Genomic DNA, 60,948 nt, shown 5'->3' on the forward strand with positions numbered 1-60,948 from the left:
GTGGATCACCTGAGGTCAGGAGTTCCAGACCAGCCTGACCAACATGGAGAAACCCCATCTGTATTTAAAAAAAAAAATTAACTAGGCGTAGTGGCACATGCCTGTAATCTCAGCTACTTGGGAGGCTGAGGTAGGAGAATCGCTTGAACCCGGAAGGCAGAGGTTGTGGTGAGCCGAGATCGCGCCATTGCACTCCAGCCTGGGCAACAAGAGCAAAACTGTCTCGAAAAAAAGAAAAGAAAAAGAAAAGAAATTATCCTGGATGGTGGTGTCTAGTGGTGTCTTCAATTCTAGGAAGCATCCCATTTCAGCAGGAAGTTTTGAATCACCAAATCCCTATGCCCATCCAATTAATATCCTAAGGAACTATATATGTTTTACTTTCTGTGAAATATAGCACCCAGAAAGGAAACTAGGAGGGTGTTCACGAAGGGCGATTTTGAAAGCAACTGACAAAAAAATTTAAAAAAAAATTCTTCCTTACCGATGGTTGAAATAGCTCAGTTGGGAGAGCTTTAGACTGAATATCTACGGGCTTCTGGTTCAATCCCGGGTTTCAGCAGCCATTTCAGGACTCTTTTGTACATGTTGACCCTGCTAAATTAACGCTTGGCCACGTTAACTGTGTAATACTGGCCCCACACCAAAGGTCAGCCATCTACCAATATGTAAGTCCGTATTGACATTTAATTTGTATGGTAAGGAATACGTGCATTTGCCCTTATAATGAAAAGGGCTCTTGTAAGTCATTTCACAAAACGCAGTTCCACACCCATAAACTTGAGCTCCTCCACAGATTTTAGTAATTCGTTGAGGGGAAGAAAGCAAGCTTATTCAGTACCTCATTCAGTGTGCACTTACATGTTTTTTTGTTTGTTTTTGAGACGGAGTCTCACTCTGTCGCCAAGATTAGAGTGAAGTGGCACGATCTTGGCTAACTGCAACCTCTGTCTGCTGGGTTCAAGCGATTTTTTTGTATTTCTAGGAGAGACAGGGTTTCACCATGTTGGCTAGGATAGTCTCGGTCACCTGACCTCGTTATCTGCTCACCTCGGCCTCCCAAAGTGTTGAGATTACAGGCGTGAGCCATCGTGCTCGGCTGCACTCACATGTTTTGATGGTATGAAACACATAAAAATCAGGGCATAAGCACTTTTTTTTGTTGTTGTTTTTTAGACAGAGTCTCACTCTGTCGCCCAGGTTGGAGTGCAGTGGCTGGATCTCGACTCACTGCAACCTCCGACTCCCGGGTTCAAGCGATTCTCCTGCCTCAGCCTCCTGAGTAGCTGGGATTATAGGCGTCGGCCGCCACCCCCGGCTAATTTTTGTATCTTTTTAGTAGAGATGGGGTTTCGCCATGTTGGCCAGGCTTGTCTCAAACTATTGACCTTAGGTCATCTGCCCGCCTCGGCCTCCCAAAGTGCTGGGATTACAGGCGTGAGTCATCGAGCCTGGCCAAGCACTTCCAATTCTATGCTTAACTCCCTGTTTCTACTTTCACTCAGAATTTGGTCTGTGAAATCCTTAAATTATTATCAGCACTTTGAATTTTTTTTAGAAGTTTTGCTTGTTTTATACAGCATTTTAATTGTTTTCAGTTGCAGGGACAGTACCAGTGCATGATTAGTCATTTTTACTGTGCAGAGAAGCAAGAGATGACATATTAAAAATAACCTGAATTTTAGTAATACTAAGGTTATATGTGATTATACACACACACACATATGTGCATGCATATATATATATATATTCACATTGTAAAATAAATGAGCTGGGCACAGTGGCAGGTGCTGAAGCACAGTGTCCTCAGATACTTGGGAGACTGAGGCGAGAGGATCACTTGGGTCTATGGCTTCAAGGCCAGCCTGGGCAATATGGCGAGGTCATCCACATTTCTTTAAAAAAAAAAAAAATATATATATATATATAGAGAGAGAGAGAGAGAGAGTTAGTATTGATTCAGTGTTTTTCCTGAGGCAGTCTTAGATTTAAAAAAAAAAGTATTGATTAAGTTTTTTTCCTGAGGCAGTCTTAGATAATTAAAATAACCTAATCTGGAATATGACATAAATATTTTGAAATTATCTTACAAGCCAAGATCGGTGGCTCATGCCGGCAATCCCGGCACTTTGGAAGGCTGAGGCAGCCGGATCACCTGAGGTCGGGGGTTCGACAGAAGCCTGGACAACATGGTGAAACCCCGTCTCTACTAAAAATACAAAAATTAGCCGGGTGTGGTGGTGAGCGCCTGTAATCCCCGCTACTTGGGAAGGCTGAGGCAGGAGAATCACTTGAGCCCAGGAGGCGGAGGCTGCAGTGAGCCGAGATCGCACCACTGCACACCAGCCTGGGCGACAGAGAGAGACTCTGTCTAAAAAAAAAAAAAAGAGAGAGAAAGGAAGAAAATATATATATATATGTGTGTGTATATATATATATCTCTTACAAGACACTTGTGACAGATGTTCCCCTGTGTTGCCAATAATGTAGGTGAAGATAGTAATCATATGCTTGATTATGCATAGATTATTTTAGGGAAGATAAGAAAGTAAGAAATTTGATAGTCTCTGAGGAGGATATGGGGATAGCTAGGATTTAAGATCAAGGGAGATTTGATCATCATTTTATACCATGTTTACGGTTAAGGAAGGACAGAAAACCTTGTATTGAACTCTTCTTTTTGTCTGGAATCACTGCTGGTAACGTTAACACATAGTATTTCATTTAAAGAAAGTAAAGAATAATACGGTTTTTGGATCTGGGACCTTCCCTCTATCGGGAAATACAATTGAAGGTGGGGGTGGGGTGAGGAGAACAGCTTTAAATCTTAGGTGTTACTAGCAAAAAAATGTGATTTCTCTAGTCCCAGGTGCAGATTTTCTCCAATAGTATTTGCTTTTGGTTACAAAAGAAAGAGCGAGTACCCAGGCTGGTGCTGTCAGAGTCAGGACAGCAGGAAGAGCTCTGCCTGCCAATAAGTCTCAGAACAGAGTACAGGAATGCTGGAAGATTAGCTCCCATTTGTCCGAAGGAGGAAAAAAGGGTAATCTTTCCGGTGTTGATGTCATATATAACAAGTTCATTCCTTTGCTGTGGCTTTACATGTGAACTTCAGAGGTCTATAAACACCAGTCGGAATGTGCAAGAGGGATCCTCGAAAGCCAGAATGTAATTCTTTGGGACGGGTGAAGAGGATGTGTGACTGCAGGAACTGTATCAGAGAGTTTCCTTTCAGGTTATTTTTGAGCAAGTAGAAGCCTCAGTTCTTGACACCTAGGATAAAAGCTCTTGAGGACTAGAAGAATAAAACATCGAAGCTCCTGGTGGTACTTCGGTCTGTAACCGTTGAGTACATTAAGAGTAACACTAGAATTCCAACACTTCTTCCTCGCACCAGCGTCAGTTTTAGAATCAACAAAATCGTTACTTGTTGATTCATTTAACTGCTAATATATTCGTTAAAAGTTTGTTAGGCGTCAGTGATCTTGAAAGTTCCAAAAACACAAAGGAAACTCCAGGACATGTAGAGAGAGAGTTCCTGACGCTGCAGGAGGTTTCTTTCAACTTGTATCCAGGTGGTAAAACCAGTAGCCTGACCAAGGATGAAAGAGCGCATGTCACTTATTCTGGCCTCTCCAGCTCCGGCTGAAATCCTTCGGTTCCCAAGTTGGAATTTGAGTGACACACAAGTGCTGTTAAATGAGACTTAATACCTAGCGGAGTGCCACCACAATCTTGCCCTTCTGCAAACCTCTGTACCCTTTTCTACCACCCTCAAAAAACGTACCAGGTTTACTATGGGATTCCGGTACTGCTGGGCTACCTCAGTTTCCACCCCTGGATATCTTCGCCGATGACATCAATGCTTACGTTTGTGACTTCAGAGACACCGAGAAGGCGGGGCTCCTTCCCTCAACCCCATTCACCTTCCTTTCAGCGGCGTTTTCTTGAACTAACTTGAAAATAATAGGTCCTTAAGTTACAAGTCACTAAAGGAAAGTTTGCAACTTACGATCCAGTACGCTGACGTGTCTCTAAAAAGAGACAGCTGCCTACTCTGGGCGTACTGCCTTTGAATTAGCCATACCCTGCAAGGAGAAGTGCTGTTAAAAAAAAAAAAAAAAAAAAAAAAAAAAAAAAAAAAATTGCTGCCTAACAACAACAAAAATAAAATAAAAAGAGGAGATTACCTTCACTCACCATTGAAAATCCTATTATAGTGCTTTTTCCACATCGTCTGTCAAAAATTTCTCCGTGGATTCTCCGCAGATTTTCTGGTCTGGCTCAGAGTTAAAACAGTTTGGACTTCCTTGCTAAAGTCTGTGAATATAGTCTTAAAGGTCTGTTTTGAAAGGAGTAAGAAAGAAAAAAGAAAGAAAAAAGAAGCTTTTACTTAGAAAAACAAAAATGTCAATCAATTTATATATGTCTTCCCTCAAAAGTCAGTAATAGACGTGTGGCCGGTTAGCTCAGTTGGTTAGAGCGTGGTGCTAATAACGCCAAGGTCGCGGGTTCGATCCCCGTACGGGCCACTGGATTACCGTCTTGAGGACCTTTTAACTTAAGCCTGTCGAATAACCGCTGCTCCAAATCCAAAGTTAATACGCTGTCTTATTCATCTAGCGAGAGGGCTACTTTTCGTTTCCCTTTATTGTAAAAAGTAAAAAGAACAGGCCGGTCGCGGGGGCTGGTACCTATAATCCCAGCACTTTGGGAGGCCGAGGCAGGGGTATCATTTGAGGTTAGGAGTTGGAGACCAGCCTGACCAACATGGTCTCTATTAAAAATACAAAATAAACTGGGCTCAAGCCTGTAATCCCAGCTACTCGGGAGGCTGAGGCAGGAGAATCACTTGAGCCCGGGAGGCGTAGGTTGCGGTGAGACGAGACCGCGCCATAGTTCTCCAGCCTGGGCAACAAGAGCGAAACTCCGTCCCAAAACAAAGAACAACAGAAAAGATGCAAGCGTTAGGAAGAATGTGTTGAAGAAAATAGTGTTGCAGTAGTGTGGCAGCTAGATGGGTGTGTTTTAGGGAATGGGAAATTAAGAAGAGGTATGACAATTGCCTGCTTAGTTTTTAGTGAAACGTTAGGAAGCAATATATACTTTTTTCAATTTTTTTTTCATTCTCAATATTCAAAGGGAGACGATATTATTTTGACGCTTTAAACGAGTTTCGGTAGGGAAAGGGAAGCAGGTTCGGAGTGGCCAGTGACTTGGTGAGAGTGTGGTACTAACAGTATAGCAAGATGCGAGGTTTTGTTTCCTGTAACAGCTGTGCTTCATTCTTTTTTTCTGACCCCAGGCAGTTTCCAAGGCAAATAAATGTCCACTCCACGTGAGGCTGCCACTGGCTTTCACGGAAAATTTCCCCCCTTTAGCTTAAAGAGCATGGAAGTGAATGCGGTGTTTTAAGAATCGCCAATTCTCCGTTCGACCTGTCCACAGCCCAACACACCTGGACTACCAGATTTGTGGTTTCATTTGTTTACCCGCAATGTCCCTGACAGTGCACACTGGTAAGTAACTTTAGTAAACTCACCTGAGATGTAGAGCGAAGATCCAAGCTATACGTTCGGAAACCGAGCCACATATTAAGATGCTCTTTTGGTTTAGTTTGAGGAATTTTCCCCCGCTTGACTCTGGTTGCCTCCCAGCCTCTCTCTCCTCCACCATCTTCCTCGTCGCTGAGAAAGGAGGTCCATCTGTTCAGACACCGCCCCAAAGCTGCCACCTTCCACATTCATCTTCTTCTGGGATGTCTGTCCTCAGTCTATCAATCAATCAATCAATCAATCAATCAATCATCTGTCTGTCTATCTATCTTTGTCCCTGCCGATTCTCCTGTCTTCTATTTCTTGAGGATCTCAGGGCGGAGGAAAAGTGGTGGGGACCTGGGAGGCGGGTTAGAGGCCCGTGGCGGGAGTGGTGGATGGAGGCGATGTTGAGGCTGAGTTGGGTCCACCGACTTCACAGTTGAGCTCTGTGTAGGGGGCCCAACTGACGCAAAGAGCAGCTTGCATACCGCATCCGCCACAGCCCTGCCTTTATGATTCAACGTTTCTTCAGATGTCCCCTTTCTTTTTGACAACTGTCATGCCCAGAGAAAGAGCTGTGCCTCAGAGACGCCAGGAGTGTGGACCTCTCCCAATGGAAAAAAAAAACACTGATGAAGAAGATTTACGTGGAAAAAAAATTTTTTTAGGTTTCTTTGATTTTTAAGCTTTCTAATGGTCTTTTTCTCCTTTCTGCCTTCTCAAGTTGAGAAAGAGATGAAAAGTGGCAAGAAAATCTTGTAGGTTGGCTCCTTCGACTCTTGTCTCTTTCACATTCAAGTAACAGCACCACTCTGGACAAGGACATTCACAGGATTGTTAATACGACTTTGAAGAAGGAAAAAGCTGAGCACAAGCGAGCCAGCCAGGAGTCGAACCTAGAATCTTCTGATCCGTAGTCAGACGCGTTATCCATTGCGCCACTGGCCCGTGCCCGTAAGTCGTTTTTACTGTTACTCTTTTCATAATTATGTTGTATTACACTATTGGGGCCATGGGAAAAAAATTTAAAAAAAAGATTGTATCTTTATTTAGGTAGCGATTAAAACCCCAAAACCGCACTGATTCTAGGAAACCATGTTTTCTTTTGTAGTTTGTTGGCATAATAGACATTCACATAAAGTGTCTTTATTGAAAATAATGACCAATTTTCATATTTGAAACACTATATATGTGCTAAGATGAATGTCTTCAAAGCAATATTAGTGTTTCTATCTTCCCTTTTATGTGTGTGCCTACTTTTCAGCTTTTTGTAACTTATTTTTCAGGCCAATCAGCTGCTTTTACCTGAATTTTTTTTTTTTTTTTTTTAAGTCGGAGTTTGACTCTTGTTGCCCAGGCTGGAGTGCAGTGGCGCGATCTCGGCTCACCGCAACCTCTGCCTCCTGGGTTCAAGCGATTCCCCTGCCTCAGCCTCCCAAGTAGCTGGGATTACAGGCATGTGCCGCCATGCCCGGCTAATTTTGTATTTTTTGTAGAGACGGGGTTTCTCCATGTTGGTCAGGCTGATCTTGAACTTCCTACCTCAGGTGATCCGCCCGCGTCGGCCTTCCAAAGTGCTGGGATTACAGGCGCGAGCCCCTGCGCCTGGCCTGAACTTCATTTTTAATATACTTACATAGGGCACTAACGATGTATGTGGATCAGTAATGAGCAATCTGTATTATTTTTAATTTAGATATTGCAAAAAGTAAAGTGCTTTGTAATACATTTCTGGAGGCATTAGTTATAGTTTTTTCCTCTTATCCAAAAGGAAAAAACAAGTACTCACTCACTAGGGAGAAGTTTATTGTAAAACGGTATTACAACTCAAAGTAGCAGATGAAGACACTTAAATTTAACAAGGAGGCAAGAATTCAGGAAAGTACACTTTTTTCAGAATCACATTTGACATGGAAACTTAGAAACAAGGAACTTTACTTGCATAGCTGTTCAAAGTAGGCAAAGTAGGCAAAGTAGTGGAAAATGACGAAGTGCTTTTATAAGGAGACGAAGTTTCGTATGGGTTTAAGAAGGTAGTCAGAAACCAAAATGTATCCTCTTTGTGCCTCCGTTTCCTCGTTGATACAAAATGCTCTGAAGAGCAGCTAATACATATGATGGATTGTTATCATCCTAAATTTTTTGGCTCCCACCAGCTGTGAGATCAGGACAAATACGAAGTAAAGATTGCTGCCTGAGAGTGCTTTAAGAAAGCTGTCATACTATTAATCTAAAAGGGAAATTGTATTCCTTATATTTTCAACGTTGCACCTGTCTTGTCTGTGCCATTATGATTAGACGTAAGACAACCAATATTTTATTTTTCCTTGAGACAGTCTCACTCTATCGCCCAGGCTGGAGTGCAGTGGCGCGACCTCAGCTCACTAAGACCTTCGCCTCCCAGGTTCAAGCGATCCTCTTGCCTCAGGTTTCCGAGCAACATACTTCTTGATGTACATTTTTCACAAGTGTGCGCGCTGTAAAAGCCACAGCGATAGCACTCACAGCTTTCCGTCCTCAAGAACGCTAACTCCTGGGGGGCGGGGAATGATGAAAGTAGCAAATTGGAAACCCAACCAGAAAAGACCGACGCTGTGAGCAGGATTTGAACCTGCGCGGGGAATCCCCATTGGATTTCGAGTCCAACGCCTTAACCACTCGGCCATCACAGCCTTGAGAACCCACTTTGGCTCTTAGTAAGTCGTGTTAGGCTCTTTTACTCTCTCACTCTTTAAGGTTCCCACAGCAGGTTAAGGTTCCCACAGCAGGTTAATGCCTCCATGTTTGTGTTTGTCACTTTTTATATATTTGTCTCTCTCTTTTAACAAGAAGCTCCTGGGAGACATAATAGTGTCTTAATCTTTACCTATTATCTGACTCTCTATGCATCGAAAACTTGTTTGGTGTTTAGTGGCTGCTTTTGTTGCTGGAACAAATCCCCAGAGACTCAATTGTCTGTTCCCTGTTCCTCCCTCCGGTTCATGCTTTTTCTTCTCTCCTTACCCAGCACATATTAAAGTCACTCACATTGTTTCAATAAAATTTTCTGAGTAATAAAATAAAATAAAATAAAATATCATTGCCATATCCATTTTCATCTAGGCTTTCTCCTGTTATATTTTAGTTTAGCCGTATTGCATTTTACTTTTAGGGCTATGATCCATTTTGAGTTAATACTTGTGAAGGGTGTAAAGTCTGTGTCTAGGTTCACCGTTTTGCATGTGGAAGTTCAGTTGTTGGATTGCTACACTGTCAATTTCCCTGCCTCTCCCACTTTGTACTCCTTTGGCAAAGCCACAACCAGGGCAGCTAAACATGGCGGAAGAAAAACATACAATCAGTTGACAGATCTCACTTTAAATTCATGACAATAAATCTCAAGTAGGTCCTCAAGGCTACCAGGCAAATTGTACCATACGCAATTGGATTAGTCCACTCCCAAACCTCTTGTTCTAAGTCACTATTTCAGCCAGATGCAGTGGCCCAAGCCTGTAATCCCAGCATTTTGGAGGCTGAGCCGGGGGCGGGGGTGGGGGGATCACCTGAAGTCAGGAGTTCGAGACCAGCCTGGCCAACATGTCGAAACCCCGTGTCTACTAAAAATACAAAAAAATTAGCCAGGTGTGATGGTGCGTGCCTGTAATCCCAGCTATTCGGGAGGCTGAGGCAGGAGAATCACTTGAACCCGGGAGATGGAGGTTGCAGTGAGCTGAGATGGTGCCACTACCCTCCAGCCTGGGCGACACGCAGTGAGACTCCGTCTAAAAAAAAAAAAATTGTCACTATTTCATATCTCTCATCCCAGTGCTCCAACACCTCCTCTCCTATCCTTGTGGTCAATTGATGACTTTACTTCCTACTTCACAATCAGGAGAGACCTTCCACGCACATCTATCACCACATTCATCCACCTACCAGCCTCTGAAGGACTGTCAGTGATCCTATTATCCCTTGACAAGGTCACCAATTATCTACACATGGCTAAAATAATTTCCCAGTCCTCACCTTACTTGGGATAGCTGCAGCTTTTAATACATTCTCCTTCTTACAACACTTTCTTCAATTGACTTTAGGGTAACAATTTTCCTGTTTGTCTTCCACTTAGTAATAAGCATTCCTCCACGTCTTTTCATGCTTTAATAACTCATTTGTTTTTAGGGCTGAATAATATTCCATTATCTAATGTACCATAGTATATTTATTCATTTACCTACTGAAAGACATATTGGTTACTTCCAACTTTTGGCAATTATGAATAAAACTTCTATAAACATTTATGTGCAGGTTTTTGTGTAGACATGTTTTCAGCTCCTTTGGATAGTTGCCAAGGAGTATGATTGCTGGATCATATAATAAAAATATGTCTAGTGTTGTAAGAAACCACCAAACTGTCTTCCAAAGTAGCTGTACAATTTTGCATTCTCACCAGCAATGAATGAGAGTTCCTGTTGCTCCATATCCTCACCAGCATAGGTATGGTCAGTGTTCCAGATTTTGGCCATTCTAATAGGTGGGTAGTGAATGGTATAATACGATTAAAACAATATTGCATTTCTCTGTTTACATATAATCTGGAGCATCTTTTCTTATGCTCATTGGCCATCTGCATATCTTCTTTAGCAAGGTATATATTAGGGTCTTTAGCCCATTTTTTTATTGGGTTGTGTTCCTGCTGTTTAGTTTTAAGAGTCCTTTGCATATTTTGAATAAGTTGTTCATTACATATGCTTTTTGCAAATATTTTCTTTAATCTGTGGTTTGTCTTCTCACTCTTTTGATATTGTCTCTAGCAGAGTAGAATTTTAAATTTTAATGAAGCTTATTACTTCTTTCATGGGATATACCTTTGCTGTTTTATCTAAAAAGTGATTGCTTAGCCATGTGTGGTGGAACACACCTGTAGCCCCAGCTACTTGGGAGGCTGATGTGGAAGGATGGCTAGAGCCTGGGAGGCAGAGGTTTCAGTGAGCCCTAATCACACCACTGCACTAGGATGACAGAATGAAACCTTGTCTTTAAACAAAACAAAAAACCAGAGCTGACAATGACACTCTCTGGAACATTGCATACCTTCTGTACATTCTGGAGCACATAGATTTCTATCGAATTGTATGATATGCATTTGTAGTAAATTTCTATCAGGTTGGATAATATGCATTTGTAGTAAACTATGAACTATAACTGTCTTTTCCTCCAAAACTGTGTATGTGTGCATGTTTGTATGCACACAAGAAAAAGGTTAATAAAGTAAAAATATCAATTATTCTCTAGAATAATATCAGATCATAATTATTATAGTTCTTTTCTGAAAGATTGCATATAAAAATAAGAATTATTCGAGTCACCCAGCAGAACATCTGTTTATATTGTTCTGCCAACTGGGACCCAAGCTAGGTTCCATGGGAGTCCTCTTTTTGGCCTGCCCCCAACGAGGGGACTACTGCCCACTCTCTGAGTGGGAGTCTTAGCTTTGTTGCTTTCTTTATGAGCAACTATCTTAGGTTTTGTTTTTTGTTTTGTTTTGTTTTGTTTTTTTGAGATGGAGTCTCGCTCTGTCGCCCAGGCTGGAGTGCAGTGGCGAGATCTCAGCTCACTGCAACATCCACCCCCCCGGATAAAGCAATTGTCCTGCCTCAGCCTCCCGAGTAGCTGGGACTACAGGCATGTGCCACCACGACCGGCTAATTCTTTGTATTTTTAGTAGAGACGGGGTTTCACCGTGTTAGCCAGGATGGTCTCGATCTCTTGAACTTGTGATCCGCCTGCCTCGGCCTCCTAAGTGCTGAGATTACAGGCGTGAGCCACCGCGCCTGGCCTTTTGTAGGTCTTTTGTCTTATTTCTTCCTCCATATATTACTTCTGACAATCGTAAGATTATTAGAATCGTAAGAATCCTCTCATGGGTGCCCATGAAGTTAATAACAAAAACAAAATAGATATGCGTCACTTTAATTATTTCTGATTTTAAAAATATATTTTATTGATACTGAGGTAGTTTATGCTCACTAAACTACCTCATAAAATGAATGCCTGACCCTTCATTTTATGTTTAAAAAATGGGTTGGTCTCTAATGACAAACCCATTCATTAGTGATCAACCCATTTTCATGATCATATCTTAATAGTTGTAAACTTGCAGCAAAATTTATTAGTTGTAAATAGTTGTAAACTTGCAGCAAAAATTATTCACTCACATTGTTTCAATAAAATTTTCTAATTGAGTAATAAAATAACATAAAATATCATTGCCATATCCATTTTCATCTAGGCTTTCTCCTGTTACATTTTAGTTTAACAGTTTTGCATTTTACATTTAGGGCTATGATCCATTTTGAGTTAATATTTGTGAAGGGTGTAAAGTCTGTGTCTAGGTTCACTGTTTTGCATGTGGAAGTTCAGTTGTTCGATTGTTTCCATTTGTTGAAAAGACTATCTTTGCTCTATTGTGTTGACTTTGCTTCTTTGTCAAAGATTGACTACTTGACTACTATATTTGTGCGGGTCTATTTCTGGTCTCTCTAGATCTATTTGTCATTATTATTTGTCATTGATCTATTTGTCTATTTTTTCACCACTTATTGTCTCCTTCAACTTCTCTTTTGCTGGTTCTTCCTGCTCTCCTTCATCGTTCTATGAGGATATCTCAGGTTTCAGTTTTTGTTGTTGTTGTTGTTGTTGTTTTGGTTTTTTGGGTTTTTTTTGACAGTCTTGCTCTGTCTGCCAGGCTGGAATGCAGTGGCATGATCTCGGCTCACTGCAACCTCTGTCTCCTGAGCTCAAGCAAGCATCCTGCCTCAGCCTCCTGAGTTGCTGAGATTACAGGCGTTTGCCACCACGCCCTGTTAATTTTTGTATTTTTAGTAGAGACAGGGTTTCAACATGTTGGGCCAGGCTCATCTTGAACTCCTGATCTTAGATGATCCACCCGCCTCCGCTTCCCAAAGTGCTGGGATTACCGGCATGAGCCACCATGCCCGGCCCACTTATGATCATTTTAAAAACACACTATATAACTTATTTATTTTGTGTATTATCTGTCTTCCCTATGAGAATGCAAACTCCATGAGGGCAAGATATTTGTTTACTGTCAGATTACTAATACCTAGAAGAGATATGGGTGACATTCAATAAATATTTGCTGAAAATACATTAGAATACAGATTTCATTATCCCATTTCACAGATTAGAAAATAAAATTCGGAGAGGTCATTGAGTTTCCCAGGGACACAACACAATAAACACCAAGAGCGAAGCTCAGATATTCAGATTTCCTGCCTAGATCTTCCAGGGAGACTTAGAGGAAGACAGTGTAGTTGAAGAGGGCAAGGAGGCAAATTAGGCTGAAATGTGGAAAGGGAAAGGACTCTAAGGGAAGTGGAATGGTTCTTGCTACCAAAACAAACAGCTTTCACCAAAAGAACCATGTATCTGACTAGAATTTCTTTCTTTCTTTCTTTCCTTCTTTCTTTCTTTCTTTCTTTCTTTCTTTCTTTCTTTCTTTCTTTCTTTCTTTCTTTCTTTCTTTCTCTTTCTTTCTTTCTTTCTTTCCTTCCTTCTTTCTTTCTTTCTTTCTTTCTTTCTTTCTTTCTTTCTTTCTTTCTTTCTTTCTTTCTTTCTTTCTTTCTTTCTTTCTTTTCTTTTCTTTTCTTTTCTTTTCTTTCTTTCTTTTTTCTTTTTTCTTTTTTTTTTGAGACAGCGTCTCACCCTGTTGCCCAGGCTGGAGTGCAGTGGTGTGATCTCCGTTCATTTCAACCTCTGCCTCTTGGGTTCAAGCAATTCTCCTGCCTCAGCCTCCTGAGTAGCTGGAATTAGTGCCACCAAGTCCGGCTAACTTTTTTTGTATTTTTAATAGAGACCCGGTTTTGCCATGTTTGCCAGGCTGATCGCAAACTCCTGACCTCAGGTGATCTGCCCAACTCAGCCTCCCAAATTGCTAGGATTATAGGTGTGAGCCACTGCGCCTGGCAGACTAGAATTTCTCTAATACCCACATCCAAGGGTAGCAATACATTTAATTTGCATTAGGGAATATTTCCTGGGCATTGGTACCATTGTTCATACAAATTCTTTTAAATGAAAAACATCCTCCTTTTACTCTGAAATATGCACTTCCCATTTTCTCCAGGAAGTAGTACCAATTACAAGCATAATATTTGTAACAGTTATCTCTGGCAACTCCCCATGTCCTCAGAGTGTCTCTATACTGAGTTTTTTCTGCCTCTCCCTATACTGTAAAAATCACTTTCATATTATATGCTCAGTTTCACCCTATTAATACCCATGTATTTTCATAGACCCTTCCTTTTTCCAGAAAACTGAAATAATGAGGAATACTTTTTTTTTTTTTTTGAGATGGAGTCTCACTCTGTCATCCAAGCTGGAGTGCAGTGGCACGATCTTGGCTCACTGCAGCCTCCACCTCCCGGGTTCAAGCTACTCTCCTGCCTCAGCCTCCCAAGTAGCTGGAATAACAGGCGCCCGCCACTACGCGCAGTTAATTTTTTGTATTTTTAGTACAGACGGGGTTTCATCATGTTGGCCAGGCGGGTCTCGAACTCCTGACCTCGTGATTCACCAGCCTTGGACTCCCAAAGTGCTGGGATTACAGGTGTGAGCCAGCGCCACCGACCATGAGGAATACTTTGACCTCAGACACACATGGATAGAAATACTGGTTCCAAGTTCTATAACTTGTGTGAGCTTGAGGAAGTTATTTATATTATTTAACCTCCCCACTCCTCAACCTCTGCATCTATAAGAAAGGCAAATGATTGTAAGTAACAATTACACCTACACCTTAAGCTTGCTTTGTTCGTTTATGTATGAAAAATCATTAAATACTTGATTTAATGACTGGTAATAAATTGTAGATATTACTATTGTTCTAGTGATTTCCATTATTAGTTTCTAGGGAATTACAAAGATCAGAACTTTGGAGATTTGTTAAAAATATACCCACATCCAATGGTACATTAAGGAATGTACCATTGTACATTGTCTTGCCTCCACTCTTAGGCAAGACAGATGGTCGCTGCAAGCCTCGGTGCTTCAACTTAAAATTAGGAAAAGAATACTCAGAGAATCGTGGTAAGGGCTCAGGCTTACATTTAAAGGTATTCATTGAGGGCAAAGCCGTATGGATTCATTGACGAGCAAGAACAGACACTGTTCCTGTCCAAATGCAACTTACATTCCAGGGAGACCGACATCAATCTAGTTATTACACTTACAAATGTAAAATTGGCAAGGGAAGAAAGCTCATGGTACTATGAGGAATATAGGACTTTCATTAATGCAGTTTAAGGAAGTCTTTCCTAAAGAAAAAATAGTTTCCCTGAGATCCAATCACGAGCTAAAGATAACTAACTAGGCAAAGCCAAGCGCAAAGCTTTTCAGCTAGAGGGAACCTCAGGTGCAAAGTCCAGTCGTGAGAGAGACTGATTGCGTGGAGTTCACGGAGTATGAGGCATAGATTTGCAGATGAAGAAGCATTTAAAAGTTAGACACGCAGGGCATTTCAGGAATTTATATATAAGAAATGTTATAGAAGATAACACCTCTAAAATGTGTAGTATATATATCAGGTTCTTTTTTTTTTTTTTTTTTTTTTTTTTTTGAGACAGAGTTTTGCTCTTGTTGCCTAGGCTGGAGTGCAATGGCGTGATTTTGCCTCACTGCAAACCGCCTCCCGGGTTCAAGCAATTCTCCTGCCTTAGCCCCCCAAGTAGCTGGAACTGCAGGAGTGTGCCAACACGCCGGGCTATTTTTTTATATTTTTAGTAGAGATGGCGTTTCGCCATGCTGGCCAGGCTGGTCTTAAACTCCTGACCTCAGGTGATCAGCCTGCCTCGGCCTCCCAAAGTGCTGGGATTACAGACGTGAGCCACCACGCCCAGCTAATTTTTGTATTTTTAGTAGAGACAGGGTTTCGCCCTGTTCGAACTTCTGACCTCAGGTGATCTGTCCACCTCGGTCTTCCAAAGTGCTGGGATTACAGGTGTAAGCCACCACGCCCGGCCTAGATTCTTAAAATGTTAGTTTCTGCTTCCTCTTTCCTTTATCTTGTCAAAATAACCAGAATCTGGGCGCGGTGGCTCGCGCCTGTAATAACAGCATTTTGGGAGGCTGAGGCGGGTGGATCACCTGAGGTCAGGAGTTCGAGACCAGCCTAACATAGTGAAACCTCGTCTCTACTAAAAAGTAGTCGGGCGTGGTGGCACATTCCTGTAATCCCAGGATTACTTGGGATTACTTGGGAGGCTAAGCCAGGAGAATCGCTTGAACCTGAGAGGCGGACCGAGAGGCAGAGGTTGCAATGAGCCAAGAACGTGCCATTGCACACCAGCATGGGCAACAAGAGTGAAATTCCGACTCAAAATATAAAATAACCAGAATCTGAGATCTGGTGTGAGTTAACCTCTAAGGAAGTCAATTAAATTTCCTTCAATAAGTTTGAAATAATTCATGTATCAGCATGATCATGAGAGTTCTCTTAGTGCACTGGGGGTAGGCGGTTGGCGATTGACCATCAGGAGAGCCCAGTCTTTGCCACTTGCGGGGAGTCACTTATTGCAGGCAGGGTGTTAACTGAGTTTAACACTAGAAGACAAAATGAGGACAATCTCTCTGAACATAGGTTAGGAAAGTAGAAACGCCCTTCGAGTGTATGTCTTTCCCAGAAGAAAAACTGTCCTAAAGTTCGCGATTTTTACTAAAATAGGCGACGAAACACACAAAGTCGCTAAACTCTTTAACCCTTTCGTTTTTCTTTCTTATTTCAGAGAAATCTCGCAAACGGCGTGAACACTAAGCTGATTCCAGAAACGGTCGGGTTCTCTTCCTTCACTCACGATGGTTGCCTGCTGGGAGCTCGCTTCGAACGCAGCTGAACGCTCATTGCTGAGTCCTGGAGAAGGTCGCGTTTGTACAGAAGGCTTCTGGCAGCGAGCCGGGCCGGGAGTCCCCCCAGTGCGCACGAAGCCGGGACCCGAATTCCTACTGGGAGGAACGCACTGGAATTGAAATGTCTAAGGTCAAGCCTCGCTGAGAATCAAGTCCCAGAGGATCTTCTCGGGTGGTGGAAACTTGAGGGGAAAAGGCTGTCACGAAAATTCAAGTCTGTTAGTCCAATACAGATTATCCAGGCCGCTGAGGGCAGGAATATCTTCTTATTTATTCCTTTACCCTTCTCTCCTCACAACTCTTCCTCCTCGTGCACACTTGATGGGTTTTAGAAATACTGTGTGGCACTAACAGTACCGATAGTACTACTACTACTAATTGCCCGATAAGTCTGTTATCCGTTAACTGACACTCGGTGGCGGCCGCTGCGGAATTTCGAATTACCTGAACCCCCGAAATTTAGTGAGGAAAGAGCTAACTAACGCCGGGTTCCCGTAGTGTAGTGGTTATCACGTTCGCCTAACACGCGAAAGGTCCCCGGTTCGAAACCGGGCGGGAACACGTGGAAGGGGATTAACTTTTGTTGCTGCTTAGTTTCTATTCCCTCTTACACGTACAAACCCGTTTGGGCTTCTGGACTTTAAAAATACACAATTCTGAGTTCGATTTGTTTGTGGCCCAGAGGTCTAAAATGGGATTCCAAGGAAGCCAATCTTACCTGAGTGGCGTGGGCCAAGTCCTGGACTGTGGGCGTCTCCTGGCATTGACACCTCCTAGGGTTCTGAAGCCCAGAAGAGGAAGGAAAGGGACGGGAAACCTACTGGGGCGAGAGGAGGTTGGGAGACACGGGCTTCAGTGTCAGTGGCGTCAGAAATCTTTCATTTTAGACTTCTGGACCACAAATCGAGCTCAGAATTGTGTATTTTTAAAGTCCAGAACCGGTGGGTAGAAGGCACCCACGGAACCCTATTCTAGCCCACGTGTTTGTGCTTGGTTTTGAATAGTTGACCTTTGAACCGTTGACCTCTCGCGCGTTAGGCGAACGTGATAACCACTACACTACGGAAACCTCGTATAACTGCCATCTTACCTTGAAACGTAAAAGTATATAATTCCCTGATTGCCCCAAGTTGAGAAGTTTTGGATTTGTTCTTTCTTTGTAGAAAAGTTTTCGATTGTAGTATTGTTTTCACTCTCACTTTTCTCATTAATTGGAATTACCAATGTCACATACTGATGACAGATACGAGCAGAAATGCGTTCGCCAAATTTATCGACTATATTGTTTGGAGTGTTCAGCGCAGCGTGTTGACAGTAGTCAAAAAACTGCGGGCCGGGCACTGTGGCTCACGCCGGCAATCCCAGCACTTTGGGAGGCCAAGGCGGGCGGATCAGCTGAGGTCAGGAGTTCGAGTTCAGCCTGACCAACATGGAGAAACCTCGTCTCTACCTAAAAAAAAAAAAAAAAAAAAAAAAAAAAAAAAAAAAAAAAAAAAAAAAATTAACCAGGCGTGGTGGCGCATGCCTGTAATCCCAGGTGCTCGGGAGTCTGAGACAGGAGAATCGCTTGAACCCGGGAGGCGGAGGCGGAGGTTGCGGTAAGCCTAGATAGCGCCATTGCACTCCAGCCTGGGCAACAAGAAACCAAACTCCGTCTCAAAAAAACAAACAAAAAACTAAAAACTGCACCAGTGCCCATCAAGGAAGACCTCCTAGAGAAAACGACGCCAGATCTGAGACTTGGTAGATAAAAAGAAGAACGATGGTTGTAGATAGGTTGGAAATGAGCTTTTTATTTTTTTCCTCCCCCTGTAGCTCTTAGACGAAGAATGTGATTTTTTGTCATTAGGAACTGAATGGAGTGGTCATAATCTTAGGGAGGAAATCCAAGGATCTGAAGCAGGGCTTGGAAAGAAATTAGACTAAATGGGAATATATGGGCTGGATCAGGGAAGAAGGGAGGTGGCTCCAAAAGAGTGGAAGATATGTTTTAATCTAAAAATGATGAGAGAAATTGGAGAGGTTGGGAACTAATCTTTAATTCTTGGCTTGTAGATGTCGTCCAGTGAAGAGTTTTGGTTTCTTGGTTTTCTAAAAAATTTATTAAGGTGTACTAGTCAATGAACACATTTGACATCAACTCACAAGTTTAATTCCATCAACAAATGCCAACAAAGATAAACATAAAGAAAACTATAACTGCTCATTTTATATAAAAATGATTGAAACCAAAGATTTAAAAAACCTTAGGGAGGCAGAGGCAGGCGGAACACTCCAGGTCAGGAGTTGGAGACCAGCCTGGCCAGCAGGGTGAAATCCTGTCTCTACTAAATTAAAATGACTGACTCCACAATCCAGTCAAGATGTCAATGTCAGTCCTGAAAAGTGGCAAGATTCTTGAGATTTTTTCATGTGTGATCATGGTTTAGATTTTAGTCAAGGTTCAGAAAACTTAAAACAATCTGTGTGTTGGACATTCCTAAGTGGTGTGCTGCTTATGTGGAATTGCGGACACAGCGTTAGCATTAAACAGTCTTAACAAAGAGAAGAAAGTACTATAGAAGGTAATAAGAACAGTGGACTCTAGAAAAATCTCTGCCGAGTCTGTCGAATAACAATGTTAGAAAGTTGTTTTCTGTATGTAGTTGTTAACACGTTCGCCTTACACGCTGAAAGTTCTCTGGATGGATACCAGATGGAAATGCCTCCTAAGACTATTTCTCCTTCCCAACATTTTCCATCATCACCATGCCATACCTTTCACCTTTTCAGAAATATTCAAATGAATTTATTAAAGTTTATTCAGTGCCCCGCCGGGCGCAGTGATTCACGCCTGTAATCCCAGCACTTTGGGAGGCTGAGGCGAGCGGATCACATGAGGACAGGAGTTTCAGACCAGCCTGGCCAACGTGGTGAAATCCCTTCTCTACTGAAAAATACAAAAATTAGCCTGGCGTGGTGGCGGGCGCCTGTAATCCCAGCTATTGAGGAGGCTGAGGCAGGAGAACCGGGGAGGCGGATTTTGCAGTGAGCCGAGACTGCCACTGCATTCCAGCCTGGGCGACAGAGAGACTCCGTCTCAAAAAAAAAAAAAAAATAAAATAAAATAAATAAATAAATAAATAAATAAATAAATAAATAAATAAAATAAAGTAAAGTTTATTTAGTGCTCAATATCAGGATTTAACACCTGGACATGAAGAAGAACGAACCACATAGTTAGCTTAAGGCAACACAAGGCTTACGTTAAGAGAGAGTGCGCGCGCGCACACAAACACACACACACACACACACAGAGCTGTCCATTTGAGGATCCTAGGAAAAGTGGCATTTTGCCCCTGCAGAAGGAAAGTCTTTTTGAGTAAAGAATATGTACCTATGTGAGTAAAGATAGACACATAATTAATATGTCTTAGAATACCCAAAGAAACAGAGCAGATAAGACAGAAACACCTTACTCTTTAGGGTTTGGTGTTTTTCTCAGATCTTTTATGTGAAAATCTGCCTAGAAAAGACTTCAGATATTAAAATGCATTTTTTATTCGCCTCTAGTCTATTATTAATAGTTTATCAGTTTTGTCATTAATAATTATTTAAGATGATATCACAGTCTCTTCAGAAACTTTGGTGTTATCCTAAGTCCAGAATCATTCAAAGAGGAATAGCTATTACGGTAATCAATTTAAAGTTTAAGGCCGGGCGCAGTGGCTCACGCCTGTAATCCCAGCACTTTGGGAGGCCAAGGTGGGCGGATCACCCTACTTCGGGAGTTCGAGACTAGCCATGACCAACATGGAGAAACCCCACCAAATTAGCCGAGCGTGGTGGTGCATGCGTGTAATCTCAGTTACTCGGGAGGCTGAGGCAGGAGAATCGCCTTAACCCGGGAGGCAGAGGTTGTGGTGAGCCGAGATGGCGCCATTGCACTCCAGCCTGGGTAACAAGAGCTAAACTCCGTCTCAAAAAAAAAAAAATTAGAAAAGTCATTAGTGGTCTATTGTAAAAACGTTTTGAGTGCCATCTCTATTCCAATAGCGTTGAGGATTTTTGTTTTTTGTTTTGTTTTGTTTTTTGAGACGAGGTCTCTCTGTCGCCCAAGCTGGAGTGCAGTGGCGCCATCTCGTCACACTGCAAGCTTCGCCTTCCGGATTCAAGCGATTCTCCTGCGTCAATCTCCGGAGTAGCTGGGATTACAGCTACGGCTGGGATTACGCCCAGCTAACTGTTGTGTTTGGGGTAGAGGCGGGGTTTCGCCATATTGGCCAGGCTGGTCTCGAACTCCTGACCTCAGGTGATTCGCCCTCCTCGGCCTCCCAAAGTGCTGGGATTACAAATGAGAGCCACCTCGCCCGGCCAAAAGTGCCTGTTTCTAAAGCTGTTGAATCTGCATCATTTGATCTCAAACGGTAGGGCAAAGGAGCTAACCTCAGCTATGTTAGGCTACCTAGCCTTACAATAGGACAAATACTGTGTCTTAAAGATATCATGAAAGCTTGTCATGAAACTGTTGCGCTGTATCTCCACTGCTTTCTCGCAAAGTTTTTAAAAGCCTGAATATTACAGGATTTATTGGTGGTAAATTCAGTTGCACCAGGCGAAATTACAAAACGTGGAGTGTACAGAAAGCCAGGCCCCGCTGGGATTCGAACCCAGGATCTCCTGTTTACTAGACAGGCGCTTTAACCAGCTAAGCCACGGAGCCACAGCTGAACAAAACCTGAATTATAATTTATTTGAAAACTATTTCACACTTCTATAATTAGAAGCAACCCCAGCAACTAGTTTGTTAGACGGCTTCAAAACAAAAATAGACATCCAGGTCTCAATGAAAACCAAATAACTTTATTTTGAAAGGATTAACACATGGGCTGGATTGAAACGACTATTTCCCCTTGAAAAGTCGTCCTGGCCGGGCGCGGTGGCTCACACCTGTAATCCCAGCACTTTGGGAGGTCGAGGCGGGTGGATCACCTGAGGTCCGGAGTTCCAGAACAGACTGGCCAACATGGCGAAACCCCGTCTCTACTAAAAGTACAAAAATTCGCCGGCGTGGTGGCGGGTGCCTGTAATCCCACCTACTCAGGAGGCTGAGGCAGGAGAATCGCTTGAACCCGGGAGGCGGAGGTTGCAGTGAACCGAGATCTTGCCACTGCACTCCAGGCTGGGCGACAAGAGCGAGACTCCGTCTCAAAGAAAGAAAGAAAAGGAAGGAAGGAAAGGAAGGAAAGGAAGGAAGGAAGGAAGGAAGAGAGGGAGGGAGGGAGGGAGGGAAGGGAAGGGAAGGGAAGGGAGGAAGGAAGGAAGGAAGGAAGGAAGGAAGGAAGGAAGGAAGGAAGGAAGGAAGGAAGGAAGGAAGGAAGGAAGGAAGGAAGAAACAAAGGAAGGAAGGAAAAAGTTGTCCCAACATGGAGAGCGCTAGACTCACTATAGGCTCTGGTGGCCAGGTAGGGAATTTTGCTGAATCTCAAAGGAAAAATGAATTGGCTTTTTATTAACCATCATTTTGTTTTAACCACACCTGTTCTCTTCTCTGTTAGTGTGGAGAAGCAGGGGTTATTGGTGGAAGGTTAACACATATCTGACACATGGTTGCTATAGGAAAAGAACTACGAGGATATGTGCTGCATCTATCAGATCCCCCCCTCCTATCGCTTCTCGGCCTTTTGACTAAGATCAAGTGTAGATTCCCCCTCCCCCAGGTGGTGGCACTCATTCCTCAACGACAGGAATATTAACTACTGATGGCTCATATCTGGGTCCGACTCTGGGACCTACCTTCAGTGGAAGGGAAGTCACTTGCTCCAAGTCACACTCCACCACTGGAGCAGCTCAAATCCAATGACTGTTGATGGAGGAATTCATAGGTCTGCCCTTCCCGCCTCCCCACTATAATTAAGGACATTTGTGAAGAACCATTCCAGATTTATACACACTTGTGAGATGGGCCGGACGTATGTTGCACCTGTATTGAATTCAGCTTCTGCCTTTTCTCAATCCTGCTGACCTCACCCTCTCACAGATGCTGATTTTGAGAGGGTTTCCAATAACCTTCCCGCACACAAATCTCCATCCCAGTGTCTGTTTCCTAGGGAACTGACCGATGACAAAAAGCAAGCGACTGATGCCTACGGTGGTCTCTTGAGGTCAAAGTAAGTCTAAATGTGGCCCAGTCTTTCAGGAATCATTTACCATAACAAGTGTCCTAGTAAAACAATAATGATAATAATAATCTGTGCCACAAACTTTGAGCATTTCACTACAGAACAAAACAAAGGAAGACAACTGCTAGTTGATTAAAATGATGTACAGGCCGGGCACGGTGGCTCACGCCTGTAATCGCGGCACTTTGGGAGGCCGAGGCGGGCGGATCATTTGAGGACAAGAGTTCAAGACCAGTCTGGCCAATATGAAACCCCGTCTCTACTAAAAATACAAAAATCAGCCGGGCGTGGTGGCGTGCACTTGTAATCCTAGCTACTCGGGAGGCTGAGTAACGAGAATCGCTTGACCCGGGAGGCGGAGGTTGCAGTGAGCCAAGATCACGCCACTACACTCTCGCCTGGGCAACAGAGCGATACCCTGTCAAAAAAAAAAAAAAAAAAAAAAAAAAGTACAAAGTTAGTGAAAGGAGCTGAAGGACAGGAAGGTGATTTATTATTGATGATGTTAAACTAATTTTAATTTTTCCTAATCAAAGAGTTGAAATGTAAAGTTAGAAAATAAATGGCAAATTTGGCTAGTCAAAGGATATGATTCTCATTTCCAAGGCAAAGACATGAATATAAAGCATTAAACGCATTATATTCTAATAGTGCATATCCAAGATAAGACTTTACAATTTACATATATATAAATACGTATATGCATATACGTGTAAATAGAGGAGGAGGGCATAAGGAGCGCATTAAAATGTACATAGGCCAATTAACTTTTGAAAATATTATTACCCTTAACTAACAGAAACAGTCATGGTAGGAAGAGGGTAAAAGTAGAATCTTGTCAAGAAAACAGACAGTAAATCATGATTAGCTGCTCCAGTGGCCCCTCCCTGTGTTGTCACCTGCCAGCAGGAGGATCAGGCTCCGTCTGGAAGCGGGGCACCTCGCAGGGGCAAATGTTTCACGCCTGCTTCCTCTGAGTTGTCTGAGTTGCCTTGCCTCCTCCCTTTTCAGATCGTAGGATTTCTCTCCCCTGCAGATAACGGCCCTTACTCCGGAAACGCCCTGACTCCGTAATCCCTATTATTGTTTGGGGGGTTTGGTTCTGCCAGGGACGAGGCGAGGTCAGATGCTCAAGAGAAGCTGTCTCCACCGTCCTTTTGCCTCAGGGGATCCCAGTTCGCTCTCGAGCGCCACTAGCTGTCCTGTGACGGGAACTGCAGCGGCAAGTGTGTGACTTTCTTGAGCGCAGCGTCACAGGCCTGGGACGCGCCGCTGAGACTTCAGGGTCGTAGTGACAGAGGAACCACCCAAGGCTAGGCGGGGAGAGGGTGCAGTTCCCGGATCCCTAAACCTTCGGGAAAAGCCGACCTGTCCTGAAGGGTCTCCAAGAACAGAGAGGACACTGCGCCACTCACTCGGGAGCCGCGTCCTTTCAACCATGAGACGGCTCCGTGGGCCAACGGTTCCCTGATCCGTTGGCCAAGATATCAAGCTTGGATGCAACTTCGGATTCACCCCAGGCAAAAGGAAGGAAGCCCGGATTGGGAACCTTGTCCTGAATCTTCTCGGATCAGAATTAGCAGGATAAGAAAAGCTGTTTCCCCGTAATAAACAGGGTTCTTCGGTGTTCAGTGTGGAGCTCCGCCACTCCCAGCCCGGGTGAAGGAAAAGTGGAAAACAAAATGAATGTAATTATCTATTCGAAGATAAATTTCAATAAAGCATGCCGTTTGATAGTAATTTATAATATGGAAGTACACCATCCTGTCATCTGGCCGGTTAGCTCAGTTGGTTAGAGCGTGGTGCTAATAACGCCAAGGTCGCGGGTTCGATCCCCGTACGGGCCAATTACTCACTGTGGTTTTACCGCTGGTATCCCATCCCAGACGTCTACCAAACGTATAACTGTGTGTTCCTCCAGGCTTAACTTTGCGCCAGCAAAACGAGTTGGTGAATTTGGTGCGCCCTCCCTTACTCAAGAGCAGGTAATTTGGTCTGGGAAGCTTCTCTCCCTCCCCTCCAAGGCATACCCACAAAACAAAAGGGCTTACAAGGCACCTTGCAGTGGCAGAGGTACGATTGGAGGCTCTTGTGATTCTTGTCCTCCTCTGCCTGGGGAAGTTTTCTTGGAGTAAAATGCTGAATTATTTGATTACCTAAAAAAAAAAAAAACACACACACATGTAAAACCACCCACCATTTATATCATTCATGCTGGGTCATTCGGTTTTCTTCTTTTCAGTCTAAGAGAAAACAAGATTATAAAGTGAGATAGAAAAAATTCCCAAAACTTCAATAATAACAATGACAAAGATCTTTGTTTTATATACTCTGAACACTTATTCCAACAAGAACAGGATACACACCTTTAAAAATATTTTTCTAATTTAAGAGTTTTGTAAAAAATAAAAACACCTTATTATTATACAAAGCAGAAACATTTTTTTAAAAAAACTTTAAAAAGGCATATTAAAAAGTTATCTTTTTTTTTTTTTTTTTTTTTTTTTGAAACAGAGTCTTGCTCTGTAGGCCAGACTGGAGTGCAGTGGCCCAATCTCGGCTCACTGCAATCCCTGTCTCCCAGGTTCAAGCGATTCTCCTGCCTCAGCCTCCCGAGTAGCTGGGATTATAGGCGTGCAGCACCATGCCTGGCTAATTTTTGTATTTTTAGTAGAGACGGGGTTTGGCCATGTTGGCCAGACTGGTCTTGAACTCCCAAGCTCAGGAGATCCACCCGCCTAGGCCTCACAAAGTGCTGGGATTACAGGCGTGAGCCATGGAGCCCAGCCTTTCCTTCCATTTTTACTCTTCATCAGCTCAATTCTTACCACCACCTTCTATAGGTAAACTCTGTCCTTAATTTTTCGTATATCCGTACTGGGTTTCTTTATTTAAATACTGCATTTATATTGATTATTTGTTCCTCTTTTTCACACAAAAGAGAGCTTAGTTATTTACTCGTTGTTTTGCGTTTATGCTTTTTCTTAATGTATTTTAGATGTGTTAAATTGCACTTTTCAACTTTGTACACTGTTAAAATCAGAGCTTGTTTGGGAGGACGAGGTGGGCAGATCACGAGATCAGGAGATCAAGACCATCCTAGCCAACATGGTGAAACACTGTCTCTACTAAAAACACAAAAATTAGCCGGTGTGGCGGCAGGTACCTATAGTCCCAGCTACTTGGGAGGCTGAGGCAGGAGAATTGCTTGAACCCAGGAGGCCGAGGCTCCAGTGAGCCAAGATCGTGCCACTGCATCCCAGCCTAGGTGACAGAGCAAGACTCTGTCTGAAAAAAAAAAAAAATAGAGCTTATTTTCAAATGAGTTGATCCTACTAGCCAGGAGTTGAATCTAGATTCTTCTTGTACACTGTACAAAATGCAGGCTTTTTCATCCTAGGAAAGAGGATGGTGAAGATGCTATCCTTAATTTTATCTCGTAACGTAAACAAAGCACTTTCCTTCCTAGACCATATGATCATCAAAGAGGTTTGAATATGGGCTCCCAAGCTGTACAATGATCAAAGGACATTACATATAATTTCAATAAATATTTATTAATCTCTCACTCTTCACTATGGCAATCTGCTGTCTCTCGTGAAAAAATATGAAGGAAATAATACTAAGTAACAGAGTACAAAAAGATGTGCATGCATGAATATTATATATATGTATGTATGTGTGTGTGCTAGCTACCAGTCTAGCTCTATTGCCCAGGCTGGAGTGCAGTGTCATGATCTTGGCCAACTGCAACCATGCCCGGCTGAAAGCCACTCTATTTTGGATGTTAATCCACCATGTTGACTTCTGATTAACCCCAGTTCTGGGAATGCCTCTGAGAGTTCTACTTTGAGATAAAATAAATCCTGCAATTAGGTGAAAACAACCTTGATGTTATTGTAATCACATACTTACTATACGTAAATCCTGCCCTTAGGCTGGACGAGGTATGTCACACCTGTAATCTCAACCATTTGGGAGGCTGAGGTGGGCGGATCAGTTGAGGTCTGGAGTTTGAGACCTGCCTGGCCAACACGGTGAAACCCCCATCTCTACCCAAAACACAAATATTAGTTTTGGCATGGTGGGGCGTGCCTGTAGTCTCAGCTACTCCAGAGGCTGAGGAATGACAATCGCTTTACCTGGGAGGGCAGAGGTTGCAGTGAGCCAAGATCTGGCCACTCCAGCCTGGGTGACAGAAGGAGATCCTGTCTCAAAAAAAAAAAAAAAAAAAAAAAAAAAATCCTGCCCTTAGGCAAATCCCCATGTGGTTCATAAGCTCTGGGTTTGGCCGGTGACAATGTGGGGATCTATCATCTTGTCTAGCTGCCACTCAAGACATGGCTTCTGTTATTAAATGTTTCTTTCTGACAAACTGAATTGTCAGCCTCTTTCTTTGGCCTCTCACTTTCCTCAGCCTTCAAGAGTAGACTTTTATAGACCTGCTCACGGTGGCATAAGACTGATAGCAAACTACATCAGATTATAACAGCTTTCAGAGGTAGTGGTGGTGGGCAAGTTATTAGTCTACAAGAGAAAGATACTCTTTCTGCATCAGACGTCTCATCAGCAACCTTGAATGAATGTTAGGAGAAAACAAAATAATGTCTCAAAATCTGGAGGAAAAATGTTTTAACACAGAATTCCATAGCTATGCATGACATCAAATGTGAAGTTGGAATAAAGACATTTATAAACATATGACGACTCAAAAAGCTGACCTACATTTTAAGAAGCAAACTGAATATATATACTACAGGGAGAATAGGGAGGAAGAAAGAGAAAGACATTGAACTCAGGAAATGATGGATCCAATCTAGGAGCTCAAAAATGAAAAACCACAGGATGACAGCTATTCAAGAAACCTAGAATGCAACTAATCCATACGGGAGCAGGAAGCTAAAGGACTCAGAGAAGGAGATTTATCAGAGAGGAGGGGATCATGCAGAATAGATTTGAGAACTTGGTAAGTGGTAAGACTGTTAATCATACTGGAAGAAATGTGGCTTGACATATCTGCATGCATGGTAAAGGAGGATTAATATTCCTTCAACGTGGAAATAAGTGAGGAGCTGTAGTTAAGAATGTTAAGTTAGAATGCATTATTCAGCTGCAAAATAAAAAATAAAAATGAGAAAAAAGAAGAATAATCCAATTGGCTTAGGACAGAAATACATCTCATGTGACAGGGAGTACAGAGGTAGGTACTCTGACTGTTTCTCTATGATTAGCACTGTTCTACCACATGCACTGTACTATTCTGTCTACCTTTGTATATATACTTTGAAACTTTTTCCGCACAATTTCTCTGGGAAACCTGGACCTTTCTTCTCGCCCTGTTTAGAAGGGAAGCTGAGGAGAGTTAAAGACACATGGAGCATTAACAGTCGGAATAAACGACAGAGACGCGGAAACTTCCGAGGTTTCTAGAGCGGACCCGGAAATGACGACAGGGGATGCAAACCCTTCTTCCCCTTTTTGCTGCCCACGAAGCTTACCGTTAGTGGTCAAGTTTTTCTGGAAGTGGGCTTTCGCGATCGCGGGGACCAACGCCCTGAGCTTTTGTGCCCAAACGGGATCGCCAGGTTCTTTGATGCGGATCGAAAGGGGCCGGGCCCCGGAGCCTACAACCTGACCCAGGTGGGACTTGGAGAAATGTCAAGAAACCTAGGTCTGGGACTTGAGTTGGCTTCCAGGGCCCACATTCTTGCTCAGAAGAAACACATTGCAAAAATTGGGAGGTGACGGGCAGATGAAGGCACCCATGTGTCGGCGCTTCGCCTCCGGACTCCAATGCAACCTACGGACTTTTGGAAAGGAGGAAGTCGATGACTGCAGGGACTCCTCTGGTCCAGGAGCAGCCTTTTGTCTGGGCACTCCCCAGCAGAAAAGGTGCATCGGGAAGCAGCCTGGCTTGTGGATGGTAGTAAGTCACTGTTGATGGGTTGGGTACAGGGAGGGATTTAAGTTCTTGAGCGACAGGTGCTAGGGAGTTTACCTGCTCTGGATAACACTATCTTGTGGAAGACAGTCACCTGGAAAACAGAAATGGCGGGACTGTGTTGAATACACTGATGATTCTGGGCTTCAGGTGAATAGGAAATGTATAAGGTTATGGATGAGTGTGTGCTCATCGGACAGTAGCAGTGCATCTCAACCGTTGGCCTCTCAGTCCTCCTCTTCCTTAGAATCACCTCTAGAGCTTTAAAATTTCCTGGATAATGTTAATGTGCAGCCAGCGATGATGACCATTGGGCTATAGTCAAATCTAAGAGGCGCATCTCACCCTTTGTTCTGATGGACAGAAACCATTATTCTGACACCGTGCCTGTTGGAGGCCTTGTACCTTAAGTAGCACTTAATTCATGTGTGCTGGATTCGCTGGATGAAACTTACCAGCAAAGTACTGAATCTTGAATAATACAAGGAACGAGTAGAGTAAGGTAGTTCTCATTTTATCCTTATCTAATCCAAGAAATCCAGCACTGGCCGGGCACGGTGGCTCACGCCTGTAATCCCAGCACTTTGGGAGAACGAGACGGGCGGATCACGAGATTAGAAAATCGAGACCATCCTACCTAACACGGTGAAAACCCCTCTCTACTAAAAATACAAAAAATTAGCCGGGCGTGGTGGCGGGCCCCTGTAGTCCCAGCTACTCGGGAGGCTGAGGCAGGAGAATGGCGTGAACCCGGGAGGCGGAGCTTGCAGTGAGCCGAGATGGCGCCACTGCAATCCAGCCTGGGCGACAGAGCAGACTCCGTCTCAAAATAAATAAATACATACATACATACATACATACATAAATACATAAAAAAGAAAGAAATCCAGCACTATTTCTCTGTTTAAGAAGTTTTTTCTTCAACAAAAAACAAAATCCATATAAAAGGATTTTCTGACACTGCTGGGGGCTCATAGAATTCCAATGTCTAGTGTCTTTTCTGTCAGGAGTTAATGTTACAAAGTTCAGTGCTGCCCTTTTTTTGAGATGGTATCTAGCTCTGTCACTCAGGCTGGAGTGCAGTGGTGCCAACTCGGCTCACTGCATCCTCTGCTTCCCCAGTTCAAGAGATTTCCCTGCCTCGGCCTCCCAAGTAGTAGGGATTACAGGTTTGTGCCTCCACACCCAGCTACTTAGTAGAACCGAGGTTTCACCATGTTGGCCAGGCTGATCTTGAACTCCTGACCTCAAGTGATCCGCCCACCTCAGCCTCCCATATGCTGGAATTACAGTTGTGATGATCTTAAAACCTCTAATGATTTGGAAATATCCCTCCAGTGATCTTTGTTCTGTCACAGTGATTGTAATAACATTTATTGAGGAGTTATATGCCCAGTACTATTAAATGTTTTACAGATTTTGTTATTTAATCCTCACAACTCTGTTAGAGAGATTGGATATTGTTATATCCATTTTACCACAGTAAAGCTGAGGCTCAGAGGGTTTAACCTGGTAATAAGTCCAGTGTCCCACAACTAGTAAGTGGCAGAACCAAGGATTTGCATTCATGTCTGTATAACATCAAAGCCTGTTTTTCACTTTTTTTTTTTTTTTGAGACGAAGTCTTACTCTTGTCCCCCAGTCTGGAGTACAACGAAGTGATCTCGGTTCACTGCAACCTCTACCTCCTGGGTTCAAGCAATTATCCAGCCTCAGCCTCCCTAGTAGCTGGGATTACAGGTGTGTACCACTATGCCCAGCTAATTTTTTGTATTTTAAGTAGAGACAGGGTTTCACCATGTTGGCCAGGCTGGTCTCAAACTCCTGACCTCAGGTGATCTACCCACCTCAGCCTCCCAAAGTGCTGGGATTACAGGCATGAGCCACTGCACCCAACCACGTGTTTTTTACTTTTAAGTCAGTGGGACACTTCAGATTACAAGATCTGTGACCCCACACAACCATTCCATGAACTATTGGTTCAGCATATAAGAGGACCCATTTTCTGCCATTTCCTGCATGATGCCTCTAGCAAGCATTGCAATCACAAAGACCTGGGTTTTTAAAATTATTACAAAGAAAAGGAAAGCTTCCGTAGTATGTTGATTAAAGAAATGTCTCGAAAAGGGGAATGGGATATGAGAACCAGATTGCACCAAATTGACAGTTTATGAAAAAATAGTAACTAAGAATATGATACTAATTTTGACTAATTGGTTTTGAAGAGACATGGCTTTATTCATTTAAGACAAACATCTCCATCTTTGTGGAGTTTATTCTAGAGGAAAATACAGTTTCTCAGGTGATGGTATTGTGGAGAAAAAGAAATCAGAGAAGGGCAATATAGAGTAGGGTAGAGTGAGGGATGGGTGTTAGTTTTAAATAGGATGAATGTGGAAGGCTTTACCATTATTTAAGCAAAGACTAAGGAATGAGGAGTGAATCATGAGGATTCTGGGGAAGGAACATTCTAGGCAGGAAATATGCCTCGTTTTGGAAGCTATCAAGAGCCCTATAATGTTGACCAGAAATTTGTATTTTGGTACGTGACAAATACACCAGGATGATCGGAATCTAGCCAGGAAGGGGTAGAGTTCATGATAGGAAGGAAGTTGTCATTGCCTGGTAAAAACAGACTCTTAAAAGAAACCTCTTTCAGGTGGTGGCTCATGCTTGTAATCCCAGCACTTTGGGAGGCCAAGGAGGGTAGATCGTCAGGAGTTCAAGACCATCCTGGTTAACATGGTGAAAACCCATCTCTACTAAAAACAAAAATTAGCCAGTCATGGTGGCCCGTACCCGCCACTGCACTCCAGCCTGGGTGACAGAGACCCTGTCTCAGAGAAAAAAAAAGAAAAAAAGAAAAAAAGAAACCTCTTTCAAAGTAGGCTTTTAAAAGAATATTTTTAGTGACATTGAAAGTAATCTTGTATGTATGTGCTCATGGTAGAGGGAAGGAGAAGAGAAAAGCTAGTGAAAGGAGAAGAAAGCTGACTTCTGGGAATCTGCTGCAAAAAAAAAGAATGATAGAATAATTTTTTTGTTTCTGAGAGGGAGTTTGGCTCTATCACTCAGTCTGGAGTGCAGTTGTGTGATCTCGGCTCACTGCAACCTCTATCTCCAGAGATCAAACAATTCTCCTGCCTCAGCCTCCTGAGTAGCTGGGATTACAGGCGTGTGCCAATGGGCCTGGCTAATTTTTTATTTTTAGTAGAGACTGGGTTTCGCCATGTTGGCCAGGCTGGTCTTGAACTCCTGACCTCAGGTGATCTGCCTGCCTTGGCCTCCCAAAGTGCTGGGATTACAGGTGTGAGCCACCACGCCCGGCTATTTTCACTCTTACTTCTTTGTTAGGTGGCATACTTTCCATCTTTTTTTCACTTAACACTATCTCTTAAGAGATTTCTGTATTAATAGACGGTGTCTTCATTTGTATATGGATATACCATAATATATTTAAGCCATTTCCTGGTGATGAACACTTGGGCTTTACTCATTTCCTGGTGATAGACATTAGGTTGTTTCTAATCTTTCACCATTACAAACAATGCTGTGAATAACTGTGTGTATGTATCTCATATATATATACCCATATATACAATTATATATGTATATATGTACAATTAACTATATATAGCTTTATATATAAATATATACACACATAATTATATATATATACAGTTAAACATGTAACTGAAGAAACATATTTTTCCTTCATTCCCTGTATATAACACTATTACACAGAAAAATTTTGTTTTATTAAATAGCTAATGTCTGTTTTTTCCTGAAGTGTCACATTTCTTTAGGACAGATGAACATAGATTAACAATCACATTTTAGCTGGGCGCCATGGCTTACACTTGTAATCCGAATGCTGGAAGGCCAAGGCAGGTGGATTACTTGAGCTCAGGAATTTGATACCAGCCTGGGCAATGGGGCGAAACCCTGTCTCTACAAAAGAATTTAAAAATTAGCTGGGCATGGTGGTGTGTGCCTGTAGTCTCAGCTACACAGGAGGCTGAAGTGGGAGGATTGCTAGAGCCCAGGAGGTTGAGGCTGCAGTGAGCTGTGACTGCAACAGAGCCTAGACTGGGTGACAGAGCAAGGCCTTGTCTCAGGAAAAAAAAAAAAAAATTGTATTGTATGATGAGCTAACACATTGTAAACATATCTGCTCTTCCATTCATGTTTAAATTTATATTGGTCCTGCCACCTTGTTGAGCATTTTGCATTTACTTTGTATTGGGTGGTGGATTTGGATGGTGCTAATATATTGAGAGAAGGTTTATTTGCAGCTGAATTGTGCAGAAAGGACTTTTATGGGAGTTGGCCTGGGTGAGCAGAACTAGCACTAGGTTATTCCTGACTTCTTTCTCTTTTTATAGACCTGCTTTGCTCAGAAAGGGAGATCAGGAGACCAGGTGATGCTGCAGCAAATGTCAGAGTTGAGTCCTAGGTGATGTCCTGCCTTTCGAAGATCTGCGTGCTTCATGGCAGCTGCCCCAATCTCCTTCACTTGGGCTAGAGCCTGCCTAGCACACCACTAGTCACATGCATCCACTCAGGAATTGCAAGACCCTTCTATAAATGAATGAGATGTTTCTTGCCCAGCAGATTTTTCTCTTAACTGCCACTTTACACTTACCCTTCTTTCCATTCCTCTCCAACCTTATTTAAACAAGCGTAACCATCTTTTTATGAATCTTCTCACGCTTTTGTTTTTTTTTGAGACAAAGTCTTGCTCTGTCACCGAGGCTGGAGTGCAGTGTTGCAATCTCAGCTCACTACAACCTCTGCCTCCTGGGTTTAAGTGATTCTCCTGCCTCAGCCTGGTGAGTAGCTGGGACTATAGGCGCATGCCACCACACTCAGCTAATTTTTGTATTTTTACTAGGGATGGAGTTTTGCCATGTTGTCCAGGCTGGTCATACATTCCTTGTATGCATTTTTGTGCATGTGTGCTCTTCTCTTTGGAAAAGCAGGATCATAAGGTATGTTTTAAGAATATGGGATAGGTTAGGCTCGGTGGCTTATGCCTGTAATTCCAGCACTTCGGGGGAGGTTGAGGTGGGAGGATCACTTGAAGCCAGGAGTTGGAGACCAGCCAGGGCAACAAAGCAAGAATACCCAGCCCATCCCTCTTTCCCCCAACTACAAAAAATAAAAACAATTAGTGGAGTGTGATGGCCTGCACCTATAGTCCTAGCTACTCCAGAGGCTGAGGTGGAAGGTTGCTTGAGCCCAGGAGTTTGAGATTACAGTGAGCTACGATTGTGCCACTATGCTCCAGCCGGAGTGACAGAGCAAGACTCTGTCTCTTAAAAAAAAAAAAAAAAGAGAATGTGGGATGTTTGAAGATATGGTTGTGAACTGGGTAGAGTCAGGGCTTGCTCAAAACTTACCTTTTTAGGAATGAGATTTAAATATGGATCTTTTTAAAACAATTGTAATAAAATACACATAAAATTTAGCATCTTAATGGGTTTTTTTGTTTGTTTGTTTGTTTGTGTTTTTGAGACGGAGTCTTGCTGTGTTGCCAGGCTGGAGTACAGTGGCACAATCTAGGCTCACTGCAACCTCTGCCTCCTGGGTTCAATCGATTCTACTGCCTCGGCCTCCTGAGTAGCTGGGATTACAGGCACGCCCAGCTAATTTTTTTTGTATTTTTAGTAGAGACAGGGTTTCACCATGTTGGCCAGGATGGTCTCAATCTCTTGACCTTGGGATCCGCCCCCCTCGGCCTCCCAAAGTGTTGGGGTGTTGGGATTACAGGTGTGAGCCACTGCGCCCAGCCTATCTTTTTTTCTTTTTTGAGAGGGAGTCTTGCTCTGTCGCCCAGGCTGGAGTGCAGTGGCACCACCTCGGCTCACTACAAGCTCTGCCTCCCGGGTTCACACCATTCTTCTGCCTCAGCCTCCTGAGTAACTGGGACTACAGGTGCCCGCCACCACGTCTGGCTAATTTTTTGTATTTTTAGTTGAGACGGGGTTTCACCATGTTAGCCAGGATGGTCTCAATCTCCTGATCTCATGATCCACCCACCTCAGCCTCCCAAAGTGCTGGGATTACAGGCATGAGCCACCACACCTGGCCCTATCTTAATTGTTTTTAAGTGTTCAGTTCAGTGGTATTAGGTACATTCACATTGTTGTGCGACCATCGCTACCATCTATCTGCAAAACTCTTTTCATCTTATAAAATGGAAACTGTACCTATTAAGCAATAACTCCCCATTCCCCTCTCCCTTCAGCCCCTGGACATCACCATTCTGCTTTTTGTCTCTATGAATTTGACTACTCTAGGTACCTCAGATAAATGGAATCATACAGTATTCGTCTTTTTGTGACAGGCTTGTTTCACTTAGGATAATGCTGTCAAGTTTCATTCATGTTGTAGCATGTCAGTTCCCTTACTTTTTAGAGTTGAACAATATTTCACTATATGTATATACCACATTTTGTTTATCCATTCATCTGTCAATAGTCACTTGGTTTGCTTTCACCTTCTGGCTATTGTGAATAATACTGCTACGAACATGGGGTTTATAAATAAATATCTCTTTGAGATCCTGCCTTTAATTCTTTAGAGTATACCCAAAAAAGGAATTACTGGGTTATATGGTAATTCTATTTTTCATTTTTTGAAGAATTGCCATACTGTTTTCCATAGCAGCTATATTATTTTACATTCTCACCAACAGTGTACAAGGATTCCAATTTCTCTTCATCCTTGCCAACATTCATTATTTTCTGCTCGTTTTTTTTTTTTTTAAAGGTAGGTGGCCTAGTGAGTGTGAAGTGGTATCTCTTTGTGGTTTTTATTCACATTTCCCTAGTGATTAGTGATGTTGTGCATCTCTTTGCATTTGCATATCTTCGGAGAAATGCTTATTCAAGTTTTTTGTCTAGTTTTTAATTGGATTATGTTTTTTTGTTAAGTTATAAATCTTTTATTTTTAAAATGAAGACCCTTCTCTGGATCTGCTAATCTTTGTAGGGATAGTAGATAAAAGGGAAGATGTATTCAAATTTAATTCTTGAACTACTCAATGCTTCTGGGGTTTTTTGGGTGTGTGTGTAAATAAGGTAATACTTAAAAAAAAAATTATTTTCTAGGTGGACAAGGTGGAGGAGAGAGAATTCCTTGGCAGCAGCATTATGAAGAAGTGCAAGGCTAAGAAATAGCATGGTGGCCTTGACTAAGTGTATGGTGAGAGCAGGTAAGTCTGGAGAGAAAGTTTTACAGGACATGTGGGAGACTTGGACATGCATCTCCTAGCCCAATACTGTCCAATAGAACTTTATCCTGTATCTGTGTTGTCCAACACAGTAATCGCTAGCTACATGTGACTATTAAACTCTTGAGGCTGGGCACGGTGGCTCATGCCTGTAATTCCAGCACTTTTGGAGGCTGAGGTGGGCATATCCCTTGAGCTCAGGAGTTTGAGACCAGCTTGGGCAAAATGATGAAACCCTGTCTTCACAAAAAATATAAAAACTTGTCAGGCATGGTGGTATGCCCCTATAGTCCCAGCTACTTGGGAGGCTAAGGTGGGAGGATCACTTGAGCCTGGGAAGTCGAGGCATCAGTGAGCTATATTTGCACCACTGCACTCCAGTCTGGGTGACAGAGAGAGACCCTGCCTCAAAAAAAAAAAAAAAGCAAGCAAACAAAAAACAACAACAAAAACACTTGAAATGTGGCTAGTACTACTGAATTTTTATTGAATTTTAGTGGCTACTGTATAAGACAATACAAATCAACTCTAGGCAGTGGTTTCTTAACAAGCAGGTAGCATAACCAGATTATGTCTTAGATTATAGTTATAATGTGGAGAATGCATTGAACAGGGACAAGACCAAAAACAGTAAAATCAGTCAAGAGACTTTCGGAATAATCTAGGTAGGTGTGTGTAAACTTTGGTCCCTCTTTAGTTATCAGTCCTTAATTCTATTCTGTTTTCTTTCAGTTAGGATGTTTATTTGATTAGTACCATAAAGACCAAGTAACAACGATTTAAGCAAGATAAAAAATTTTCTATGTCATATAAATGTGCTGTTGAAGGGCAAACCAGAGACTTCTAGAAGCCTTTCTTCACAAAGTTCTCCAAGGGTCTGTGTTCTTCTTGCTGCTTTTGGACCTCCTGGGGATTGCCTTGTTCACATGGATGAAAGAGAATCACAGCCTGCAGGAAAGGGAAAGAAAATATTGTGACCTGGGAGCTTCCTTTTAAGCAATGACAGAATGAAAGTTGCATGCAACACTTTGGCTCACATTCTATGTTAAGCTAAAACTTGGGAGATTCTGACATCAAAGATGCCACGTATTTAGGAAAGAGTTTATAAGCATTAAGAGTGGGAACTTTTTCAGCTAAAGCTCAGCCTTTCCTGTACATCAGTGTCCTTGCATGGGGAAAGAAGAGAGCGGTGTTTGAATGGAAGGAGTGAAAGAAAACTTGTACGACATCAGAGAATCCCTGCTGTACTAGTTTGTTAATGCTGCCATAACAAAATATCATAACCGAGTGACTTAAACAACAAAAATTTGTCTCACAGTTCTGGAGGCTAGAAATCCAAAATCAAGGTTTCAGTAGAGTTGATTCCTTCTAAAGGCAATGAGGGAAAGATCTGTTCCAGCCTCTCTCCTTGGCTTGTAGATAGCCATTCTTTCCTATGTCCCTTCACATTGTCTTCTCTCTGTGTATGTCTGTATCCAAATTTTCCCTTTTTAAAAGGACACTGGCCATATTAGGATGGGTTCGATCACATCCTAATGACCTACTTTCAGCTGGCCTTGCAGTAACTCTCTAAAGGCACTGTCTCCAAATATGGGTCACATTCTGAGGTGCCAAGTTTTAGGACTGCAACATATGAATTTTGGTGGAACACAGTTCAACCCATGATATCTGCTAATAAGGGAGCTTGCAAATATGACTAATTTCTAACCAGTTTCTAACATCCCATTTGACACCAGGTAACTCCATATTTAAGGAAACCATTCATATTAACATTTAACATGGTTTTATGGCTGCCCAAAATCAATTTGTCACTCTTCTCTTTTTTGATGTTTAAAGAGCAGAGATACCAAAAGCTGAGACTCTGAACTGGATCAGTGTATTTTCAAATTTCAGGAATTCTTCTCATTAGAGAGCCTAACTTGGAAATGACCACTTACCTTTTCCAAATTTTCTTAACCCATAAATAGGTTAAGGCCAACATAAGGGAGCTAATACATCTGCTGATTGAAAGTCAGGTTATCTGAACTGCAAAAAAAATTGGGGCTTGAGTTAGATATCAAAAAAAATAAAAATGATTCACTGTGAAAAGTGGTGCAAAATTACGTTAAATATAACATTGTTGGGACAAAACAAAAATTAATTTTATTGAAATACTGACTTTTATAAGGTTTTTAGCTTGCTATTTTATTTTTTTGTTGTTGTTTCTTTGAGACAGTGTCTCGGTCTGTCCCACAGGCTGGAGTACAGTGGCACGATCTTGGCTTACTGCAACCTCTACTTCCTGGGTTCAAGTGATTCTTGTACCTCAGCCTCCCAAGGAGCTGGGATTACAGATGTGCACTACCACACCCTGCTCCTTTTTTTTTTTTTTTTTTTTCTTTTTTTGTATTTTTAGTAGAGATGGAGTTTTACCATGTTGCCCAGGCTGGTCTTGAACTCCTGGGCTCAAGCGATCCTCCCGCCTCAGCCTCCCAAAGTGCTGGGATTACAGGCTTAAGCCACTGCGCCCAGCCTAGCTTGTTCTTTTAAAAAGTATTCCCCATTTCTTGTAAATCGCTTCTTCTCTGCACAGTGGAACATTCACTTGGCTGGTTTGTAAATGGGAAGGCTCTTTCTACCAAACTCAGACCCATACTGTCAGGAGTAGCAAATGTTAACTTTCTAAATGCATTTTACCCAGGATATAAACCTATGTGCTATTCTTAAATATCTTTAAACTTTCTCAATTCTACCATTTTAATAATTTTAGAACTTATTTCCAACCTGTTTTATACACTGTTCAGCTGATACTTCACAATTAGTACTTTTGATCTAAGTGTTTTCAGGGTGAGATTCCAGATGATCCCAGTAAAGATTTTTTTGATAAGTCTTCCCATTATGTGGAAGTCATATGTTGAAGAATGCAAATCCTTCAGTGTTTAGGTTTTACTCCTGAATTAGGCAGTCTTTCAGACACCCCAGAAATAAATCCGGTTACTGCCTCTCATCTTTAAAAACCCTTCTGGTTTCTTCAGTCAGAGAACACAAATCTCCAAGTATTATCGCCAGGCTGAAATTCAGGACACAGCAACTTATTTCGGATGTTAATGCTCCTTGCTTCCCAACTTTATGCAAACGACAAAGGAAGAAAATATACAAGGACATGCTTTGGAAGTCCAAGGTGGGAGGATCACTTGAGCCCAGGAGTTCAAGACCAGCCTGGTCAACATAGTGAAACCTCATCTTTACAAAAAAATTGAACTTAGCTATGCATAGTGGCACATGCCTGTCGTCCCAGCTACTCAGGTTACTGAGGTGGGAGACTGGCTCGAGCCTAGGAGTTTGAGGCTGCAGCGAGCCATTATGGTGCAACTGCACTCCAGCCTGGGTTGACAGAGCAAGAGTCTGTCTCACAAAAAAAAAAAAAAAAAAAAAAAAGTATATTATCTATTTGGGAAATCACATTAAGAACATACACACACAAAAGAATATACTTAAGGACAAATTATAGACAAATATGTAATAGTATAAGCAGCATTTACAATGATTTCAGAATCTTTTTTAGAAAAAAGGAAAGGATACAGCAATTAAGAGAGTTCCATGCCCTCAGGTGTTATGATTTAATGTGATGGCAGACAGAGGGGATGAAGAGGAATGGACATCCTTTTTGTGAAAATACTTAGGCCTTCAAGTCAAGAAACTAGGGCTTGAAAGCCCTTGTTTTTGGACTCTAAGAATCTCATGAAAGCTGTGGACTGACTCTTCAGAAAAATATATATACACTTGATATTTTGCATGAGTTTCTTGGTGTTCATGGGTACCCTTCAGGCAAGTGAAATATATTGTCTGTCTCAAACTGCATTCTCCTTTGATTTCCTCCACCATAGTGGCTGGAGAACTAAAAATTCTTTCTTTCTCTGATTTCTTTGTAGTTGGGGTAGCATGTGACCTGGATCTGATCATTGTGATTCAAGTCAGTGTCACTGTGGGGGCTTCGGGAAACATTTTTTTAAAAGGGAGCAGCTTGGCTGCAACACTCCATCAATTCTTTGCCCTGTGCATTTTTGCCCTTCTTTCTGCCTCTCAGGAATGCAGACAGAATTCCTGGAGGAACAGCAGCTATCATACATTTGTGATGATAAAAGCCATGGAACAAAGGCAACTGAGCAAGAAGACAGAAGGAACTGGGGACGTTCTTGATAGTAGTGCCACCACTGGATGATTTACCTTGGGACCTCTTATTAAATGAGATAGTACTCTTTCCTGTTTAATCCACTGGAGTAGAATTTTCTGTTACAGTGAATCCAGTCCTAATTGATGATATTGGCTAATAAATATTAGCACCTGCTATGTCCCAGTACAGTTTAAGCATTTTATCTACTAATGTTTTAAATTTTCTCAGTGACCTTATGAGATAGGCCATAGGTTCTCAGAGTGTGGTCCCTGGACCAGCAGCATCAGCATCACCTGGAAACTTGTTAGAAATATAAATTTTAGGGCCCGGCCCTAGATACACTGAATCAGAAACTCTAGGGGTGAGGACCTAGCAGTCTGTTTAAAAAGCCGTCCATTCTATTTTGATGAATACTAAAGTTGGACAGCTACTGAGATAGGGTATTGTTACTATCCCCATTTTACAGATAAGGAGACAGCTGAATTTATGTCACTTGCCAGTGTCACACAACTAGCAAGACTGACTCCTTGAAGCCCATCACATGTAAGAACTACTTTAGAACAGTGGTCTTCAAACTTTGAAAGCATATCCTGTTGAAAAATTTTGTATCCACTTCTACATTTTTAAGTTGACATCTAAAAATTTCACATCATAAGTTTAAACAGTTGTAAAGAATGTGATTTCCAGTATATTGTGAATTATGACATTTAAAATGTGTTCCATCACTCCTCTAGATACATCCATTGGTTTCTAAAGTGTTTAGGTTTTACTCCTGAATTAGGCAGTCTTTCAGACACCCCAGAAATAAATCCAGTTACTGCCTCTCATCTTTAAAAACCCTTCTGGTTTCTTCGGTCACAGAACACAAATCTCCAAGTATTATTGCTAGGCTGAAATTCAGGACGGGACACAGAAGAATTTGATATGATGATAGTGATTTAAACCTATCATCAAATTAAAAAAAAAGAAAATTTAAAAAAAGCTTTTTTAAAAAAAATTTTTTTTAACATTAGATATTTTACATCTTTTTCTCTTTTTTTTTTTGAGACAGAGTCTCACTGTGTCGCCCAGGCTGGAGCACAGTGGCACGATCTCGGCTCATTGCAACTTCCACTTCCCAGGTTCAAGCGATTCTCCTGCTTCAGCTTCCTGAGTAGCTGGGATTACAGGCATACACCACCATGCCCAGTTAATTTTTGTATTTTTAGTAGAGACAGGGTTTCATCATGTTGGCTAGGCTGGTCTTGAGCTCCTGACCTCAAGTGATCTGCCCACCTTGGCCTTCCAAAGTACAAGGATTACAGGCATGAGACACTGAGCCCGGCCATCTTTCTCTTTTTTACTTGAACTCAGATTTTTATTCCTCCATTCCTCTCTCTCTCTTTCTTTTTTTTTCTTTTTTTGAGACAGTCTCACTCTGTCACCCAGGCTGGAGTGCAGTGGCACGATCTTGGCTCACTGCAGCCTCCACCTCCCAGATTCCAGCGATTCTCCTGCCTCAGCCTCCTGAGCAGCTGGGACTACAGGCGCGTGCCACCATTCCCTGCTAATTTTTTTGTATTTTTAGTAGAGACGGGGTTTCACCATGTTGGTCAGGCTGGTCTCGAACTCCTGACCTCGTGGTCTGCCTGCCTTAGCCTCCCAAAGTGCTGGGATTACAGGCATGACCCACTGTGCCCGGCCAAACTTGCTTTCTATTTGAGGAAATAGAAGCAATCAGAAGACATTTTTCACACATTCTCAATACCTCATCCATGTACTTAAACATGCATATATTCTGCTTTTCTTTTCTTTTCTTTTTTGAGATGGAATTTTGCTCCTGTTGCCCAGGCTGGAGTGCAATGCCATGATCTCCGCTCACTGCAACCTTCGCCTCCCAGATTCTCCTGCCTCAGCCTCCTGAGTAGCTGGGATTACAGGGATGTGCTACCATGCCCGGCTAATTTTTTTTGTATTATTAGTGGAGACAGGGTTTCATCATGTTGACCAGGCTGGTCTTGAACTTTTGACCTCAGGTGATCTGCCTGCCTCAAACTCCCAAAGTGCAGGGATTACAGGCATGAGCCACTGCGCCTGGGCTTCCATCCATTCTTTCTTGAACCTTCCTCTCCAGTCAGGCTTTTTGTCCCTAGCACTCCTCTAAAAAAGATTTTATCAAGGTCATAGTGACCTTTGCTTTGCTGAACCAGTGATAGATTTTCACGTCTCACCTTTTTTTATTATTATTTTTATTATGTAGAGATGGAGTCTTATATTGCTCAGGTTTCGAACTCCTAACCTCAAGCCATCCTCTCACCTTGGCCTCTCAAAGTGCTGGGATCACAGGTGTGAGCCACAACACCTGGTCATGTCTTATCTTAACCTGCCCGATTGATAACCTTTGACGCAGTTAGACATTTTCTCCTTGAAATATTTTCTTCTCTTGGCTTCTGCTATACCACTCTCTTTAAAAAAAAAAAAAAAAAAAAAAAAATTCTTTTCTTGTATCTTCAAGAAAATCAAAGAAACCAAGGTACACCACTCTCATTTGAGCTCTTCCTGCTTCACTGGCTAATCCTTCCTAGTCCTCTTTGCTGGGTACTTTTCATCTCTGGACCTCTAAATAATGGAAAGCCTTAGAGTTAAGTCCTAGAATCACTTCTCTCCTTGGTTTACACTTATGCCCTGGGTGATCCCATTCACTCTTATGGTTTTAATTCTCATGTATTATGTATATTTCCCAAATTTTTACTCCTTTTACTCGTAGCCTGGACCTCTTCCCTGATGACCATGCTATTTTGTATAGTTACTAACATCTTTAGATATCTGATCAGCATGTCAGATGTAACGTGTAAAATCAAACTTCTCTAACTCCCTTCTTGTACATTCTATTTGCCTCTGTTATGGTCTTACCCGTATTAGTAAGCAGCAACTCAGTCTTTACAGATTTGGATCCAAAATCCTTGAGGCCATTCTTGACTCTTGTCTCTCATATCCCATGTCTAATCCATCATTAAGTCCAATAGCTCTCCCTGCAAAGTAAACCCACAGGGTAAGACTTCTCTTGCCTTTCACTGCTAAGAACATATTCCAGGCCAGGCGTGGTGGCTCACACCTGTAATCCCAGCACTGTAGGAGGGTGAGGCAGGAGGATCGCTTGGGCTAACAGGGTGAAACCCCGTCTCTACTAAGTATAAAAATTAGCTGGGCATAGTGGCACATTCCTGTGATCCCAGTTACTTGGGAGTCTGAGGCAGGAGAATTGCTCGAACCCGCGAGGCAGAGGTTGAAGTGGGCCAAGATCACGCCACTGTACTCCAGCCTGGGCAACAGAGCCAGACTGTCTCAAGGAAAAAAAAAAAAAGGCCGGGCGCGGTGGCTCAAGCCTGTAATCCCAGCACTTTGGGAGGCCGAGGCGGGCGGATCACAAGGTCAGGAGATCGAGACCATCCTGGCTAACACGGTGAAACCCCGTCTCTACTAAAAATACAAAAAACTAACCGGGCGAGGTAGCGCGCGCCTGTAGTCCCAGCTACTCGGGAGGCTGAGGCAGGAGAATGGCGTAAACCCAGGAGGCGGAGCTTGCAGTGACCCGAGATCGCGCCACTGCACTCCAGCCTGGGGGACAGAGCAAGACTCCGTCTCAAAAAAAAAAAAAAAAAAAAAAAAAGGCATGTTCTAAACCACCATTGTCTCATATTACAGCATTATGGTAAAATTTTACTGAGTTTCCTGCTTAAATTAATCCTAGGTTCGTAGTCCAATCCTAACATGGCAACTGAGTGAATCCATAAAAATGTAAATTAGATAATGTCATTCCTCTGCTCAAACCCTCCAAAGTCTTTTCAAAATAAAATATTCCTTAGTGCAGGCGGGGCGTGGTGGTTTACGCCTGTAATCCCAGCACTTTGGGAGGCCGAGGCAGGCAGATCACAAGGTCAGGAGATCGAGACCATCCTGGCTAACATGGTGAAACCCTGTCTCTACTAAAAATACAAAAAAAATTAGCCAGGCGTGATGGCAGGTACTTGTTGTCCCAGCTACTCAGGAGGCTGAGGCAGGAGAATGGCGTGAACCCGGGAGGTGGAGCTTGCAGTGAGCCCAGATCACGCCACTGCACTCCAGCCTGGGCAACACAGCGAGACTCTGTCTAAAAAAAAAAAAATTAAATAGATAAATAAAATAAATAAATAAGTAAATAAAATATTCCTTAGCACTGCTTACAGGGTCCTACACAATCTGGTTCCTGCCAGCTTCTTTACTCTAGCACCCTCCTTCAGTCCACTCCAGCTGTAATGCAGGCCTTCCTGCTTGCTTCTGCCTCTAGGTCTTTGGATGAGGTTTTCCCAGATATCTGCTCAGTTCAGTCTCCTACTTTCTTAGGTCTCTGCTCAAATGTGGCATTATAAGATCATTCCTGACCATCTTATATTAAATAGTTAACACTATGGCTACTTTCTGGTCCCACCTCCAGCCTGTTCCATTGTTCTCTATTTGTCTGTTTACTGTCTACATCCATAAGAATGCAAGTACTACGAGAATGGGGACTGTCTCTGATTTAGTTAGGAAGTCAAAACATTCACAGAGGAAAAGATAAATATATGAAGTGATACATGATTGACTGTGAAATTGGGCAGTCAATCACAGTCATATGTGTTCACACAAAGTGAGCTGTTTGGGCACTGTGGTTGAGTAAGCTTCTAGCCCAAGCTTGGGCCTTGAAGGGTAGATTTATACTGGCCATTGGAGAGACTGAAGAGGAAGGAGCTAGTAGATGGACATGTGCTCTGGCAAAGGTTTGTGCCACTCTGGGGATGTGTCTAAATAGTAACCATATTTCTTTTGCAAACCAGCATCAGGTACTTAGAACAATGTAAGCACTGTGGACACATAGTAGGTGCTCAAAACATGTTTATTTACTGTATGAATGAAGGATATTTGGATGGTACTTAGTGGGCAGTGGAATAGAAAGTTTAAAATGGAGCCCATTCCAGAAAATCTTGCCTATATAGGATTTGGGAAGCAATGTGATGACCTTTTTTGGCAAAGAGGTTGAATTATAGAAAGGAAGTAGACAAATAAAATTGGAAAGATAGACTGAGGCTAGAATAAGGAAGGGCTTGGATATTACCCCAAGGATTATATTTAGAGGTAATCAAAAGGAGTTAGGGGAGTTTCAAGCTGGGGAAGGGCCTGATAAACTTATTTGGGGGAGGTGCTGTTAATCTGGAGTCTAGAATTGTGGGGATAATTACTAGGGTCAGTTAAAAGACAATGTAACAGAACTTAAGGCGTGACACATTATGGGCATGCAGTAAGTATTTGTTAAATGAGTAAGGAGTTAAACTGTAGAGAGGATATTGGGGCTTGAATGGAAGACTTAAGAGAGTTTTAGAAACGAGGGATCATTAGGAATTGTTTTTGAAGGGTGAGAAGTAAATATGGAGAATTTAAAGAAACTCCTCCCTTTTCCCCAACTTTCTTCTTAGGCGATGCTTCTTCATGAGTGGTACAGGATGAAGAAACTGAGCAGTGCCATGATCCTTATCTGTAATTTCCTGGCTGCCACTCTGCTTTGGTGGTCTTCCTTCATCTCTTCCTGGGTAGAAATAGAACTGCCTGGAGATCCCAATGTTCTTGTCAGTGTACTTTTCATGGACTGCAGTGGTAAGATGGTGTGTTGAATGCCCAAACACAAGTCAAGTAAGTCCTGGATTTAAAAAGGGAGGGCTAAATGTCATTACTAACCTTAGCCTCGTTACTCCTTCCCCTTATTTCCCTCACAACTACTTCTTCCTGCTGACATCCACCAAACTTCACTATGTGACCTTTAGAACTGGGGAACTCCGAAAACCAGAGATAGCCCTGAAAAGAACTTACACCTCTCTCTCTCTCTCTTTAGCCAACTTCATACTGGGTGGAATTTCTATGATTAGTGCCCTTCTCCTCTCATTCTGCTTGAAATTTTTGTTGCTGACCTTCCTTCAATTATTCCCTGAGACCCAGAAACGGTATATTTTCTGTGCATCCATCTGCATTGTCACAGGTAAACAGAGGCAGGAATAATTCCGAATGTCTTGGCCTTGGGGTGAGGGTGGAAGAGGCTTAATTAGCCTCTTAAAAAATTTTCAGGAGGGTACAAGGGAAAAGGAAAAGCTAGGAGAAAAAATGGTCTGAAAGGAGGGAGAAGAAGAATGAGGGGAGGTGATGAAATAATTTGGTTCTCTGATCATAATACTACAGTTAAATCTTTTAAGTATTGATAAGCTAATTAGCAGATTGATCTCTCCCTCCTTTTTTTGGGTTGACAGGTACTTTTGTGTTCTTCTCCTTACTTATGCACTATATACAAATTTTGGAAGTAAGTTGGGGACCTGACCCAACAAAAGTCACTTCTAAGTTTCCTTACTTCATAAATCCATTCAGCTATGCTCTATTTCTGCTATCTGGTGAGTGATCATTGGATTCTGTGAGGCCGAAGAGGGAGAGTTAACCTCCCAGGAAGTGGATAAAGCTACTTTCTTTGGTTTTTCTTTTCCTTTTCTGTAAAGTTCTCAAATATGTGGAAGCTATAGCAACACCCAGTCATGTAACCTACCCCTTTTTGTCTTTGATTTCTGATCATGAATGCTCATTCAAGACTTCTTTGTTTTGTTTTGTTTTGAGACAGGGTGTTGCTCTGTTGCCCAAGCTGGGAGCTGGGATGCAGTGGCACTGTCTCAGCTCACTGCAAACTTTGCCTCCTGGGTTCAAGTGATTCTCCTGCCTCAGCCTCCTGAGTAGCTGGAATTACAGGCAGCGCCAACAAGCCTGGCTAATTTTTTTTGTATTTTTAGTAGAGACGAGGTTTCAGCATATTGGTCAGGCTGGTCTTGAACTCCTGACCTCAGGTGATCTGCCCACCTTGGCATCTCAGAGTGTTGGGATTACAGGAGTGAGCCACCATGTCCAGCCATACATGACTTCTTATTGTTCAGTGATCTATTTTTTAAAATATATCCTTCTCCAAAAAAAAGGCAAAAAAAAAGAAAAAAAAAAATCCTTTCTTGATTTTTTTTCCCTGCACTTCACTTTTACCACCTAAACACCAGAAGAGGGATTGGGAAGCAATCCCTGTGCACCAAACATACCTTGAACAAGGGATAGAATCCAGAGAATGGGAAAGAATTGTTTCCTTTTCTTGACTACAGAAAAAGTCTGAAGACATTCTATCAGACCAACTGCATGATGCGTGAGGCCAGTGCAAAATGAAAATACAGAGTCTCTTGTTCAAAAATTATTAACAATCTCCAGATGGTGATAGCAGAGCATTGAACCAAGTGTGGGGCTCTTCTGGGTGCAGGGCCATTTGCAACTGTAGAAGTTAACATGCCCATGAAGCCAGTTTGGACAACATCTTTAGAGTGGTGATAAGAATTTACATGAGTAACTCACACTTTAGTGCCTGAACTCTTAAGCTATTTGAAAATTAGCGATTGCCATCATGAATCATCAATATAATTACTGTTTTCTAGGAGCCCTCTGCCTTTGCAATTCCTGGTGCTGTGGAGCTGTCAGAGTTTTAACATCTCAACCAAGCCACATGGATACTATTTCCTCAGAAAAGACAAAATTGATTCAAGCAGAAGAGTGAACTCACTGAAGAGGACTCTCCACCCATAACTGGGGATGCCTCAGCCACTCACACTTACTCCAAGATTAGTGTCACTGATTATGGAAAGAATTGACTTCTTCCCCTGGTCCTGCTCATTTTTCTAGAGCCAGGACCATAAATGTGTTTCATGGCAGAGAAAAGTGAAGAGGGGTGGGATTGTGTGTGTTGAGAGAGAAGCAGATAGGCAATCTTATGCTTTGGCTCCTAGATTATGCAGGTGCCTATTTTCTATCATCTCCATAAATCTACCCTTACTGAGCTTCCTATTTGGCAGGGATATTTTGTTGTCTATAACAGAACTCCTCCTCTGTCTGTAAAGTTTAGGTTTTGATAAAAATCCTTTTCCCTCCAGAAATGTTGTGATTGGTAGTTTTTTCCCCAGTGTTACTGCAGCAAGTGGCGGTGGTGGGCACAGAATCTCTCTTTGGTGAAGAGGTCTTCCTCACTGTGGTATCTGGTCATCTGATGTTAGCAGAAGGGCAATAATCATTTGGTTCTACTACATATGGACACCATTGCTGTGGAAAAGTACAGCATGAGAATCCTAGAGACCAAATTTAAACAGCTGATCTGGAAGTTTTATGCTCAAGACTAGAATGAAATATTGCCTGTACCACTGAGACTAGCTAACAGGTGTTTGATTGATTAAAGCGTTGATCAGATGATGTGGTTTCTTAGATACTTGAGAAATGAATGCTGGCTGGGTGCGGTGGCTCATGCCTGTAATCCCAGCACTTTGGGAGGCAAAGGTGGGCGGATCACCTGAGGTTAGGAGTTCAAGGTTATCTTGGGCAACATGGTGAAATCTCATCTCTACTAAAAATACAAAAAAATTAGCTGGGGATAGTGGCATGCACCTGTAGTCCCAGCTACTCAGGAGGCTGAGGCAGGAGAATAGCTTGAACCTGGGAGGTAGAGATTGCAGTGAGCCGAGATCATGCCACTCTGCACTCCAGCCAGGGCAACAGAGTGATATCCATCTCAAAAAACAAACGAACAATAAAAAACAAACAAAAAAGAAATGAATGTCTAGGGTTAGGTGCTATGGCTCATGCCTGTAATCCCAGCACTTAAGGAGACATCGCTGGGCAGATCACTTGAGGTTAGGAGTTGGAGACCAGCTGGACAACATGGCAAAACCCTGTCTCTACTAAAAATACAAAAATTAGCCAGGTTTGGTGGCCCACACCCATTGGTAGGTTGAGGCATGAGAGTCACTTGAACCTGTTGAACCTGGGAGGTGGAGGTTGCAGTGAGCCAAGATCATGCCACTACAGGTGAGCCTGGGTGACAGAGCAAGACTCTGTCTCAAAAAAAAAAAAAAAGAAAAAAAAAAGAGAGCGAGAAAGAAAGAAATAAGTGTCTAGAATATTTTAAAGGCTATGGAAATAAAGCAGGAACATTTTCATGGAAGGCAGCTTATAAAGGATGAGGATGGTTTTCTCTTTAGGGGTAAAGGAACTAATAAGCACTTACTATTTATCAGGCACTATGTGACATACCGTGTGTGTGTGTGTGTGTGTGTGTGTGTGTGTATGTATGTCTTTCCTCACAATTCTTTTATAGGGTAAGGGTTAGTACAATGAAGATGTTGTAGCTTAGAGAGAGGAAGTGGCAAAACCAGAATTGGAAGACAAGACTGTTGGGCTCCAAGGTCCATGCACTTTTCCCTTTTGAAGGTCTTAGGTAAGGAGTAGACCCATTTGGATAGGCCCAAACTAACAGTCTATCTCCAGAGTCCTTGTCCTAAATTCTTTACCCCACTGCCTTCTAAGAGCAAGTTCATCTTTTTACCAGGGAGTAGCCACCTTCAGAAGAATTCTCCTGTCTACATAACCAAATTAATAGAATCCTGGTAAATCAACTGGAATGTTAACTGTTCTGATTTTCATCTGTTTTTACCTTCATCATTAATACTGAATATGGACTGTAGGTTGGATAACTGCTGTTCTGGGTAAAGAACTCTGAGCAGCAGCCTTGAGCTACCAAGGCAAGAAATTTGTTCTAAAGTTTTACTTTAAGTATGTTAACTATTTCATAATTTATTCATTTTTCTACCAATTGTGCCAAATATATCTTTGGCATAAATATCTGAAGGATTAATTGTTTTTCTTTTCACTAGTTATGAATTTACTTTTTTGTTTTACAAGCATTATATAGGATTTTTGCTTAATAATATTAAAAATATGACTGAGTATATGCATATATTCCCCCCCACATTCCAAAGATAAACACTGTTAAGCATGTTAAGCACATTTTACTGTATATATATATGGGTGGCATATGTGTGTGTGTATACATACATGTATACACATACACTTCTAGATATTTATATACATGTGTTGTGTGTATGTGTTGTATATGTTTTTAAAAAGGGATTGTCTTAGGCCGGGCCCGGTGGCTCACGCCTGTAATCCCAGCACTTTGGGAGGCCGAGGTGGGCGGATCACGAGGTCGGGAGATCGAGACCATCCTGGCTAACACGGTGAAACCCCGTCTCTACAAAAAAAAATACAAAAAATTAGCCGGGCGAGGTGGCGGGCACCTGTAGTCCCAGCTACTCGGAGGCTGAGGCAAGAGAATGGCTTGAACCCGGGAGGCGGAGCTTGCAGTGAGCCGAGATCGCGCCACTGCACTCCAGCCTGGGCAACAAAGCGAGACTCCGTCTCAAAAAAAAAAAAAAAAAAAAAAAGGGATTGTCTTTGGCTGGGCACAGTGGCTCATGCCTATAATCCCAGCACTCTGGGAGGCTGAGGTAGGAGGATTCCTTGAGCTCAGGAGTTCTAGAGCAGCCTGGCCAACATGGCAAAACCCCATCTCTACTAAAAATACAAAAATTTAAAAACAAAATTTATCAGGACTTGGTAGCGCCACCTGTAATCTCAGCTACTTGGGAGGTTGAGGCAGGAGAATTGCTTGAACCCGGGAGGCAGAGGTTGCAGTGAGCTGAGATTGTTCCATTGCACTCCAGCCTGGGTGACAGAGTGAGAATCCATCTCAAAAAAAAAAAAAAAAAAGTTGGGCGGTGGGGCGGGGGGAATTGTTATCCTATTAAAACTATTTTGTATCTTTTTTTAAAAAAAACTTAATGCTATATCTTGAACATCTTTACTTAAAGAAAATAAATAGCTAAATATTACATTATGAAGGAAAAGGTCAATAAATATTTGTTGAATTAGTGTAACATTTCCTTTGATCACCAGCTGCTTCTAATTCCCTACTTCAGGTATTGTTGAATACTACATTGCTTTAGGCAAAAAGTGTTTTATTTCTCATTGGATCAAAAACAATTAAGGATGTCATTTTCTCTTCTTCCATTGAGTTCCAATAAATCTACATTTGTTCTCATTCCCTTCTTTAAAGGTGCAATGGAAAAGAAGTTTGCAGATTCCACTCCTGCCTGGTTGGATAAACTCATTTGAAAATAAGCTCCTATTTTGTGCAGATGCAAATTTAAATGTGTTATTTGTAACTAAGCACTGATAAAATAGAGATTTCTAAAATATATTAAGTGAGAAAAGGAGCTGCAGAATAATAAGTAAATATTTTTACCTTTTATGTAAAAAGTTAGATAAAATAAGACTGTGTTCATATTTGCAAGTATCATAAAATCAGGAAGAATGCATTTAAAAACTAAAGTAAGCCAGGAGGTATGGCTCATGCCAGTAATCCTAGTACTTTTGGAGACTGAGGTGGGAGGATCGCTTGAGTCCAGGAGTTTAAGGCCAGCCTATGCAACATAGACCTCATCTCTACAAAAAAATTTAAAAATTAGCTAGATGTGATGGCATACACCTGTAGTTCCAGCTACTCAGGACGCTGAGATGGGAGGATCACTTGAGCCCGGGAGGATCACTTGAGCCCAGGAGGCTGAGCCTGCAGTGCGTCATGATTGTACCACTGAATTCTGGCTTGGGCGACACAGTGAGACCCTATCTCAAAATAAACAAAACACAACAAAAAAGAAAAGAAAAACTATGGTAGAGGTGGTAGGGGGAATTGAGGAAATGGGGGAAAGGAGAGGCCAAAGACTTTTTCTATGCTTTTTAATACTTTCTCATTTTTGAACCATCTGAATATATGACTTGTGCAAAAAAATTTGTAACAAAAAATATTGCATCTGTTTCTTTCATCGTAACTATGCTGTTTGGTGCAAATTGCTCTTTATTTTTAAATTTTGTTTTCTCTTACACTAAACTGTTGTGATGGTTAATTTTATGTGTCAATTTGACTGGGCCATGATATGCCCAGATATTTGGTCAATCATTATTCTGGGTGTTCTGTGAGTGTATTTTGGGATGAGTTTAACTTATTATTATTATTATTATTATTATTATTATTATTATTATTGAGACAGGGTCTCTCTCTCCCTATCACCCAGGCTGGAGTGCAGTGGCACAGTCTTGGCTCACTGCAGCCTCGACCTCCTGGGCTCAAGTGATCCTCTCACCTCAGCCTCCTGAGTAGCTGGGACTACATGCATGTGCCACCACACTGCCAATTTTTCTATCTTTTGTAGAGACAGGGTTTCACTACATTGCCCAAGCAGGTCTTCAACTTCTGGTCTCAAGAAATCCCCCTACCTCTACCTCCCAAAGTGCTGGAATTACAGGTGTGAGCCACCATGCCTGGCTGAGTTTAACGTTTTTTAATTTTAATTTTAATTTTAATTTTTTTGAGATGGAGTTTCACTCTTTTCACCCTGGCTGGAGTACAATGGTGCAATCTCGGCTCACCACAACCTCTGCCTCCTGGGTTCAAGCGATTCTCCTGCCTCAGCCTCCCAAGTAGCTGAGATTACAGGCACCTGCCACCAAGCCCAGTTAAGTTTTGTATTTTTAGTGGAGATTGGGTTTCACTATGTTGGCTAGGCGGGTCTCGAACTCCTGACCTCAGGTGATCTGCCTACCTCGGCCTCCCAAGGTGTTGGGATTACAGATATGAGCCACCACACCTGGCCTTAAATTTTTATTTATGTTTTGAGGGGGTCTCATTGTGTTGCCCAGACCGGAGTGCAATGGCACAATCGTGGCTCACTGCAATCGCCACCTCCTAAGCTTGATTCTCCTGCCTTAGCCTCCCGAGTAGCTGGAACCACAGGTCTGCACCACCATACCAAGCTAATTTTTTGTATTTTTGGTAGAGATGAGTTTTCACCATGGTGCTCAGGCTGGTTTCAAACTTGTGAGCTCAAGTGATCCACCCACCTCGGCCTCCCAAAGTGCTGAGATTACGGGTATGACCCATGGCACCCAGCCGAGTTTAACTCTTAAATAAATAAACTGTGCCAGGCATGGTGGCTTGCACCTGTAATCGCAGCAATTCAGGACATAGAGGTGGGAGGATTGCTTGAACCCAGGAGTTTGAGATCAGCATGGACAACATAGTGAGACCTTGTCTCTAAAACTATAAAATTAAAAAAAAAAATAAAAAATAAAGCAGATTACCCCCTGTAATGTGGGTGGGCCTCATCCCATCAGTTGCAAGCCTGACTAGAACAAAAGATTGGCCTCCCAGGAAGAAGAGGGAATTCCTCCTGCCCGACTGCCTTTTAGATGGGACATTGGTTTTATTTCTGCCTTTGAACTCTACCTGAAACATTGGCTGTTCCTGGATTTTGAGCCTGCTGGCCTTCAAACTGGAGCTATACCACTGGCTCTCCTGGGTCTCCAGTTTCCTAAATGCAGATCTTGGGATTTGTTGGTGTCATAAATATTATATATATAATATTATATATATAAATATTATATATAAATATTATATATAAATATTAAATATTATATATAAATATTATATATAAATATTAAATATTATATATAATATAAATATTATATATGTAAAATATTGATTCCGTTTCTCTTTAAAAAGAAAAGACACCTGGCCAGGCACAGTGGCTCACGCCTATAATCCCATCACTTTGGGAGGCTGAGGTGGGTGGATCACTTGAACTCACAAGTTTGACTTGAGGTCAGGAGTTCGAGACCAGACGGACCAACATGGCGAAACCCCGTCTCCACTAAAAATACAAAGTTAGCCAAGTATGGTGGCACACACCTGTAATCCAAGCAATTGGAGAGGCTGAGGCAGGAGAATGGCTTGAACCCGGGAGGTGGAGCTTACAGTGAGCCGCTGAGATGGCGCCATTGCACTCCAGCCTGGACAACAAGAGCAAATCTCTATCTCAAAGAACACCTTTGAGGTCCCCTTCTGGTCCTCTGCACCAGAAAGCTTGGGAGAGTGGGGACTTATTTTTCCCCCATTGCTGCATTCCTAGTAACTAGATGTGTGCTCCCAAAAAAAAAAAAAATTGTTTAAGGAATGAATTGGTAGCTATTGTTATATTATGTGTTAAATGTGAAATTAATATCTACAAATACACATCTGTATTTATAAATTGTACTTATATAAAGAAACAAAAAAATAAAATCATACTTACATACTTAGGTAATATATGCTTCTATTAATCTAAAATTTAATTATTAGCTTCTTTTTTTTTGAGACAGAGTTTCGCTCTTGTTGCCCAGGCTGGAGTGCAATGGCATGATTTCAGCTTACCACAACCTCCACTTCCTGGATTCAAGCGATTCTCCTGCCTCAGCCTCCCGAGTAGCTGGGATTACAGGCATGTGCCACCATGCCCAGCTAATTTTGTATTTTTAGTAGAAACGGGGTTTCTCCGTGTTGGTCAGGCTGGTCTCGAACTCCTGACCTCAGTTGATCCGCCCGCCTTGGCCTCCCAAGGTGCTGGGAATACAGGCGTGAGCCACTGCGCCCAGCCCGATTATTAGCTTCTAAGTATCCATTGAGAGGAAATGTGTAAGGGTCCCTCAGAGAGTCAGTTTCAGGACCCCAAGAAAGGGACAGAGAGAGCAAGGTGCTTAGATGGAGAGTGGCTCCTAGAGGCACTTGACACCCTATCCTATACACTCCAATTTTCTGCTGTAACATTTCCATCTTAGCATTCTGTTATTTGCTTTAACAAACAACCAAATAGGAATCTATTAGTTTTATGTTGCTGTGTAACACATTATCACACTTAGCAGCTTATAACAATGCCCATTTATCCACTCACAGTTCTGTAGGTAAGAAGTCCGGGCACTGGGTATCTGGGTTCTCTGTTCAGGATCTAACAAGACTAACTTCATTGGCTGGCTGGATTTTTTTTTTTTTTCTTTGTGACGGAGTTTCGCTCTTGTTGCCCAGGCTGGAGTGCAATGGTGTGATCTTCGCTCACCACAACCTCCAACTCCCGATTCAAGTGATTCTCCTGCGTCAGCCTCCCGAGTAGCTGGGATTACAGGCATGCACCACTGTGCCTGGCTAATTTTGTAGTTTAGTAGAGATAGGGTTTCTCCATGTTGATCAGGCTGGTCTCGAACTCCCAACCTCAGGTGATCTGCCTGCCTTGGCCTCCCAAAGTGCTGGGATTACAGGCGTGAGCCACAGCACCCAGCCGGCCAGATACTTATTTGGATCTTGCGATCCTCTTCCAAGCTCTCATGGTTATATGAGAATCCCTATTTCCTTGCTGTCAGCTGGGTGCCCTCAGCAGCTAGAGGCCATCTTCACGCGGGTGGCCCTTTCATCTTCAAAGCCAGCCCCACTTCAAACTCTTCAATTTCTCTCAAATTTCTAATCTCTGACTCTGGGAAGAGCCCATTCTTTTTTTGTTTTTTGTTTTTCAAGAGATAGAGTCTCACTCTCACCTAGACTGGACTGCAATGGTACAGTCATAGCTCACTATGATCTCAAGCCTCTGGGCTCAAGCAATCCTCCCACCTCGACAAGCTGGGACTACAGGATGCACAGTTTATTTTAAGGACTTACCTGATTAAGCCAGGCTCATCCCTGATGATTTCCCTTGCTTAAAGTCAACTGTGCTATATAACATACCCTAATCATATTCACAGTTCAGCGTATTATGCAGGTTTGTAATATCCAGGTGGAGGGGGAGTTCTTGGGGGCCATCTTAGAATTCTGCCTATCTCAAGAAACAACTGGCCAGGCAGGGTGGCTCATGCCTGTAATCCCAGCACTTTGGGAGGCCATGGTGGGTGAATCACTTGAGGCCAGGAGTTCCAGACCAGACTGGCCAACATGGCGAAACCTTATATCTACTACAAATACAAAAATTAGCTGGGCGTGGTAACAGATGCCTGTAGTCCTAGCTACTCAGAAGACTCAGGCACAAGAGTGGCTTGAACCCAGGAGGTAGAGGTTGTAGTGAGCTGAGACTGCATCACCCACTGCCAGCCTGGGCGACTGAGCAAGACTGTCTAAAGACAACAGCAACAAAAACCAACAGAAATTAGAGTTGAGTAGAAATTTTCAGCATCGCTAATGATCAGGCAAATATAAAACCAAGTGACAGATACAACAGTTTCAAATCTGTTGTGGCAGAGGTATGCATTGGGTGGTGACTTTAGGTTGCAGTTGGCCCTCCTATTAGGAAAAGTTACATAAATTAACTTCTGTAGGGATCGTTCCCTAATATTAATGTCATCAGCACTACACTCTAAACAACTGAGCTAAGTGACCACACAGAAAACAGACTACTGCATTTTCAGAAAGATCTGATTCAGGTAAAATCTATGTCATCTGGTTTATTAGTCCATTTTCATGCTGCTGATAAAGACATACCCAAGACTGGGTAATTCATAAAGAAAAAGAGGTTTAATGGACTCACAGTTCCACGTGGCTGGGGAGGCCTCACAATCACAGTGGAAAGCAAAAGGCACGTCTTACTTGGTAGCAGACAAGAGAGCATGAGAGCCAAGTGAAAGGGAAAACCCCTTATGAAATCATCAGATCTCGTGAGACTTATTCACTACCACAAGAATAGATTGGGGGAAACTGCCCCCGTGATTCAATTATCTCCCACAACACATGGGAATTACGGGAGCTACAATTCAAGATGAGATTTAGGTGGGGACACAGCCAAACCGTATCATCTGCAGTTTCACTTCGAAACATAACAAACCACTCACTCATCATCTTTCTTCCTACCCTACCCACGTGACAAAACAAAAGTAAGAAAACCGACCTTTGCTAGGGATGATTTATTCTCCTCTATGAGAACTCAGTCTTTCTGAAACCTGAGTATTCTGGCTGTGAGGTTGCAAATAAACATTCTCAGAAGGTGCTTCCTTCCCGGCACCCCAACAACCCCAGCCCTCTCAAGGCCAGGAACAAATTCAAAGCACTAAGGCAGCTCATGAAAATAACCCACTTTGTGCTACCACCTGGATCAGAGAAATTTCAAGTGTGGAATCTTGGTGTTTGATCTCAACATAGAAGCATAACTATCAGGACAATATTTATCCAACATAGAAACAAATTAACTACCAGAACAATATCTAATCTCTGGGTTTCTCTGAAGGATGGCTCTAAAAGAAAGTGTGAGTTTCTTCTAAGGGAAAAGGGTACTAACCTATATAGTGGAAAAGGGCACTTTTAAATTTGCCAGGCACTTTCTTAGATACTATATATATATAATATATTAATTATATATATTATATATATATATTTCTTTTAATCCTTACAACTGCCTTCCATGAATTAGAATCTCTATTTAACAAATGAGGAAATCAAGATTCAGAGATTCAATGGGAAAGCCAGAATTAGGACATCTGATTGCTGAGTTTCAAAGTCCACTCTTTCAAATTCTCTCAGAGACACAAGGTCCTATGAATTCTAAAGGGAACTGAATTTAGCATGCTGTCATTTCAATCACTCTGGGAAATATGAGTATTCAGTAATGGTGTTGGGATTAGTGGTAGTCTGCTGGAACTAATGCGGAATTGGATCTAAACCTCACATATTACACCAAGGGAAAAATGAGGTCAAATAATTAAATATAAAAAAGAATATTCTAGAAGATACAGTTATTTTGTGAAGTGACCTCGTAATGGGGAAAGGCATATCTAAGTTAAACATAAAACTTGAAGAAAAGACTGATAACTTTGGTGGTTGCAAAGATATCCATTTTCACACATCCCAAGCCACCCCAAAGTTCACAGACAACAAACTAGACTACTTGTGATTCATGTCAAAATAAAGTTTAATCAAGCCGTATTTAAAGAGTCCCTACAAATCATAAGAGAAAGGCCTAACAACTAAGTAGAAAAATTAGCACAGAATGGTATGCATGTAACAGAAAAGGAAATACAGATGGCTTTTAAACATATAAAAAGGTGCTCAAGGACAATATAACCAGTTAAATGCAAAATAAAACTCCCTGAGGGATCATTTTCACATTTCAAACTGGAAAAAACAAGATAAACTCTGTTGAGAAGGACTCAACCATGCTCTCCAGAGTGTATGAGAGAGAGCCCTAGCTAAGAGTTATGCTTTTCTTGTACAATCATTTGGAAACTATGAGAATCCTGGGGAGTGGCTCTTACTTCCTGGGAGGTACTGAGAAACTAGAGTTTCTTACCTATGGCCTTAGGGTCAAATAGCCTCAGAGGTTCAATTCCTGGTGGAATTGAAAGTCCTGGAGCAGACCATGGACATGAGTGGTGGATATGAGTGGTTTTTCCTTCTATTGGCAATCCGATAGGTTGTGGTAGAGAATCATTCACACGCTACTGCTTATTCAAGCGATTTCTTTAGATTTGAAGACAAAAAGGGTTAGTGTTAACGCAAAGGGGTAGAAAAACAATGAAGTCACCTTCACATACTTTTTAAATGCCGGTATTGAAAGGACTGGAGATGAAAACTTAACCTACCGAGAGTGGGGTTCGAACCCACGCGGGCACTAGCCCATTGGATCTTAAGTCCAACGCCTTAACCACTCGGCCATCCCGGTGACTGGGGCTAGGTATAAGGCAATCATTTTTTATAACAACAAAGGCATTTGTTCTGAACGTTAAGGAAGTACTGAATTATTCCTGTTTTTACTGAATTGTATTAAAATATGAGGATATAATAGGAAAATAAGGCGTGTGTTCATCAAGCACTTCTCCTGAGTCTCCTCACTTGGTCAAAATTTTCCAGAGAAATTTTTATTTTTAGTTTGTTTGAAAAGAAAAACAAAGGAGCAGGGGGAGGGATGGAGAGATGAGGGGAGGGAGTGCCCTATGGAAACCACAGCATTAACACCACCTACTACTTCTACTTCACTAAAGGCACTGTCCCGATTTTTTCTCCAGAGATCACCATTTTGCCTGCTGAATTCAAACTTCTACTCCAGACACACTGATGTCATTGGAGGCATCAGGATTGGGGGCCCAAGATTTATTATTAAAACCAGTTCATCTTGGGGTAAATTTTAAGATGTTTAGTGGACACAAAGGCAGTTCAAATTCTTTGATTTTAATGACAAAATGCTTTAAACTGACAATGCAACCTATCTACAAAAGGAACATATTGAGCTGTGTGTGGGCTGCACAGAAATACACCACGCCAGAACTCAAAGTGCTCCCAGAAAAACTCGCAATCGTTACAGCAGAGAATCCAATCCTTGTGGCTAAAGTATCTCCTGGGAGACTTATTACAAATGTGGATTCTAGAACCCCTCGAGTAATCGTCCTGACTAAAGCGATTTACGATGGGTCCCAAGAATCTCAGTCTTACCAAGCACCTTCAAGTAACTGTAACTTCAATAGTCTGCTAAACGGCACTCAGTGAAGGGTGCTAAAGCTGTCATGGGGAATTTATGAACTCATTAAAGAAGCTCATAGAATGGAAGTTTAGGGTCTGGAGGACACAGAGCTGAAATGAAATCCTGAAGTAGGGTTGGAATATAATTAATTTATGTAACAATACTGAACACCTAGTGTGTGGCATGCCCCTTTGTTTTTCAGGTAATCAGAGGAAAGCACCACAATACGCAAAGGTTGTGTGGTCTGCAGCAGACAAGCAAAGATAGTCAGAGGACATCTCCTCAGAATCTCGTCAGCTGAGGAAACAGGAGTCCAGGCCTTATTTGTGATCCTCAGGACTGCCTGGGTCCACATCAGGATCTTTCTCTGTCTTATGAAGTCATGGAAAAGGAATGGACTCTTGAAGGCCTTTGGTTGTTGTGCTCTGGGTTCTGTCTCTGGCCAGATCAAGGTTCCGTTCCTTGAAGAGGAGATATGACCTAAGAGATTCCCACTTCTACTAAACACTGAAGGAAATTCAGGTCTCCTGCTGCTGGGGAAAGAACTGACTTGAGGATGTGGATGGAGGTGACTGGAAGGTTCCATGAAAAGCATATCAGAGAAAGAAACCATCATAGATAGATAGACATAAAAATGTTTAGAATATTCTATTACTGTTAGCTCTTAACATGAACTACAGAGCAGACTCAATCAGCTGTGAAGTTTTTAAAAGTACACTTATCGAGAGTGTTTAAATATCTACATGTGAAAGTAAAAAATAAAACTTTTCGAAGTATATGAAGGATGGTCGGCCACGGTGGCTTCAGCTGTAATCCCAGCACTTTGGCGGGCTGAGGTGGGCAGATCACCTGAGGTCAGAAGTTGGAGACCAGTCTGGCCAACATGGCGAAACCCCGTCTATCGTAAAAATACAAAATTAGCTGGGCATGGTGGCGCATGCCTGTAATCCCAGCTACTCGGAAGGGTGAGGCAGGAGAGTCGCCTGAGCCGGGAGGTGGAGGTTGCAGTGAACTCAGATTGTGCCACTTTACTCCAGCCTAGGCGACAGAGCGAGACTCCATCTAAAAAAAAAATATATATATATATACACACACACACACACACACATATATATATATATGAAGGAGAACATCCTTATACCCAGGAGCAGAAAACTTTTAAAAACTTCAAAAGCACAAACAATAAGGCAAAAACCAAAAAAGACGTATTTGCTTACATTAAAATTAAGAATATAGCCACTGTAGTCCAGCTACTAGGGAGACTGAGGCAGAGGGTTGCTTGAGCCTAGGAGTTCAATGCTAGTCTGGCCAACATAGCAAAACCCTCACCTTTAAAAAAATCTTTTTTTTTTTTTTTTTGAGACAGAGTTTTGCTCTTGTTGCTCAGACTGGAGTGCAATGGTGCGATCTCAGCTCACTGCAACCTCCGCCTCCCAGGTTCAAGCAATCTCCTGCCTCAGCCTCCTGAGTAGCTGGGATTACAGGCATGTACCACCACGCCCAGCTAACTTTGTATTTTTAGTAGAGACGGGGGTCTCCATGTTGGTCAGGCTGGTCTCGAAGTCCTGACCTCAGGTGATCCACCCGCCTTGGCCTCCCAACGTGCTGGGATTACAGGTGTGAGCCACCGCACCCGGCTAAAAAAATCTTAAATTAAAAAATCAGGAATATGTAAGATAAAGGACACAGTAGAAATATAAATATGTAGATAGGTGCACTAATGGGAGAATATGTTTGAATTGTCTCCAAAAATGGCAAGGGCTTAATATATATATATCA

At 42.3% G+C, this 60,948-nt stretch overlaps 1 long non-coding RNA gene and 7 other non-coding genes across 9 annotated transcripts; 4 read left to right on the forward strand and 4 right to left on the reverse strand.

The window, feature by feature from the left end:
- The first annotated feature begins 4,458 nt into the window (after positions 1-4,458).
- Positions 4,459-4,532, forward strand: TRNAI-AAU (transfer RNA isoleucine (anticodon AAU)). Its single transcript has one exon. It is a non-coding gene; the product is annotated as a tRNA-Ile (tRNA).
- A 1,880-nt stretch (positions 4,533-6,412) lies between these two features.
- TRNAR-ACG (transfer RNA arginine (anticodon ACG)) lies at positions 6,413-6,485 on the reverse strand. Its single transcript has one exon. It is a non-coding gene; the product is annotated as a tRNA-Arg (tRNA).
- Positions 6,486-8,127: 1,642 nt separating this feature from the next.
- TRNAS-CGA (transfer RNA serine (anticodon CGA)) lies at positions 8,128-8,209 on the reverse strand. The gene has a single exon. It is a non-coding gene; the product is annotated as a tRNA-Ser (tRNA).
- An 8,718-nt stretch (positions 8,210-16,927) lies between these two features.
- On the forward strand, positions 16,928-17,000 carry TRNAV-AAC (transfer RNA valine (anticodon AAC)). The gene has a single exon. It is a non-coding gene; the product is annotated as a tRNA-Val (tRNA).
- Positions 17,001-21,067: 4,067 nt separating this feature from the next.
- TRNAT-AGU (transfer RNA threonine (anticodon AGU)) lies at positions 21,068-21,141 on the reverse strand. Its single transcript has one exon. It is a non-coding gene; the product is annotated as a tRNA-Thr (tRNA).
- A 3,232-nt stretch (positions 21,142-24,373) lies between these two features.
- On the forward strand, positions 24,374-24,447 carry TRNAI-AAU (transfer RNA isoleucine (anticodon AAU)). The gene has a single exon. It is a non-coding gene; the product is annotated as a tRNA-Ile (tRNA).
- Positions 24,448-28,042: 3,595 nt separating this feature from the next.
- LOC140708841 (uncharacterized) lies at positions 28,043-47,919 on the forward strand. Of its 2 annotated transcripts, none has more exons than XR_012089074.1 (5): positions 28,043-28,526; positions 35,657-35,760; positions 45,400-45,613; positions 45,813-45,956; positions 47,425-47,919. It is a non-coding gene; the product is annotated as an uncharacterized lncRNA (long non-coding RNA). The 2 variants fall into 2 exon arrangements; XR_012089075.1 differs by having other exon boundaries at positions 45,400-45,577.
- A 10,372-nt stretch (positions 47,920-58,291) lies between these two features.
- TRNAL-UAA (transfer RNA leucine (anticodon UAA)) lies at positions 58,292-58,374 on the reverse strand. The gene has a single exon. It is a non-coding gene; the product is annotated as a tRNA-Leu (tRNA).
- Positions 58,375-60,948: the final 2,574 nt, after the last annotated feature.

Source organism: Chlorocebus sabaeus, chromosome 17 (genome assembly GCF_047675955.1).
Source record: "Chlorocebus sabaeus isolate Y175 chromosome 17, mChlSab1.0.hap1, whole genome shotgun sequence".
NCBI classification, from domain to species: Eukaryota; Metazoa; Chordata; class Mammalia; order Primates; family Cercopithecidae; genus Chlorocebus; species Chlorocebus sabaeus.